Here is a 72089-nt window from a genome sequence, read left to right as displayed (position 1 = left end):
CGGCCCCATGGTGGGCGCCAACTGTCGTCGTTTTCTCACGACAGATGCCATGGGTAGGCTTATCGAGAGTGGTTGGGACCGAAGGGACACCGGCGGGCTCCGGGAACGAGATTGATAACTAGCAATGCAAGACGCACGATGTACCTAGGTTCGAGGCTCTCCGTGGGAGATAATATCCCTAGTCTTGCGAGAGCGGTTGATGAACCAAGATGATTACAAGATGCTCCTTGAGTTGTTTGACTAAGGAGGAAGAAGGAGCAACCAGCTCGCTATCTACCTCTCCTATGTGGTGTGAGGGTGTGAGAATGGCCGACCCTCTGCATGGAGGGGGCAGAGGGTTTTATAGACGAACAGAGCGGCCTACAAAATGGGTACTAAGTACAATGAGGGGGGGCCGACTGGCAGCCTCTCAGGCCGGACAGGGGGGGCCATTGAGCATTAGTCTTGTCGCTCCAGGACCCCGCTGGCTGCAAGGTCCCATCTGGTCCTGGGACCCGCTGGCTAACCAACGGGATTGGTGCGTGCTCTCCACGCAAAACGCGTGCGGTACGACAGACGTCGTCTTGCGGGATCCGGTGCCGGTCACCGCTATGGCCGTCTCCACTGTACCACGTTGGGCCAGGTAATGGAGTGGGTAGTGGCGTGTGGGTACTCTACACGGTTGACGGGTCGTAGCCGGCACCGATCAACGGTATGACCGCCACCACTATAGCCATGCCCATGTTTCTCCATCGTACCTGTGCTATGGTACTTTCCCTTTAATCGAAGCCCCCCGTCACATCATGAGGATCGATGCGACAGGTGCCCTTCAACCAGCTGGCGGCTAGCCAGCCGACCAAAGAGTAGACGGCTATGCCCCTAGCCGGCAAGGACTACGTAGCCGTCCAGGAGGAGCCGACAGTTGAGGAAGATTTTTCCCCTCTCTGTGCCGAAGTACGGGGGAGTAGGCTTGATGAGCTTACCCGAGGGTTATCCCCCCGTCATTACTGGACAATGCTCTAATTATGATGACCATCACACTTCTATTTACTTACAACTCGTGGATAACTCGATATGATGAATTAAGCAACATGACTCCAATATGAATTCCTCTGGCATTGTACCAGGACGTGCAATGATATAGCATGACATGTATTCAACATATAATATTTCGTGGCTTTGCCACAAATTCTATTATGAACGGTGGCTTTGCCACAAATACTATGTCAGCTCTATATGATCATGCAAAGCAATATGATGATGAACAAACTAGTCATGTGAAGTGACGATGGAATTTGCATGGCAATATATCTCAGAATGGCTATGGAAATGCCATAATAGGTAGGTATGTGGCTGTTTTCAGGAGGATATAATAAGGCTTATGTGCAACAGAGCGTATCATGTCACGGGGTTTGGATGCACCGGAGAAAGTTGCACCAATCCACGAGGTGAGAATGGGCTATGCGCGGTACTGGAGAGGCTAACAAATATGAGGAGGTGAGATTGCGTATGTCCATGGTGTCACATTAGTAATAAAGAACTCATATACTTATTGCAAAGTTTTATTAGTCTTGTCACAAATCAAAGTACTACTCACATGCCCCGAGGGAGAGGGTTGCTAGGAATTAACCATCACGCGACTCTGACTCAAAAAAGCACTAGGTTTTCAATGAGGAATAGAAATGGTCACACATCATCACACTGCCCTTTTAATTTTTCAAATGTTCAAGAAGTTTTAACATCTGTTAATATCAACACCTCTCTGAATTAATGATTATGCACTCACACCTTTTCATATCACCACATAAATATCACTAACCACAATTTCTCTATATGTGCTACATGATGGTTTTAATTATCACTTATTGAACACTCATTATTTTTGATCTAGTCTTATGACCCATGCAAATTACTGTCACTATTTATTAACTCTCAAACAAATATAAGTGAGGGACGAGATCATATTATTTCTATAAAATCTACACGCCACCGTGCTAAAAAAACATATAAGTGAAGTACTAGAGCAACTCCTAAGCTCAAAAGATATAAGTAAAGCACGTAGAGTATTCTAACAAATTATGATGATGGTGTCTCTCTCTCTCAAATAGGTGTGTCCAGCAAACAATGATTGTGGAAAATTGAAAGTAAAATTAAACAAAAGAAAACGACGCCCTAAGTAATACTCATACCATGTGAAAAACAAAAATGTACCTCCAAGTAACATACCCATGGATTGAGAAGAAAGAGGGCATGCCTTCCCGGGGCATCCCCAACCTTAGACGCTTGAGTATTGCTAGAATATTACCTTGGGGTGCATTGGGCATCCCCAAGCTTAGGCTTTTGCCACTTCTTATTCCTTTGTCCATCGAGATAATACCCAAAACTTGAAAACTTCAATCACACAAAACTCGACAAAACTTCGTGAGATCCATTAGTATAGGCAAAATAATAAACACTTTTAGGTATTGTTATAAATTAATTCTTCTTTTATTTTAGCATAAGGTATTGTATTCTAACTGCTCCATAGCTTATACCCCCTGATATAAGCCATGGCATAATCAAAACAAGCAAACTATGCATGCAAAAACAGAATCTATTTAAAACAGAACATATTGTGGTAATATATTTAATTTTCATACTTCTGTAACTCCAAAAACTATGAAAAATTGGATGACCTAAGAAATTTGTATATTAGTATTGTGTAAAATTCAGACTAAAAAGATATTCCAGTAAAATCAGAAAAATATGCACTAGGCGTCAAAGTTTCTGTTTTTGCACCTTATCAATTATACTCATCATGCAAATCATCCCAAAGGATTTACTTGACACAAACACTAATTAAACATAAAACACAATTACTACAGGGGCAATAATTATATAATCATAAGTAGAAAACAAAAAAAATAAAAAACTATTGGGTTGCCTCCTAACAAGCGTTGTTATTTTACGCCCCTAGCTAGGCATATTGCATAGTTTCAAGTGTTGTCATCCTTGACATCAAGCTCCACAATAATGCAACCTTGGGTAGTGGGAACAATATAAGAGTTGAGGATAGGGTCCTTTATCATATCTATGAAGTTGGGATGAACACTGGTCGTTTTGAGATCTTCGTTTCTTTTGGTTGGAGGTGTACTAATGCTCTTAGGAACGTATATGAACATGGGACTTTTGTCTCGAGAATCACTAGCATTAGTTTTGGATGGTATAAAAGCGGAACCTACTTTTTCAATCACCTCCTCCATTTTATCAATTCTACTCAAACCTTTTCCCATCCTCTCATCAATAATAATGTCATTTTCCTTTAAGGATTTCAAAGTCATTCCTACACGTGACCCAAGTTGAGTGATATGATTGTGCAATTTTTATCTAATTCCTCAATTTGTTCGTGAGTAACCATTTTCCTTTCAATAGCATCAAGTCTTTGTATAACATGTTCCAGGGTTAAATTGGTTTCATTACTGATAATCGGTGGTGTTCCAACAAGATTTTCAATGGCATTATAGGCATCCAAAGTGCGACACATAAAAAAGTTCCCACTGGTGATAGTGCCAAGGACAAACCTATACCAAGTGGTTATACCAACATAAAAATTATGAAGCAAACTAGTGTTGGATAGCTTATTAGTTGCTTTAGTTAGAGTATAGAAAATCCTATATCATTTATCTTTCAAACTTTCTTCTCCCCATTGTTTAAAATTGACAACATCATTATTGGGAGTAACGTGAACAAAGGAAGGACTAGCCATGACTTCAAACAATAAAACTAGTAACAAGCAAAGGTAAATATTTTTGTATTCTTATTTTTTCATGAGAAAAAATAAATATACCAGCAAATAAAAAGAGGAACAAGTGAATGAAATTTTGTGTGGAGTTACTTGATAGTTGGTGATGATATCCCCCGACAACGGTGCCAGAAATCCTTCCTTATACTTGTGATCTGTGTTGGGTTTTCCCGTGAAGAGGAACGGGTCATCGCAACACAAAGTGGGTAAGTCACTACTGGAATTGAGAAATTTGCCGTCTGCCATGCCTTTGTCGTCTGCTGACGCATGGCAAAGATCCTCTTTGCCGTCAGCTGGTACAAAGCAGACGGCAAAGAGGTTGCTGATGGCAAAGGTTTTATTTGCCGTCTGCTGACGCATGGCAAAGGCCCCAGAGGCGGACGACAAAGAGCACGCAGATGGAAAAGGGGCGCCACCCTAACGGCCGAAGCCCGCCCCACCCCACCCACCCCTTTGCCGTCTGCCTCCCAGCTTCTGCAGACGGCAAAGGGGCGCTCCCCCTAACGGCACCCAGCCTATTGGGGAACGTCGCATGGGAAACAAAAAATTTCCTACGCGCACGAAGACCTATAATGGTGATGTCCATCTACGAGAGGGGATGTGTGATCTACGTACCCTTGTAGACCGTACAGCAGAAGCGTTAGTGAACGCGGTTGATGTAGTGGAACGTCCTCACGTCCCTCGATCCGCCCCGCGAACTATCCCGCGATCAGTCCCACGATCTAGTGCCGAACGGACGGCACCTCCGCGTTCAGCACACGTACAACTCGACGATGATCTCGGCCTTCTTGATCCAGCAAGAGAAACGGAGAGTTAGAAGAGTTCTCCGGCAGCGTGACGGCGCTCCGGAGGTTGGTGATGATCTCGTCTCAGCAGGGCTCCGCCCGAGCTCCGTAGAAACGCGATCTAGAGGTAAAACCGTGGAGATATGTAGTCGGGCTGCCGTGGCAAAAGTTGTCTCAAATCAGCCCTAAATCCCCACTATATATAGGAGGGAGAGGGGGGAGCCTTGCCTTGGGGTCCAAGAACCCCCAAGGGGTCGGCCGAGCCAAGGGGGGAAGGTCTCCCCCCACCAAACCGAGTCCTACTTGGTTTGGAAGGTGGAGTCCTTCTTCCCTTTCCCACCTCCTCCTTTTTTTCCTTTTCTCTTTGATTTTTCTCCCAATGCGCATAGGCCTCTTTTGGGCTGTCCCACCAGCCCACTAAGGGCTGGTGCGGCACCCCCAACACCTATGGGCTTCCCCGGGGTGGGTGCCCCCCCCCCGGTGAACTCCCGGAACCCATTCGTCATTCCCGGTACATTCCCGATAACTCCGAAAACCTTTCGTTAATCAAATGAGGTCATCCTATATATCAATCTTCGTTTCCGGACCATTCCGGAAACCCTCGTGACGTCCGTGATCTCATCCGGGACTCCGAACAACATTCGGTAACCAACCATATAACTCAAATACGCATAAAACAACGTCGAACCTTAAGTGTGCAGACCCTGCGGGTTCGAGAACTATGTAGACATGACCCGAGAGACTCCTCGGTCAATATCCAATAGCGGGACCTGGATGCCCATATTGGATCCTACATATTCTACGAAGATCTTATCGTTTGAACCTCAGTGCCAAGGATTCATATAATCCTGTATGTCATTCCCTTTGTCCTTCGGTATGTTACTTGCCCGAGATTCGATCGTCAGTATCCATATACCTATTTCAATCTCGTTTACCGGCAAGTCTCTTTACTCGTTCCGTAATACAAGATCCCGCAACTTACACTAAGTCACATTGCTTGCAAGGCTTGTGTGTGATGTTGTATTACCGAGTGGGCCCCGAGATACCTCTCCGTCACACGGAGTGACAAATCCCAGTCTTGATCCATACTAACTCAACGAACACCTTCGGAGATACCTCTAGAGCATCTTTATAGTCACCCAATTACGTTGCGACGTTTGATACACACAAAGTATTCCTCCAGTGTTAGTAAGTTATATGATCTCATGGTCATAGGAATATATACTTGACACGCACAAAACAGTAGCAATAAAATGACACGATCAACATGCTACGTCTATTAGTTTGGGTCTAGTCCATCACGTGATTCTCCTAATGACGTGATCCAGTTATCAAGGAACAACACCTTGTTCATAATCAGAAGACACTGACTATCGTTGATCAACTGGCTAGCCAACTAGAGGCTTGCTAGGGACTGTGTTTTGTCTATGTATCCACACATGTATATAAGTCTTCATTCAATACAATTATAGCATGGATAATAAACGATTATCTTGATACAGGAATTATAATAATAACTTTATTTATTATTGCCTCTAGGGCATAATTCCAACAGTCTCCCACTTGCACTAGAGTCAATAATCTAGCCCTCACATCATCATGCGAATTACATTGTAATAAATCTAACACCCATACAGTTCTGGTGTTGATCATGTTTTGCCCGTGGAAGAGGTTTAGTCAGCGGGTCTGCTACATTCAGATCCGTGTGCACTTTGCATATATTTACGTCCTCCCCTTCGACGTAGTCGCGGATGAGGTTGAAGCGTCATTTGATGTGTCTAGTCTTCTTGTGAAACCGTGGTTCCTTTGCTAGGGCAATGGCACCCGTGTTGTCACAGAACAAGGTTATTGGATTCAGTGCGCTTGGCACCACTCCAAGATCCGTCATGAACTGCTTCATCCAGACACCCTCCTTAGCTGCTTCCGAGGCAGCCATGTACTCCGCTTCACATGTAGAATCTGCTACGACGCTCTGCTTGGAATTGCACCAGCTTACCGCACCCCCATTAAGAATAAATACGTATCCGTTTTGCGACTTAGAGTCGTCCGGATCTGTGTCAAAGCTTGCATCGACGTAACCTTTTACGACGAGCTCTTCGTCACCTCCATACACGAGAAACATCTCCTTAGTCCTTTTCAGGTACTTCAGGATATTCTTGACCGCCGTCCAGTGATCCACTCCTGGATTACTCTGGAACCTACCTGCCATACTTATGCCCAGGCTAACGTCCGGTCTAGTGCACAGCATTGCATATATGATAGAGCCTATGGCTGAAGCATAGGGGACGGAGCGCATATGCTCTCTATCCTCATCAGTTGCTGGGCACTGCGTCTTACTCAATCTCGTACCTTGTAAAACTGGCAAGAACCCTTTCTTGGACTGTTCCATTTTGAACCTCTTCAAAACTTTATCAAGGTATGTGCTTTGTGAAAGTCCTATCAGGCGTTTTGATCTATCCCTGTAGATCTTAATGCCTAGAATGTAAGCAGCTTCTCCTAGGTCCTTCATAGAGAAACTTTTATTCAAGTAATCCTTTACGCTCTCCAAGAACTCTACGTTGTTTCCAATCAGCAATATGTCATCCACATATAATATTAGAAACGCCACAGAGCTCCCACTCACTTTCTTGTAAATACAAGATTCTCCAACCACTTGTATAAACCCAAATGCTTTGATCACCTCATCAAAGCGTTTGTTCCAACTCCGAGATGCTTGCACCAGTCCACAAATGGATCGCTGGAGCTTGCACACCTTGTTAGCATTCTTAGGATCGATAAAACCTTCGGGTTGCATCATATACAACTCTTCCTTAAGGAATCCGTTAAGGAACGCCGTTTTGACATCCATCTGCCAGATTTCATAATCGAAAAATGCAGCTATTGCTAACATGATTCTGACAGACTTAAGCATCGCTACGGGTGAGAATGTCTCATCGTAGTCAACTCCTTGAACTTGTGAAAAACCCTTTGCCACAAGTCGAGCTTTATAAACGGTCACATTGCCGTCAGCGTCCGTCTTCCTCTTAAAGATCCATTTGTTATGAATAGCCTTGCGGCCCTCGGGCAGTACTTCCAAAGTCCACACTTTGTTCTCATACATGGATCCTATCTCGGACTTCATGGCTTCTAGCCATTTGTTGGAATCTGGGCCCACCATTGCTTCTTCATAATTTGCAGGTTCATTGTTGTCTAACAACATGATCGATAAGACGGGATTACCGTACCACTGTGGAGCAGCACGTGGTCTCGTCGACCTGCGTGGTTCGACAGAAACTTGAACCGGAGTTTCATGATCATCATCATTAACTTCCTCCTCAACCGGCGTCGCAACGACAGAGGTTTCCCCTTGCCCTGCGCCACCATCCAGAGGGATGAGAGGTTCGACAACCTCGTCAAGTTCTATCTTCCTCCCACTCAATTCTCTTGAGAGAAACTCCTTCTCGAGAAAAGCTCCGTTTTTAGCAACAAACACTTTGCCCTCGGATTTGAGATAGAAGGTGTACCCAACTGTCTCTTTTGGGTAACCTATGAAGATGCACTTTTCCGCTTTGGGTTCCAGCTTTTCAGGCTGAAGCTTTTTGACATAAGCATCACATCCCCAAACTTTAAGAAACGACAACTTTGGCCTTTTGCCATACCACAGTTCGTATGGTGTCGTCTCAACGGATTTTGATGGTGCCCTATTTAAAGTGAATGCAGCTGTTTCTAATGCATAGCCCCAAAATGATAATGGCAAATCGGTAAGAGACATCATAGATCGCACCATCTCTAACAAAGTACGATTACGACGTTCGGACACACCATTACGTTGTGGTGTTCCAGGCGGTGTTAACTGTGAAACAATTCCACATTGTCTTATGTGAGCACCAAACTCGAAACTCAGATATTCACCCCCACGATCAGACCGTAGGAACTTGATCTTCTTGTTACGATGATTTTCAACTTCACTCTGAAATTGCTTGAACTTTTCAAATGTTTCAGACTTGTGCTTCATCAAGTAGACATAACCATATCTACTCAAATCGTCAGTGAAGGTGAGAAAATAACGATATCCGTGCCTCTACGCTCATCGGACCACACACATCGGTATGTATGATTTCCAACAAGTCACTTGCACGCTCCATTGTTCCGGAGAACGGAGTTTTAGTCATCTTTCCCATGAGGCATGGTTCGCACGTGTCAAGTGAATCAAAGTCAAGTGACTCCAAAAGTCCATCGGCATGGAGTTTCTTCATGCGTTTTACACCAATATGACCTAAGCGGCAGTGCCATAAAAATATGGCGCTATCATTGTTAACTCTAACTCTTTTGGTCTCAATGTTATGTATGTGTGTATCACTATCAATATTCAATATGAACAATCCTCTCACATTGGGTGCATGACCATAAAAGATGTTACTCATAGAAATAGAACAACCATTATTCTCTGACTTAAAAGAGTAACCGTCTCGCAATAAACAAGATCCAGATATAATGTTCATGCTCAACGCAGACACTAAATAACAATGATTTAAGTTCATAACTAATCCTGATGGTAACTGAAGTGAAAATGTGCCGACGGCGATTGCATCAACCTTGGAACCATTTCCTACGCGCATCGTCACTTCATCTTTTGCCAGCCTTCGTCTATTCCGCAATTCCTGTTTCGAGTTGCAAATATGAGCAACAGAACCGGTATCGAATACCCAGGCACTACTACGAGAGCCGGTTAAGTACACATCAATAACATGTATATCAAATATACCTGATTTTTCTTTGGCCGCCTTCTTATCAGCCAGATACTTGGGGCAATTGCGCTTCGAGTGACCCATACCCTTGCAATAGTAACACTCTGTTTCAGGCTTAGGTCCAGCTTTGGGTTTCTTCGTCGGATTGGCAACAGGCTTGCCGCTCTTCTTTGAATTACCCTTCTTGCCTTTGCCGTTTCTCTTGAAACTAGTGGTCTTATTCACCATCAACACTTGATGCTCTTTACGGAGTTCAGACTCTGCGACTTTCAGCATCGCAAACAACTCGCCGGGAGACTTGTTCATCCCTTGCATGTTGTAGTTCAACACAAAGCCTTTATAGCTTGGCGGCAGCGATTGAAGGATTCTGTCAGTGATAGCTTCTTGCGGGAGTTCAATCCCCAGCTCAGCTAGACGGTTTGAGTACCCAGACATTTTGAGCACATGTTCACTGACAGACGAGTTCTCCTCCATCTTGCAAGCATAGAATTTATCGGAGGTCTCATACCTCTCGATCCGGGCGTTCTTCTGAAAGATAAACTTCAACTCTTGGAACATCTCAAATGCTCCATGACGCTCAAAGCGACGTTGAAGTCCCGGTTCTAAGCCATACAAGACTGCACATTGAACTACTGAGTAGTCCTCCTTACGTGCTAACCAAGCGTTCTTAACATCCTGATCAGCCGTAGCGGGTGGTTCATCTCCTAGCGCAGCATTAAGGACATAATCCTTCTTCCCAACTTGTAAGATTAGCTTAAGATTACGAGCCCAGTCTACAAAGTTGCTTCCATCGTCTTTCAACTTAGCTTTCTCTAGGAACGTATTAAAATTCAGGGTGACTGTCGCGTGAGCCATGATCTACAACACAAATATATTCAAAGTGGACTTAGACTATGTTCAAGATAATTAGAATTTAACTTAATCAAATTGCTCGCTAAACTCCCACTCAAAAAGTACATCTCTCTAGTCATTTGAGTGGTGCATGATCCACTTACACTAGCTCAAGTCCGATCATCACGTGAGTTGAGCATAGTTTCAGTGGTAAGCATCCCTATGCTAATCATATCATCTATATGATTCATGATCGACCTTTCGGTCTCATGTGTTCCGAGGCCATGTCTGCACATGCTAGGCTCGTCAAGCTTAACCCGAGTGTTCCGCGTGCGCAACTGTTTTGCACCCGTTGTATGTGAACGTTGAGTCTATCACACCCGATCATCACGTGGTGTCTCGAAACGACGAACTGTAGCAACGGTGCATAGTCGGGGAGAACACAATTTCGTCTTGATATTTTAGTGAGAGATCACCTCATAATGCTACCATCGTTCTAACCAAAACAAGGTGCATAAAAGGATTAACATCACATGCAATTCATAAGTGACATGATATGGCCATCATCACGTGCTCCTTGATCTCCATCGTCAAAGCACCGACACGATATTCTTGTCACCGGCGCCACACCGTGATCTCCATCAATGTGTCGCCATCGGGGTTGTCGTGGTACTCATGCTATTACTACTAAATCTACATCCTAGCAAAATAGTAAACGCATCTGCAAGCACAAACGTTAGTTATAAAGACAACCCTATGGCTCCTGCCAGTTGCCGTACCATCGACGTGCAAGTCGATATTATCTATTACAACATGATCATCTCATACATCCAATATATCACATCACATCGTTGGCCATATCACATCACAAGCATACCCTGCAAAAACAAGTTAGACGTCCTCTAATTTTGTTGTTGCATGTTTTACGTGGTGACCATGGGTATCTAGTAGGATCGCATCTTACTTACGCAAACACCACAACGGAGATATATGAGTTGCTATTTAACCTCATCCAAGGACCTCCTCGGTCAATTCCGATTCAACTAAAGTTGGAGAAACTGACACCCGCCAGTCATCTTTGAGCAACGGAGTTACTCGTAGCGATGAAACCAGTCTCTCGTAAGCGTACGAGTAATGTCGGTCCGAGCCGCTTCGATCCAACAATACCGCGGAATCAAGAAAAGACTAAGCAGGGCAGCAAAACGCACATCACCGCCCACAAAAACTTTTGTGTTCTACTCGAGAAGACATCTACGCATGAACCTAGCTCTGATACCACTGTTGGGGAACGTCGCATGGGAAACAAAAAATTTCCTACGCGCACGAAGACCTATCATGGTGATGTCCATCTACGAGAGGGGATGTGTGATCTACGTACCCTTGTAGACCATACAACAGAAGCGTTAGTGAACGCGGTTGATGTAGTGGAACGTCCTCACGTCCCTCGATCCGCCCCGCGAACTATCCCGCGATCAGTCCCACGATCTAGTGCCGAACGGACGGCACCTCCGCGTTCAGCACACGTACAGCTCGACGATGATCTCGGCCTTCTTGATCCAGCAAGAGAAACGAAGAGGTAGAAGAGTTCTCCGGCAGCGTGACGACGCTCCGGAGGTTGGTGATGATCTCGTCTCAGCAGGGCTCCGCCCGAGCTCCGGAGAAACGCGATCTAGAGGTAAAACTGTGGAGATATGTGGTCGAGCTGTCGTGGCAAAAGTTGTCTCAAATCAGCCCTAAAACCCCACTATATATATAGGAGGGAGAGGAGGGAGCCTTGCCTTGGGGTCCAAGAACCCCCAAGGGGTCGGCCGAGCCAAGGGGGGAAGGTCTCCCCCCCCCAAACCGAGTCCTACTTGGTTTGGAAGGTGGAGTCCTTCTTCCCTTTCCCACCTCCTCCTTTTTTTTCCTTTTCTCTTTGATTTTTCTCCCAATGCGCATAGGCCTCTTTTGGGCTGTCCCACCAGCCCACTAAGGGCTGGTGCGGCACCCCCAACACCTATGGGCTTCCCCGGGGTGGGTGCCCCCCCCCCCCCCCCGATGAAGTCCCGGAATCCATTCGTCATTCCCAGTACATTCCCGGTAACTCCGAAAACCTTCCGGTAATCAAATGAGGTCATCCTATATATCAATCTTCGTTTCCGGACCATTCCAGAAACCCTCATGATGTCCGTGATCTCATCCGGGACTCCGAACAACATTCGGTAACCAACCATATAACTCAAATACGCATAAAACAACGTCGAACCTTAAGTGTGCAGACCCTGCGGGTTCGAGAACTATGTAGACATGACCCGAGAGACTCCTCGATCAATATCCAATAGCGGGACCTGGATGCCCATATTGGATCCTACATATTCTACGAAGATCTTATCGTTTGAACCTCAGTGCCAAGGATTCATATAATCCCTTATGTCATTCCCTTTGTCCTTCGGTATGTTACTTGCCCGAGATTCGATCGTCAGTATCCGTATACCTATTTCAATCTCGTTTACCGGCAAGTCTCTTTTCTCGTTCCGTAATACAAGATCCCGCAACTTACACTAAGTCACATTGCTTGCAAGGCTTGTGTGTGATGTTGTATTACCGAGTGGGCCCCGAGATACCTCTCCGTCACACGGAGTGACAAATCCCAGTCTTGATCCATACTAACTCAAAGAACACCTTCGGAGATACCTGTAGAGCATCTTTATAGTTACCCAGTTACGTTGCAACGTTTGATACACACAAAGTATTCCTCCGGTGTTAGTAAGTTATATGATCTCATGGTCATAGGAATAAATACTTGACACGCAGAAAACAGTAGCAATAAAATGACACGATCAACATGCTACGTCTATTAGTTTGGGTCTAGTCCATCACGTGATTCTCCTAATGACGTGATCCAGTTATCAAGCGACAACACCTTGTTCATAATCAGAAGACACTGACTATCATTGATCAACTGGCTAGCCAACTAGAGGCTTGCTAGGGACAGTGTTTTGTCTATGTATCCACACATGTATATAAGTCTTCATTCAATACAATTATAGCATGGATAATAAACGATTATCTCGATACATGAATTATAATAATAACTTTATTTATTATTGCCTCTAGGGCATAATTCCAACACAGCCCCCACCCCCGCTCCCCTAACGGCACACTCCACCCCCGCTCCCCTCGATCTCCTACCTCTCTCGCGCGCGCCCCTGCCCACTCCAGCGCCGCCGCCATCACCACCTGAGATGCTCCGGCCCACCGCTGCCGCCCACGACCGGAGCTCCCCGCTCCCCTCCTCCCCGCGGCCCTCCTCCCTGCGGCCCTCCTCCTCGCGCTCTACCCACCCAAGCGCCGCCACCACAACCACCGGAACCGCTCCGGCCCACCGCCGCCGCCCACGGCCGGAGCTCGCCCTCCCCTCCTCCCCGCGCACCTCCTCCCCACGCCCCTCCTCCCCGCCGCCCAGGGCCGGAGCTCGCCCTCCCCTCCTCCCACTACAGGTAAGTTTTTTTTCTTTTTGTCTTATTTCCTGTTTTTTCTTTTAAATTAGATAGTTAATTTAGATAGTTAGTTTATTTTCTATTTTTTCTGTTAAATTGGATAGTTAGTTTTTCCCCTTTTTTATGTGAAATTAGATAGTTAGTTTATTAGGTAGAAAAAGTAGATAGAGAATAAAAAAATAGATAGAAAAAAAACTTAGAAGAAAATAAGAGAATAATAAACTAGAAGAAAAAGGAAGAAGAAGAAGAAGAAGAAGAAGAAGAAGAAAGAGGAAAGGAGGAGAAAGATAAAAGAAAGAAGAAGAGGAGGAGGAGGAGGAGGAGGAGAAAGAAGAAGAAGAAGAATAATAATATGATGATCAAGAAGAAGAAGAAGAAGAAGAGGAGAGAGGAGAAGAAGAAAGAAAAGGACCCCGACCCCCGACCCCCGGCCCACGACCCCCGACGCCCGACGCCACCAACCCCCGACCCTCGACCCCCCCACCTCCAACGCCACTGAGACCCGACTCCCGACCCCCGACGCCCGACACCACTGACCCCCGACCCCCGACTCCAGACCCCCGACTCCACTAACCCCCGACCCCCGATGCCCGACGCCATTGACCCTCGACTCCAGAAGCCACTGACCCTCGATCCTCGACCCCCGACGCCACTGACCCTCGACTCCCGACGCCACTCACCCTCGACCCCCGACCCCCGACGCCCCTGACCCTCGACCCCCGACCCCCGACCCCCGACACCATTGACCCCCAACCCCCGACACCTCTTCGGCCTCTTGTTCACCAAAGAGACCCCAACCCCCGACGCGAGTGATCCTCGACCCCCGACAACACTAACCCCCGACCACCGACACAACTAACCCCCGACCGCCAACGCCACTGACACCCGACACCACCGACCATCGACGCCACCGACACCCGACACCATCGACCATCGACGCCACCGACACCTGACACCATCAACCATCGACGCCACTAAGCCAACGGGGTCATAATTTTGTAAATTATGAGTTAGGTCACATATTTTCCGATTATGTTAATTATAAAAACATCATATTTGTGTTGATCGGGTGAATTTCAATGTGCAGTTGTTCGACGACCTCCACGTGCGTTGGACGAGCTCCGCCCTTGCGTTTGTTGGTGAGCACAAATGACTTCTCCTCCTACCCCCTTAATTTGCTCTGTCCCGGTCTTCGTGCCGATGAAACTTGCTAGCTATAGGTTTCTTCAATCATGAGTATGCGTGACCAGTATGCGTCTCCCGTTCGAAATGGCGACATCTATAAATATGCATTTCTTTGCATATTTATAACCGCCATCCTTTCGAATTGTCCAAGATTATCCATGGACAGCCCGAGTATGTGTAGATTGGGTTTGTTTTCCCGTATGCTGTGCTCCGGATCCGATGCAGAATTTCGTCAGTGCCTCCCCTGTTGTTCTTCGGGTACACATCCTCTCTGCTTATTGCCGAGACGTGTATCAGGAGAACAGCGGGGAGGTGCTGCCGAAATTCTGCGTCGCATCTGGAGCAGAGCATGGGAAAACGAACCCAGTCTACACATACTCGGGTGGGATTAGGACCTATCTTTACCTATTAGCGTGTAGGTTGCATGGACGTAATAAAACTGACAAACTTGATTAGCGTATGAATATAGATGATGAATTATATATTTATTTCTTGTGCCCCCATAGGTAGCTAGGCAACATGAGTGATCGTGCTTGGATGTACACTGGTCACCCTAGTCAGAAAGACATGACCCATGAATGGTTAACAAAAACCAGGGGGTTTGTGAGAGCCGCATTTGCAAATGGCCAGCATAAAACATGGTGCCCCTGTCCCAACTGCGACAACTGGAAAAAGCAGACAGAGTTTGAAATGGGTAAACACGTGCAGAAGTGGGGTTTTACGCCTAATTATACGGTGTGGACTTTTCATGGTGAGTCTGACCAACGTGCCAGAGCTGAGGTGATTCATCGTCGCACCGACGAGCATGGTACCGGGATTGAAGACATGGTGCAAGACTTTGATGATGCTCGTGATTCGGACGATGAGATGGAGGAATCTGCAAAGGCCTTCTATGAAATGCTGGAGTCTTCAAAACGTCCTCTCCACGAGCAGACTGAGCTTTGTCAGCTGGATGCCATCGCACAAGTAATGGCTCTGAAGGCTCAATTCAACCTAGGCAGAGAATGCTACAACGCGATGATGACGATATTTGGACGCTTTCTACCCAAAGGCCATGTACTGCCTGCAAACCTGTACCAGTCAGAGAAAATCCTCCGTGTACTTAAGATGCCCTATGAGAAGATACATGCCTGTGAGAATGGATGTGCCTTATTTAGGCTTGAGTATGAGGCCTTGAACTATTGCCCCATTTGCAATTCTTCCAGGTATATTGTGGTAGACAACAGCAAGGGTGAGAAGAATCAGACCAAAATCCCCATTAGTGTTCTTCGATATCTGCCAATCGTACCAAGACTTCAACGTCTTTTCATGGTCGAAGAGATGGCCAGACAGATGACATGGCACAAATTGGGCAAAAGAACCGAACTAGATGCAGATGGGAACAAGATGCTGGTACACACTTCAGATGGTTTTGCGTGGAGGCACTTCGATGCATTACATAAGGATAAATCGGAAGATCCAAGGCAACCTAGAGTTGCCATCAGCACGGATGGGTTCAATGTGTATGGTATGACGGCAGCACAATACAGTTGTTGGCCTGTATTTGTCATTCCACTAAATTTGCCACCCGGAGAGATTATGAAAAGAAAGAACATTTTCCTGACGTTGATAATTCCACGGCCCAACTATCCGGGGAAGAATATGAATGTGTACATGCAGCCGCTTAAGGATGAGTTGCAAGAAGCGTGGGATAATGGGATCAAGACCTACGACGCGGCTACCAAAACAAATTTCAAAATGCATGTGTGGTACATGTACTCGACGCATGATTATCTGGCGTTTGCGCTATTCGCTGGCTGATGTGTGCATGGAAGGTTCCCGTGCACCACATGCAAGGTAGCTCTTCAGTTCCGTTGGCTGCAGGCTGGTCGCAAGTATTCTTACTTCGACATGCATAGACAATTCCTGGATCCTGACCATAAGTTCAGAAAAGACAAGAAGAATTTCATCAAAGGTAGAGTTGTCAAAAACACTGCACCAGCTGCGTTGACAGGCCAACAGACCCTTGATCAGTTAAACGCTCTCGAGCCTGATCCTTCGCGTCCAGGATACTTCAAAGGGTATAATACGGAACACGCCTGGACTCACAAGTCATGCTTATGGGATCTCCCTTACTTCAAAGACCTCCTTTGCCCACACAACATTGACGTGATGCACACTGAAAAGAATATTGCGGAGGCCATTTTTGGTACATTGTTCGGCATACAGGGGAAGTCAAAAGATAATCCTAAGGCTAGAATCGACCTGGAGGCTCTATGTGATAGACCGTTGCAAAACTTGCGACAACGGAAAGGAAAGCAAAGCATAGCGAAGCCAAAGGCATGGTTCAATCTTGAAAGGCCAGCTATGAGGGAAATGCTATTGTGGGTGAAAATGCGGTTGATGTTCCCCGATGGGTATGCTGCGAATCTAAAGAGGGGAGCGAGTCTTGAGAAATTGAAAATATTTGGGCTCAAGAGTCATGATTGGCACATATGGATTGAGCGGGTAATGCCGGTGATGTTGCGTGGCTTTATCCCTGAGGATGAATGGCTAGTACTGGCAGAGCTGAGCTATTTCTTCTGTTCTCTTTGTGCGAAAGAACTATCGCCTGGCGTGCTAGATGAAATGGAAGAGTTGGCGCCGGAGTTGATCTGCAAATTAGAAAAGATCTTTCCACCGGGCTTCTTTAATCCAATGCAACATTTGATTTTGCATCTCCCGACCGAGGCAAGAATGGGGGGGCCCGTTCAAAATCGATGGTGCTACTCAACTGAGAGGATGCAGAAGACGCTTCGAGCTAAGTGTAAAAATAAACGTAGAATTGAAGCATCGATGGCCGAGGCATTCATTACTGAGGAGGCGGCAAACTTCGTGACAGCACACTACGAAGCCAAAAATCATCATTTGCATAACCCGAAGCCTCGGTACAGTGATGGCGCTCGAGAAAAAGTTCGATCCAACCTCAGCCTATTCAAAGGTAAGCTCGCACCATCCGGTGCTTCGAAAGGGAAATCGTTGGATGTCGAAGAATGGCGGACCATTTCATTGTATATCTTCACCAACCTAACAGAAGTGCGGCCGTACATCGAGTAAATTCTCGGTAATTTATTGTTCCGCAACTTCTAATTGCTTTGAACTACTCTTATTCCCAGATATTTGATATAGTCGATACGTCGCCGAATTCTCGGATGGAGCGGTCATCGAAAAGGATTCCGTCAAAGAGTATGAGCTTCTCGCAAAGCATGGAGGCGACTATCCCGGTTTCATCTCTTGGTTCAAACAAAGGGTAATTTATTACCATTAAGGGCCCATTTGATTTATTGGTCTAATTTGCGGCTAATGCATCCATTCTTTCGTATTAAACTTGTAGGCTGATGCAGAGTCTATGGACGCCGAGTTGAGACAAGTCGCTAATGGTTTTGACTATAAGGTCCGTTCATTTGACAAATACAACATCAACGGGTATCACTTTCGTACCTTTGGCAAAGAGCTATCTATGCCCGACCTAAAGCCTACAAATTGTTCTGTCTCTGCTATCGGCGAAGGAGACACCGAGTATTATGGAAGAGTTGAAGCAATTTATGAACTTCTATTCTATGGTGAAAACCCACCGACCGTCGTAGTCTTCAAATGTTATTGGTTTGAGCCGAGGGAGACTAGAAGGACTCATGAACATATAGGACTAGTCGAAATCAACCAAAACACCCACTTAGATGTTCATGATGTCTATATTACGGCTCAACAGGCGACACAAGTTTTCTATCTACCGTGGGCCTGCCAAACTGATCCAAATCTTAAAGGTTGGGATGTCGTTTATGAAGTGCCACCACATTTTAGACCACCTACCCTCAATGAAGAGGATTACGAACCTCACATTAACCCAGACACATATGAAGGAGAATTCTTCCAAGAAACACGTATGTCCAAGAAACGTTTCAAGAACGGCTCTACTTCACCCCAGAACATTGAAGTAGACAGCGACAGTGAATCCGTCTTAATCCCTGAGCCCGAACAGGAAGAGCTGGAAGAAGAAGAGGTTACTGCTGCAGATGACCTGTCACTTCTTGATCGATTACATAATGGTGGCCTTCCACATGTTCTTCGTGATAGTGATGATGATGATGCATTTATTGATGATAGCGATGATCATGATGCATTTATTGACCCCGAAGCATATATAGACGAGGACGGTTGTTATTAGTTCATGTCAGGTATTCAACTATTATACTATACATAAATTTTGAGTTCATGTTAGGTATTCAATTTTTATTAGTCATGTTGGTATTTATGACGATGATACACTTAAATTATATACATTTTACTCCTGTTGGTATTTATGTTGTACTAATTTCATTTACTCTTTGTCATGACAGGTGTTGAAAGATGGTGGGAAAGGGTCGAAAGCACTCCGCAGGTGATGGGATGGGTACTTCCATTCCTGCCTCGCCTCTTCGGAGAGTGTTGCTCTCTACTATGTAAGGAGCGCCCCCCGTGAGAGGAGGTCGACCCCTCGCGAAGCCGAGAGGCACTAAAGGTACATGTTGTATTCATGTTGGTATTTATGTTGTACTCATGTTGTATGCATATTGGTATTTATATACATTTTATTACTCATGTTGGTATTTATGTTGTACTAAAGGTACACGTGGCCGCGGGAGAGGTAGGGCTACACGGTCTCCGCCACCACCCCAAGCTGATTCACCTGAGCACGGGACTTCTAGGGTGGATTCGTCTGAGGTGGAGGCTACACGGTCTCCGGTTCACGAGCCTCGGGTCGACGAGCCTCGGGTCGACGAGCCTCAGGTCGACGAGCCTTCGACCCACGAGACTCGTGTCCCAGAGGCTTCCTTCCAGGCGACTCCGGAGCAAAGCAGGGATGAGGGTACGTCCCAAGAAACCCAGTGGGATACCTGGCCTGAGCCAAGTGGCCATGCTGGTAGCGAAGAGGAGCTGGGTGAGGGGGCTACCGTCTACCAGCGTGGTAGTTCGGGGCTCCCGCTCGTGCCAGCGACCCCCGAGCAGAGGTGCTCGATTAGGCCAAATGGGGACAAGTAAGTTAATTTACTCTTATTTAACCTTTTGCCTTCGCGTTTTCTCAAATATCTAATGTTTTGGCTTTAATTTGTCATACTGTAGGGGTTGGATTGTTGCCAAGGGTGTCCGCAAGCCCAACAGCGTCCTTGGTGTTCTTTGCCGTCAAAACTTCCCAGGGTTTGTTACGTTGCCCGGTCGGGAGCGAGAGGTAGGAATGACCTGGGAGCACTACTTGGGTGCCCCGGCCCCGCCGGAGGTGGAGATCGACGGTGTTTTGTGTGACACGAGGGCGGACATGGTGATCCGAAAGTTCTGGGTAATTTCTCTTTCACACAATTATAAATCAACCATAGCTATTTATTGTACTAATCGGTGTTGTCTCGTTTGCAGACCTTCTACAGGTGTGAGGAGGGATACGAGGAGGACGCGGCAAAGGTTATCGAAACCGAATGTTGCCGCCTACTTCAAAACTTTCGGCACGAGGCTCAGGTGCAGGCTGTTCGAGACTACTATGCCACGCGGCATATTAGGATTGACAAGGCGAAGTGCCGTGATGCTAAGATGGAGAAGGAGCATTACATGAAGGTAATTACATATTATTAAGGCTTTGTAGTTAGTTTCCTTGATTTGGTTCTTACGCACTCAAATTTCTCTTTATTAACTTAGGTGCCCCCGAGATGGTGTGTGGATAATATGGATTGTTGGGAGGCCTTGGTGGATCAGTGGTGCTCCGAAACGTGGGAGGCCAGCCACAACAACGCCAAGGAGAGGCGTGGCAAAATGGTTGGCGTGCCACACCATCAAGGGAGCGTCAACTTAATCCAATTTGGCGAGAACTGGGTATGTGGTTTGCTTCATGCCTCATGCAATTAATTCTTAATGCTATCTTGAGCCCTTTACCAATACAATTTTCCTCTCTCTCTTTTAGGCGTGTCACAATAAGACGGAGGCACCACAGATGTACGACCTGTATGCGATGGCCCATACTGCCTCGTACAAGAAGGTCAAGGCATTCTCTGAGTCTGACCTCGAGCATCTAGAAAACTTCACCAACATCTCCTCCCACGACAAGCTCGTGAAGTACAAAGATCACGGGAAGGCGAGGAAAGGGGAGGACTTTAACCCGAGCGAGGGGCCTATTGATCCAGAGCTGGTGATGATAGCTGGCAACGGGAGGCCCCATGGCTCGATCGCCATTGGAGACGGCCTTATACGTTGTCCTAGCAATCTCCGGCAGATAAAGGCACGCCAAACGAGCTCTTGTCCGAAGATAACACGTCGTCCACGGCCAGTCGAGCTCGCCATCGAGGTTAGTTTAATGGACTCAACTATCTTTACGCTTTATGTTATGCGTTGGAACCAATATGATTACATTGCTAACAATGAGTTGTGTTGCAGGCTGCTATTCAGAAAGAGAGAGAGGCAATGCAGGCGGCTATAGCGGAGAAGGATAAGGAAATTAGGGAGCTGGAGGAGAGGACGACTGCATTGATGGAGGCGGAGAGGGCACGGAATGATGCGTCTAACACGGCCATATACGAGCTCTTTGTGGTAAGTTTCTTCTTCATGTTATTTCAAATCTTGCATTTGAATGTCCGTTTCATTAATAAATAAAAAGTTTGACTTGTTGAAACCAAATGTACAGTCTATGTGCGAGAAGAGAGGCCAAGTCCCTCTGCCGATGCCAGTCATTAACATGGCGGGGACGGTGAGTTTCATTTCAGTGCAGTGATCTTAAGAGTGTCCTCATGCTAACTACACATTGCAAACGATGTTTGGTGCAGAATATCTCACAAAACGCATCGCACAACCCTTCTACAGTCGAGCCTTCTCGAGGGCATCCTTCTCCAGGTGAAACAAGCCAGAGCCACCGTGCTTCACCCTAACTTAGGTATGTTATTTCTAGTGTTTTAATAAAAGATAGCTAGACTTCCATCTAAATGACATAATTAGCTTAGCCAATTTAGCCCGAAGAAGGGAAGGAAGAAGAAGAAGAGGAGAAGAAGAAGAAGGAGAGGGAGGAGGATAAGAAGAAGGATAAGAAGGAGGAGAAGAAGGAGAAGGAGCTCCTCCTTCTCCTTCTTCTTCCTCCTTCTTCCTCCTTCTCCTTCTCCTTCTTCTTTTCTTCTTCTTCTCCTCTTCCTTCTCCTTCTCCTCCTCCTCCTCCTCCTCCTTCTTTTACTTCTTCTTCTCTTTCTCTTCTTCTACGCAGCTTAGACTCATCCAAGAAAGGCTAAATTGGCTAATTATCCATCTAAATGACATAATTAGCTTAGTTAGCTCCAAAATGACCTATTTAATAAAAAATGACCTATACTTAGCTAATTATCCTCGAAATGACATAATTAGCTCCAAAAAGGCATTCTTAGCCAATTTAGCCCGAAGAAGGGGACAAGAGGAGAAGAAAGAGGAAAAATGAAAGGAAGGAAGAAGAAGAAGAGAAGAAGAAGAAGGAGAGGGAGGAGGATAAGAAGAAGGAGAAGGAGCTCATCCTTCTCCTTCTTCTTCCTCCTTCTTCCTCCTCCCCCTTCTCCTTCTTCTTTTCTTCTTCTTCTCCTCTCCTTCTCCTTCTCCTCCTCCTCCTTCTTTTACTTCTTCTTCTCTTTCTCTTCTTCTACGTAGCTTAGACTCATCCAAGAAAGGCTAAATTGGCTAATTATCCATCTAAATGACAGAATTAGCTTAGTTAGCTCCAAAATGACATATTTAATAAAAAATGACCTATACTTAGCTAATTATCCTCGAAATGACATAATTAGCTCCAAAAAGGCATTCTTAGCCAATTTAGCCCGGAGAAGGGGACAAGAGGAGAAGAAAGAGGAAAAATGAAAGGAAAGAAGAAGAAGAGGAGGAGAAGAAGAAGAAGGAGAGGGAGGAGGATAAGAAGAAGGAGAAGGAGGAGAAGGAGCTCCTCCTTCTCCTTCTTCTTCTTCTTCCTCCTTCTTCCTCCTTCTCCTTCTCCTTCTTCTTTTCTTCTTCTTCTCCTCTCCTTCTCCTCCTCCTCCTCCTCCTCCTTCTTTTACTTCTTCTTCTCTTTCTCTTCTTCTACGTAGCTTAGACTCATCCAAGAAAGGCTAAATTGGCTAATTATCCATCTAAACGACATAATTAGGTTAGTTAGCTCCAAAATGACCTATTTAATAAAAAATGACCTATACTTAGCTAATTATCCTCGAAATGACATAATTAGCTCCAAAAAGGCATTCTTAGCCAATTTAGCCCGAAGAAGGGGACAAGAGGAGAAGAAAGAGGAAAAATGAAAGGAAGGAAGAAGAAGAAGAGGAGAAGAAGAAGAAGGAGAGGGAGGAGGATAAGAAGAAGGAGATGGAGGAGAAGAAGGAGAAGGAGCTCCTCCTTCTCCTTCTTCTTCCTCCTTCTTCCTCCTCCTTCTCCTTCTTCTTTTCTTCTTCTTCTCCTCTCCTTCTCCTTCTCCTCCTCCTCCTCCTCCTCCTTCTTTTACTTCTTCTTCTCTTTCTCTTCTTCTACGTAGCTTAGACTCATCCAAGAAAGGCTAAATTGGCTTATTATCCATCTAAATGACATAATTAGCTTAGTTAGCTCCAAAATGACCTATTTAATAAAAAATGACCTATACTTAGCTAATTATCCTCGAAATGACATAATTAGCTCCAAAAAGGCATTCTTAGCCAATTTAGCCCGAAGAAGGGGACAAGACGAGAAGAAAGAGGAAAAATGAAAGGAAGGAAGAAGAAGAAGAGGAGGAGAAGAATAAGGAGAGGGAGGAGGATAAGAAGAAGGAGAAGAAGGAGAAGAAGAAGGAGAAGGAGCTCCTCCTTCTCCTTCTTCTTCCTCCTTGTTCCTCCTTCTCCTTCTCCTTCTTCTTCCTCCTTCTTCCTCCTTCTCCTTCTCCTTCTTCTTCTCCTCTTCCTTCTCCTTCTCCTCCTCCTCCTCCTCCTCCTCCTTCTTTTACTTCTTCTTCTCTTTCTCTTCTTCTACGTAGCTTAGACTCATCCAAGAAAGGCTAAATTGGCTAATTATCCTACGAAATGACATAATTAGCTTAGTTAGCTCCTAAATGGTCTATTTAATAAAACATGACCTATAGTTAGCTAAGTTCTCTCCTAAATGACATAATAAGGCTTACGTAGCTGCAACATGACCTATTCCCCCTAACTTAGGTATTAAATGGCCTATAATTAGCCTAGCTAGATCAAAAATGGTTAATAAGCATAGTTTGCTCCGGAATGACCTATTTTACCCAAGTTAGCTCCGAAATGACCTATAGTTAGCTAGGGTTCCACCTAAATGACATAATTAGCTTAGTTAGCTCCTAAATGGTCTATACTTAGCTAATTTCTCTCCGAAATAACCTATATATACACTACTTCATCTAGTATTATTCTTCTAACTTTCTTATTTGTCATTTTGCAGATTACCTTCACTTCACGGGAAGCTTGGAAAATATTGATGGAATGCCTGAAGATGATTTCTTGTACCATGGGTTGTATTGAAACTATTGTAGTATATGAATATATGAAACTTTGTATGCACGTGGATGAAACTGGTGTAATATATGGTTTGGTACGGATGCAACTTGAAAGCTGGATATAAGAGGTTATTTTAATATGGTTATGAGTACGGAAAGAAATTTATTTATGTCAAATATATATATATATCCTGATTATTGTTAAAAATGCTGGATATAACAAAATATAAATAAAAAAGGGGTTGGTTCCCCTCTTTGCTGTCTGCCCCCACATGGCAAAGGGGGGAAGGCAGACGACAAAGGGGGGAATCTGCCCCCTCTCTCTCCCCTCTTTGCCGTCTGCCCCCACATGGCAAAGGGGGGAAGGCAGGCGACAAAGAGAGGAGGCCTGCCGTTAACACTTAACGGGGACGTTGCAATATGTGTCGTCCCATTTATTTTGCCGTTTGCCCCCTCATGGCAAAGATTCTTTGCCGTCCACTTTGAGAAAGCAGACGACAAAGAACCTCTTCACCGCAATTTTTTTTGCCGTCTACTTTGCCGTCAGCTGACCGACGGCAAAGCCTTTGCCGTCCGTGGTTGCACCCTTTGCCGTCCGCCTTGGCAGACAACAAATTTCTGAATTTCAGTAGTGAGTATTTCCTTAAGTTATGAAACCAAGGTTTATCGAACCAATAGGAATATCAACCACAATCGTCTTTAGCGGTTGCACACAAAAGAACTAACATCTTGCACCCAACGCAGGCAACAGGGTTGTCAATCCCCTTGGTCTCGTTATTTGCAAGCAAATAAGGTGTGTAGATAATTGTAAAATGCAAAATAAAATAAAAGATAATAAATGGCATCAAGGAATTGGAGGTTTCAGCAATATGTTGTGGATAGACCCGGGGGCCATAGTTTTCCCTAATGGTATCTCTCATAAAAATAGCACACGGTGGGTAAACAAATTACGCAATTGATAGAAGAGCGGATAGTTATGCAATTTTCACGGCAATGATCATGTAAATATAGGCACCACGTACGTAAACAAATATGCTGACTACTGCGTGCACATATTACTATTACTTCACTTCAAGAGTGCTTCTATGCTTGCCTCTCTACGTATTAAGTTCATGAAGAACGAAGTAATGCTTGGAGTAACATGACATGATGTAGACAAAGTAAACTCAACCAATATGAATAAACCCATCGTTTTACCCTTAGTAGCAGCAACACAAAGACAAAACTTGTCCCCTTCTGTCACTGGGATATGGAACTCGCCAGGTTGAACCTACTACAACGCACCTCTCTCACCGAAGAAATATCAATCTAGTTGGCCAAACTATTACAATAGACCGAAGAGAATTACGAAGCTATAATAATCATGCACATAAGAATCATGGTATATATGAGAGGAGACTCAAATATTTATCATTAATAATCTGAACATAAACCCATGATTCATCGGATCCCAACAAACGCACCGTACAAAAGAGTTACATCATATGGATCAAAGCGAAGATGCGATGATCATTGTATTGAAGATCAAAGACAGAGATTGCCATCTAGGTACTGGCTATGGACCCGTAGGTGTGTGGTGAACTGCTCACACATCATCATGAGGGCAACAAGGTTGATGAAGAAGCCCTCTATGACCGATCCCCCTCCGACAAAGTGCCGGAACAGAGCTCTAGATGGCCTCCCGTCGAAACAGAGACTTGCAGCAGCGTAAAAAGTGTTTCGAGACCTCCCTCAAAGTTTTTAGGGTAGATGAGAATTTATAGGCTAGAGAATGGAGTATCGAGAGCCACGAGGGGGCCACAAGCCATCAACCCCCCAGGCGCGCCCTATTGGCTTGTGGGGGCCTCTTGCACCCTCTGGCCTTCTTCCGATGCTCCACGGTCTTGTTTTGGTCCATAAAAAATCACAAAATGTTTCATGTCAATTGGACTTCGTTTGGTAATGGAAACTGAAAAGTGGAAAAACACGCAGAAAATAGCAACTGGCAGTGGGCACTGGGTCAATATGTTAGTGCTCAAAAATAATATAAATTGGTAGATAAGTGCATAAAAAGTGTTCTAAAATGTAAGTTGGTAGATAAGTGCATAAAAAGTGTTCTAAAATGACAATGGCATGGAAAAATCAAAAATTATAAATACGTTGGAGAAGTATCAGTGAGTAGCTCGTATGTTGTTTTACCCACAAGCTTGTGTAAGTAGAGTCGGTTTGTGGCATGACAAGCTGTTTCCACGGCTTCTGCCCAAAAGTGTCATGGCGTGTTGTATTCGTCAAGCATCATTCTAGCCATCTCTAGGAGAGTCTGGTTCTTCCTCTCAACAACTCCATTTTGTTTAGGTGTATACGTCACTCAAAACTCATGTGAGATACCCTCTTCGTCAAGAAAACTATCCACATTTGTGTTCTTAAACTCCGATTTTATGTCACTCTGAACTTTCTTGATCTTCACTTCAAACTAATTTTGGGCTTTCCGAGCGAAGTTCTTGAAGATCTTCTGTATGTGTGATTTGTCATCAAGAAAGAATACCCGCGTAAATCTAGAAAAATCATCGACAATAACTAGACCAAAAGAATTTCCACCGAGGCTCTTGTAAGCGTTGGGACCAAAGAGATCCATGTGAAGCAGCTTGAGTGGCCTTCTAGTATTCATGATGTTCTTCACAGGATGACTTCCACTGACTTGTTTTCCTGCTTGACAAGCACTACAAAGTCTATCTTTGTGAAAGATAACATATTTAACACGAAGAACATGATCACCTTTGACGATCTTGTCTAGATTACGCATACCAACATGTCATATCCTTCTATGCCTTAACCAACCTTTAGAAGATTTTGCAATAAGACATGTACGGGGTTTGGATCTTTTAGTGAAATCGACAATGTATAGATCACCTCTACGGAAACCAGTAAAGACCATGTTATGAGTGTCTTGACAAAACACTTGGCAATCAACTTTCGTAAATAGCACATTGAAACCAAAGTCTGCTAGTCTAGATACGGAAAGAAGATTGTAGCCTAGGGATTGAACAAGCATGACATTTTGAATGGAACTATCATGAGATATGGCCACCTTAACAAGACCTGGTACCTTACCCTTGGAGTTGCCCCCAAAATTCGTATACCTTCGTGGTCCATGGTTTGCTGTGATTTCATAAAACATGTCTTTATCTCTGGTCATGTGATCGGTGCATCCACTGTCAAGTATCCACTCCTTTCCTTTGACCATGTAGTCTCTAAGGTTTGCCATAAGACTAAGGCTCCTCGTGGTCTTCTCATACTCGATGTCAAACTCCTCATCTTCATCGTAGTAGCCATGCTCCACATTGTCATCGTCAAATGGAGTTTCCTCGTCATAAGAATCAAGAGATTCGTTAGAATTTTGACTATCACAATGTTCAAATTTATGCATGTGAATGGCTTCAATGATGACGTTATTAATGGTAATGACATCTCCCTTACCAAACATGAGGTCATGAAGCTCAAATAGCATTTGTCAAAATTAGGATCATTGGGCTTCATCTTGTGAAAGGCAATGCATTTATGGAAAATGATGTCAAGATTTTTCAAGGAATAGTCGGGATATCTTTTCTCCAAATCTCTCCACAAAGTATACCCACACTCAAAGTTCTTCATTCGATTAAGCACAATTCTTGGTAGTCATCTAATGATAACATTGACAGTTTTAAGATTATCAATCATATTAACTTCATCATCATGAGAAGGATGTAAGGGATCAATGGGAGGCATATAGAGATATTCAACATATTTGCCCAAATGGAATTCATCAAATATATCAAGCATTTCACCCTTCCATTGATTATAATACTCCCCATTGAGAATAGCCACTCTGAAACTAAGATTCCCCAAACTAGACACGACCATCTTTCCTTCAATGGTGATTAAACCAAGGCTATGGGGACCAAAGCTCTAATACCAATTGTGGGGTCACTAGAAGGGATGTCTAAAGGGGGGTGAATAGACTAAATGCATAAATTAAAACCTAGCCTTTTCCCAATATTGGTTGTTGGCAAATTTTAGCATTTAGAACAAGTCATACACACCCTACAAATGTTAGTCAACATATATGGTAGCGGAAAGTAAAGACATTGCACATGTAAGTAAGGAGTAGAGTTTAGGAAGATCAAATGCAAAGATGGACACGGTGATTTTTGGCATGGTTCCGATAGGTGGTGCTATCGTACGTCCATGTTAGTGGATACTTCAACCCACGGAGGGTAACAGTTGCTTCCATGGAGGGCTCCACCCACAAGGGGTCCACGAATAAGCGGCCTTGTCTATTCCATCATGGCCTACGTACACACATGATTAGCCTCACTCGGGGTAGATCTTCACGAAGTAGGCGATGTCCTTGCCTGTACAAAATTCTTGGTTCAAATCCACAACACAAAGTAGGAGGCTCCCAAGCGACACCTAACCAATCTAGGAGGCACCACCCTCCAAAAGGTAATAGATACGGTAGAACGATGAACTCCTTGCTCGTGTGCTTCAAAAGATAGTCTCCTCAACACTCAGTCACTCTCTCATAGATTTATCATGGGTAAAAGAGATTGATTGGGTAGAAAACAACTTGGGGAGGCTAGAGATCAAGTTTCAGATGGATGGATTGAAATATCTTGATCTCAACACATGAGTAGGTGGCTCTCTCTTAGAAGAATGGATATGGCAAGTGTGTGTGTCCTGAGTGCTTCCTCTGCGAATGAGAGCTGGTGGATGGGTATATATAGGTATCTCCAAAAATCCAACTGTTACAACATTATTGCCCAACTCGGTGAAACCTAAGTGAATCTTGGTGGCACCGAGTTGCACAAAATGTGGCAACTTTCGAATTCTCTGTGAGACCGATATAGAAATTTCGGTGGTACCGAATTGGTGACCTAGGGCAGTTTCCAAATCTCGGTGAGACCAATTTCAAAACTCACAAATTCTGATTCTTGAAATCGACATACTAGAAAGTTGATCACTGATTCTCGACGGCACCAAAGTGGAAGTTGGTGGTACCGAGATTCTAGTGTTTGGCAAAGGTTTTGTCTCTCGAAAAGTCGGTAGGGCTAAGTGAAATTGTTGGTCGCACCGATTTTGATGTTTAGGCTTTGGATAGATAATTTTGTGGGAGAATGGTGAGTATTTTTTGTGGCTATCTCTAAGCACTTGAGCAACTAATTCATCATAGATACCTCACCCCCTTTTAATAGTACTCGCTTTCCTATGGACTCAAATGTGATTTCTCACACATATAAAATGTAGAGTCTTGTAGCTTGAAGCTTGGTCAATCCTATTCCTTGTTGGGGAACGTCGCATGGGAAACAAAATTTTTCCTACGCGCACGAAGACCTATCATGGTGATGTCCATCTACGAGAGGGGATGAGTGATCTACGTACCCTTGTAGATCGTACAGCAGAAGCGTTAGAGAACGCGGTTGATGTAGTGGAACGTCCTCACGTCCCTCGATCCGCCCCGCGAACAATCCCGCGATCAGTCCCACGATCTAGTACCGAACGGACGGCACCTCCGCGTTCAGCACACGTACAACTCGACGATGATCTCGGCCTTCTTGATCCAGCAAGAGAGACGGAGAGGTAGAAGAGTTCTCCGGCAGCGTGACGGCGCTCCGGAGGTTGGTGATGATCTCGTCTCAGCAGGGCTCCGCCCGAGCTCCGCAGAAATGCGATCTAGAGGAAAAACTATGGAGGTATGTGGTCGGGCAGCCGTGAGAAAGTCGTCTCAAATCTGCCCTAAAAGCCCCATATATATAGGAGGAGGGAGGGGAACCTTGCCTTGGGGTCCAAGGGACCCTCAAGGGGTCTGCCGAGCCAAGGGGGGGAGGACTCCCCCCCCCCAAACCGAGTTGGACTTGGTTTGGTGGGAGGAGTCCCCCTCCCTTCCCACTTCTTCCCTCTTTTTTTTTCCTTTCCTTTGATTTTCTTCTCTTGGCGCATAGGCCCCCCTTGGGGCTGTCCCACCAGCCCACTAAGGGCTGGTGTGTCTCCCCAAAGCCTATGGGCTTCCTCGGGGTGGGTTGCCCCCCCCCCCCCCGGTGAACTCCCGGAACCCATTTGTCATTCTCGGTACATTCCCGGTAACTCCGAAAACCTTCCGGTAATCAAATGAGGTCATCCTATATATCAATCTTCGTTTCAGGACCATTCCGGAAACCCTCGTGACGTCCGTGATCTCATCCGGGACTCGGAACAACATTCGGTAACCAACCATATAACTCAAATACGCATAAAACAACGTCGAACCTTAAGTGTGCAGACCCTGCGGGTTCGAGAACTATGTAGACATGACCCGAGAGACTCCTCGGTCAATATCCAATAGCGGGACCTGGATGCCCATATTGGATCCTACATATTCTACGAAGATCTTATCGTTTGAACCTCAGTGCCAAGGATTCGTATAATCCCGTATGTCATTCCCTTTGTCCTTCGGTATGTTACTTGCCCGAGATTCGATCGTCAGTATCCGCATACCTATTTCAATCTCGTTTACTGGCAAGTCTCTTTACTCGTTCCGTAATACAAGACCCCGCAACTTACACTAAGTTACATTGCTTGCAAGGCTTGTGTGTGATGTTGTATTACCGAGTGGGCCCCGAGATACCTCTCCGTCACACGGAGTGACAAATCCCAGTCTTGATCCATACTAACTCAACTAACACCTTCGGAGATACCTGTAGAGCATCTTTATAGTCACCTAGTTACGTTGCGACGTTTGATACACACAAAGCATTCCTCCGGTGTCAGTGAGTTATATGATCTCATGGTCATAGGAATAAATACTTGACACGCAGAAAACAGTAGCAACAAAATGACACGATCAACATGCTACGTCTATTAGTTTGGGTCCAGTCCATCATGTGATTCTCCCAATGACGTGATCCAGTTATCAAGCAACAACACCTTGTTCATAATCAGAAGACACTGACTATCATCGATCAACTGGCTAGCCAACTAGAGGCATGCTAGGGACGGTGTTTTGTCTATGTATCCACACATGTAAATGAGTCTTCATTCAATACAATTATAGCATGGATAATAAACTATTATCTTGATACAGGAATTATAATAATAACTATACATTTATTATTGCCTCTAGGGCATAATTCCAACAGTCTCCCACTTGCACTAGAGTCAATAATCTAGCCCTCACATCACCATGTGAATTACATTGTAATAAATCTAACACCCATAGAGTTCTGGTGTCGATCATGTCACCACTCCAAGATCCGTCATGAACTGCTTCATCCAGACACCCTCCTTAGCCGCCTCTGAGGCAGCCATGTACTCCGCTTCACATGTAGAATCTGCTACGACGCTTTGCTTGGAACTGCACCAGCTTACTGCACCCCCATTAAGAATAAATACGTATCCGGTTTGTGACTTAGAGTCGTCCGGATCTGTGTCAAATCTTGCATCGACGTAACCTTTTACGGCGAGCTCTTCGTCACCTCCATACACGAGAAACATCTCCTTAGTCCTTTTCAGGTACTTCAGGATATTCTTGACCGCTGTCCAGTGATCCACTCCTAGATTACTCTGGAACTTACCTGCCATACTTATGGCCAGGCTAACATCCGGTCTAGTGCACAGCATCGCATACATAATAGAACCTATGGCTGAAGCATAGGGGACGGAGCGCATATGCTCTCTATCTTCATCAGTTGCTGGGCACTGAGTCTTACTCAATCTCGTACCTTGTAAAACTGGCAAGAACCCTTTCTTGGACTGTTCCATTTTGAACCTCTTCAAAACTTTATCAAGGTATGTGCTTTGTGAAAGTCCTATCAGGCGTTTTGATCTATCCCTATAGATCTTAATGCCTAGAATGTAAGCAGGTTCTCCTAGGTCCTTCATAGAGAAACTTTTATTCAAGTAACCTTTTATGCTCTCCAAAAACTCTACGTTGTTTCCAATCAGTAATATGTCATCCACATATAATATTAGAAACGCCACAGAGCTCCCACTCACTTTCTTGTAAATACAAGATTCTTCAACCACTTGTATAAACCCAAATGCTTTGATCACCTCATCAAAGCGTTTGTTCCAACTCCGAGATGCTTGCACCAGTCCATAAATGGATCGCTGGAGCTTGCATACCTTGTCAGCATTTTTAGGATCGACAAAACCTTCGGGTTGCATCATATACAACTCTTCCTTAAGGAAACCGTTAAGGAACGCCGTTTTGACATCCATCTGCCAGATTTCATAATCGAAAAATGCAGCTATTGCTAACATGATTCTGACGGACTTAAGCATCGCTACGGGTGAGAAGGTCTCATCGTAGTCAACTCCTGGAACTTGTGAAAAAACCCTTTGCCACAAGTCGAGCTTTATAAATGGTCACATTACCGTCAGCGTCCGTCTTCTTCTTAAAGATCCATTTGTTCTGAATAGCCTTGCGGCCCTCAGGTAGTATCTCCAAAGTCCACACCTTGTTCTCATACATGGATCCTATCTCGGATTTCATGGCTTCTAGCCATTTGTTGGAATCTGGGCCCACCATTGCTTCTTCATAATTTGCAGGTTCATTGTTGTCTAACAACATGATTGATAAGACGGGATTACCGTACCACTCTAGAGCAGCGCGTGATCTCGTCGACCTGCGTGGTTCAACAGAAACTTGAACTGGAGTTTCATGATCATCATCATTAACTGCCTCCTCAACCGGCGTCGCAATGACAGAGGTTTCCCCTTGCCCTGCGCCACCATCCAGAGGGATGAGAGGTTCGACAACCTCGTCAAGTTCTATCTTCCTCCCACTCAATTCTCTCGAGAGAAACTCCTTCTCGAGAAAAGTTCCGTTCTTAGCAACAAACACTTTGCCCTCGGATTTGAGATAGAAGGCGTACCCAACTATCTCTTTTGGGTAACCTATGAAGACGCATTTTTCCGCTTTGGGTTCCAGCTTTTCAGGCTGAAGCTTTTTGACATAAGCATCACATCCCCAAACTTTAAGAAACGACAACTTTGGTCTTTTGCCATACCATAGTTCGTATGGTGTCGTCTCAACGGATTTCGATGGTGCCCTGTTTAAAGTGAATGCAGCTGTTTCCAATGCATAACCCCAAAATGATAACGGCAAATCAGTAAGAGACATCATAGATCGCACCATCTCTAACAAAGTACGATTACGACGTTCGGACACACCATTACGCTGTGGTGTTCCAGGCGGTGTTAACTGCGAAACAATTCCACATTGTCTTAAGTGAGTACCAAACTCGAAACTCAGATACTCACCCCCACGATCAGACCGTAGGAACTTGATCTTCTTGTTACGATGATTTTCCACTTCACTCTGAAATTGCTTGAACTTTTCAAATGTTTCAGACTTGTGCTTCATCAAGTAGACATAACCATATCTACTTAAATCGTCAGTGAAGGTGAGAAAATAACGATATCCGCCGCGTGCCTCCACGCTCATTGGACCACACACATCGGTATGTATGATTTCCAACAAGTCACTTGCACGCTCCATTGTTCCGGAGAACGGAGTCTTAGTCATCTTGCCCATAAGGCATGGTTCGCACGTGTCAAGGGAATCGAAGTCAAGTGACTCCAAAAGTCCATCAGCATGGAGTTTCTTCATGCGCTTTACACCAATATGACCCAAGCGGCAGTGCCACAAAAATATGGCGCTATCATTGTTTACTCTAACTCTTTTGGTCTCAATGTTATGTATATGCGTATCGCTATCAAGATTCAATATGAACAATCCTCTCACATTCGGTGCATGACCATAAAAGATGTTACTCATAGAAATAGAACAACCATTATTCTCAGACTTAAAAGAGTAACCGTCTCGCAATAAACAAGATCCAGATATAATGTTCATGCTCAACGCAGGCACTAAATAACAATGATTTAAGTTCATCACTAATCCCGATGGTAGCTGAAGTGACACTGTGCCGACGGCGATTGCATCAACCTTGGAACCGTTTCCTACGCGCATCGTCACTTCGTCTTTCGCCAGCCTTCGTCTATTCCGCAGTTCCTGCTTCGAGTTGCAAATGTGAGCAACAGAACCGGTATCAAATACCCAGGCACTACTACGAGAGCCGGTTAAATACACATCAATAACATGTATATCAAATATACCTGATTTTTCTTTGCCCGCCTTCTTATCTGCCAGATACTTGGGGCAATTGCACTTCCAGTGACCCATACCCTTGCAATAGAAGCACTCTGTTTCAGGCTTAGGTCCAGCTTTGGGCTTCTTCGGCGGATTGGCAACAGGCTTGCCGCTCTTCTTCGAATTGCCCTTCTTTCCTTTGCCGTTTCTCTTGAAACTAGTGGTCTTGCTCACCATCAACACTTGATGCTCTTTACGGAGTTCAGACTCTGCGACTTTCAGCATCGCAAACAACTCGTCGGGAGACTTGTTCATCCCTTGCATGTTGTAGTTCAACACAAAGCCTTTATAGCTTGGCGGCAGTGATTGAAGGATTCTGTCAGTGATAGCTTCCTGCGGGAGTTCAATCCCCAGTTCAGCTAGAAGGTTTGAGTACCCAGACATTTTGAGTACATGTTCACTGACAGACGAGTTTTCCTCCATCTTGCAAGCATAGAATTTATCGGAGGTCTCATACCTCTCGATCCGGGCGTTCTTCTGAAAGATAAACTTCAACTCCTGGAACATCTCAAATGCTCCATGACGCTCAAAGCGACGTTGAAGTCCCGGTTCCAAGCCATACAAGACTGCACATTGAACTATTGAGTAGTCCTCCTTACGTGCTAACCAAGCGTTCTTAACATCCTGATCAGCCGTAGCGGGTGGTTCATCTCCTAGCGCAGCATTAAGGACATAATCCTTCTTTCCAGCTTGTAAGATTAGCTTAATATTACGAGCCCAGTCTACAAAGTTGCTTCCATCATCTTTCAACTTAGCTTTCTCTAGGAACGTATTAAAATTCAGGATGACACCTGCGTGAGCCATGATCTACAACACAAATATATTCAAAGTGGACTTAGACTATGTTCAAGATAATTAGAGTTCAACTTAATCAAATTATATGCTAAACTCCCACTCAAAAAGTACATCTCTCTAGTCATTTGAGTGGTTCATGATCCACTTACACTATCCCAAGTCCGATCATCACGTGAGTTGAGTATAGTTTCAGTGGTAAGCATCCCTATGCTAATCATATCAACTATATGATTCATGATCGACCTTTCGGTCTCATGTGTTCCGAGGCCATGTCTGCACATGCTAGGCTCGTCAAGCTTAACCCGAGTGTTCCGCGTGCGCAACTGTTTTGCACCCGTTGTATGTGAACGTTGAGTCTATCACACCCGATCATCACGTGGTGTCTCGAAACGACGAACTGTAGCAACGGTGCACAGTCGGGGAGAACACAATTTCGTCTTGAAATTTTAGTGAGAGATCACCTCATAATGCTACCGTCGTTCTAAGCAAAATAAGGTGCATAAAAGGATTAACATCACATGCAATTCATAAGTGACATGATATGGCCATCATCATGTGCTTCTTGATCTCCATCACCAAAGCACCGACACGATCTTCTTGTCACCGGCGCCACACCATGATCATCCATCAACGTGTTGCCATCGTGGTTGTCGTGCTACTTATGCTATTACTGCTAAAGCTACATCCTAGCAAAATAGTAAACGCATGTGCAAGCACATATGTTAGTATAAAGACAACCCTATGGCTCCTGCCGGTTGCCGTACCATCGACGTGCAAGTCGATATTTCTATTACAACATGATCATCTCATACATCCAATATATCACATCACATCGTTGTCCATATCACATCACAATCATACCCTGCAAAAACAAGTTAGACGTCCTCTAATTTTGTTGTTGCATGTTTTACGTGGTGACCAAGGGTATCTAGTAGGATCGCATCTTACTTACGCAAACACCACAACGGAGATATATGAGTTGCTATTTAACCTCATCCAAGGACCTCCTTGGTCAAATCCGATTCAACTAAAGTTGGAGAAACCGTCACTTGCCAGTCATCTTTGAGCAAAGGGGGTTACTCGTAACGATGAAACCAGTCTCTCGTAAGCGTACGAGTAATGTCAGTCCAAGCCGCTTCAATCCAACAATACCACGGAATCAAGAAAAGACTAAGGAGGGAAGCAAAACGCACATCACCGCCCACAAAAACTTTTGTGTTCTACTCGAGAAGACATCTACGCATGAACCTAGCTCATGATGCCACTGTTGGGGAACGTCGCATGCGAAACAAAAATTTTCCTACGCGCACGAAGACCTATCATGGTGATGTCCATCTACGAGAGGGGATGAGTGATCTACGTACCCTTGTAGATCGTACAGCAGAAGCGTTAGAGAACGCGGTTGATGTAGTGGAACGTCCTCATGTCCCTCGATCCGCCCCGCGAACAATCCCGCGATCAGTCCCACGATCTAGTACCGAACGGACGGCACCTCCGCGTTCAGCACACGTACAGCTCGACGATGATCTCGGCCTTCTTGATCCAGCAAGAGAGACGGAGAGGTAGAAGAGTTCTCCGGCAGCGTGACGGCGCTCCGGAGGTTGGTGATGATCTCGTCTCAGCAGGGCTCCGCCCGAGCTCCGCAGAAACGCGATCTAGAGGAAAAACTATGGAGGTATGTGGTCGGGCAGCCGTGAGAAAGTCGTCTCAAATCTGCCCTAAAAGCCCCATATATATAGGAGGAGGGAGGGGAACCTTGCCTTGGGGTCCAAGGGACCCTCAAGGGGTCGGCCGAGCCAAGGGGGGGAGGACTCCCCCCCCAAACCGAGTTGGACTTGGTTTGGTGGAAGGAGTCCCCCTCCCTTCCCACTTCTTCCCTCTCTTTTTTCCTTTCCTTTGATTTTCTTCTCTTGGCGCATAGGCCCCCCTTGGGGCTGTCCCACCAGCCCACTAAGGGCTGGTGTGTCTCCCCAAAGCCTATGGGCTTCCCCGGGGTGGGTTGCCCCCCCGGTGAACTCCCGGAACCCATTCGTCATTCCCGGTACATTCCCAGTAACTCCGAAAACCTTCCGGTAATCAAATGAGGTCATCCTATATATCAATATTCGTTTCCGGACCATTCCGGAAACCCTCGTGACGTCCGTGATCTCATCCGGGACTCCGAACAACATTCGGTAACCAACCATATAACTCAAATACGCATAAAACAACGTCGAACCTTAAGTGTGCAGACCCTGCGGGTTCGAGAACTATGTAGACATGACCCGAGAGACTCCTCGGTCAATATCCAATAGCGGGACCTGGATGCCCATATTGGATCCTACATATTCTACGAAGATCTTATCGTTTGAACCTCAGTGCCAAGGATTCGTATAATCCCGTATGTCATTCCCTTTGTCCTTCGGTATGTTACTTGCCCGAGATTCGATCGTCAGTATCCGCATACCTATTTCAATCTCGTTTACTGGCAAGTCTCTTAACTCGTTCTGTAATACAAGACCCCGCAACTTACACTAAGTTACATTGCTTGCAAGGCTTGTGTGTGATGTTGTATTACCGAGTGGGCCCCGAGATACCTCTCCGTCACACGGAGTGACAAATCCCAGTCTTGATCCATACTAACTCAACTAACACCTTCGGAGATACCTGTAGAGCATCTTTATAGTCACCCAGTTACGTTGCGACGTTTGATACACACAAAGCATTCCTCCGGTGTCAGTGAGTTATATGATCTCATGGTCATAGGAATAAATACTTGACACGCAGAAAACAGTAGCAACAAAATGACACGATCAACATGCTACGTCTATTAGTTTGGGTCCAGTCCATCATGTGATTCTCCCAATGACGTGATCCAGTTATCAAGCAACAACACCTTGTTCATAATCAGAAGACACTGACTATCATCGATCAACTGGCTAGCCAACTAGAGGCATGCTAGGGACGGTGTTTTGTCTATGTATCCACACATGTAAATGAGTCTTCATTCAATACAATTATAGCATGGATAATAAACTATTATCTTGATACAGGAATTATAATAATAACTATACATTTATTATTGCCGCTAGGGCATAATTCCAACATTCCTTTCATTGGGGCTTATCCACAAATCCTTTACCTAATGCTCTCTGTGGACTATACGTGAAATATACTAAGTAAAAGTGTTAGTCCAAGAAACAATGTATGTTGTCATAAATTATCAAAACCACCAAGGGAGCATATGTGCTTTCAATGGGCCATTTATAGCCAACACGCAACCCTACATGATATGACCAAAATGACCCTGGGTCAATGGCCAACCGACACATGTTCCAACGGTAGGATTTCAAAGCCACACATGATAACATTAATTGGCCTACAAGCAATGCCGACCCAACCAACTCTGGAAAAGATTTCCTCTCATTGTATTCACTCGAAGACATAAGGAATTCTGGGTTGAGCATCACATCACTTCGATCACATCGACCCCACTTAACAGTACGGGGGTTCCTATGACTCAGGAAAGAAGAAAACACAACTACGAAAAGACTTTGTCTTCGTGTTTCATTATCTTCAAGTGATTATCTTCGCGTACCACTAATGGCTTCGACGGTCATCAATATCTTCAGACATTTTTATGGGTCATCTACTATGGTTAAACCGAATATCCATGGACATCTATTTGTTTTAAGCTATCAACTCTCACAAACACATTAGTCCCTCAACCACGTTTGTCTCCAATACTCCAAAACCGACAAGGGGTGGTACTAGATGCACTTGCAGCAAGCATAAAAGCGCCCTCGAAGTGGAGTAATAGTAATAGATGCAGTATCATTTCGGTCTACTTTCTATGGACGTGACACCTATATACATGATCATTGTCATGGATAACATGCCATAACTATGCGCTATTCTGTCAACTGCCCAACAATAATTTATTTACCCACCGTATACTATGTTCAAGAGAGAAGCCTCTAGCGAAACCTATGGCCCCCGGGCCTACTTAAACATATTTACTAAAACCCTAAAAATACCTCGCTGTAATTTTATGATTTATTTTACTTTTTATATTTATATCATCTATATCTATCGGAATTAATCGTTGCAAGAAACAAGTTCAAGGGGCTTGACAACCTTCTTGCCCGCGTTGGGTGCAAGTGTTTGGTTTTGTGTGTGTAGGTGTTGACAACGAGAGTTTGTCATGATTCTCATACTGGTTCGATAACCTTGGTTCTGACTCAGGGAAAGACTTATCGCTACTATATTGCTTCACCCTTCCTCTTTGGGGGGGGGGGAACCCAACGCAACTCACAAGTAGCAGTGCCCGCCACTGCTGCGACAAGAGCAGTTGCGGGTGCATTTTAGTACATGCCTGTGATATTTCTTCGACTTAGCAGTGGTGGGTGATATAGTGCGCCATCCACTAATCTGGTTTCACCTATAAGCCCTTCCTGGTAGTGAAAGCTTGTTTGAAACCCTAGCTTAAAGGACACCTTCCTCTCGTGGGTTTGATAACTCAGGGTCGCCTCGGGGAAAAAAGGGAGAGAATCATTGTTGCTCCATTTCTGGATCACTAAAGGAACTAATCATCTATGCACCCCTGGATGTTGCTTTGTAGCTCAACCACTCCCATCAATAATGCATCACCACCACTCCCACAACACTAATGCATCCATGGATGTTGCTTTGCAACTAAGCCGCTCCCATCGATGCTGCATCGCTGCCGCTCCCGCAGTGCTAGTGCCTCCGCGGATGTTGCTTTGCAACTACGCTACAACATGGAAAATGTTTTGGTGCCTTGTCATCGCATCGTTCATCAGTGCCACCATGGATCCTGCTTTGCAAGTGACACGATGGAGGTTGCAGCGGTGCGCGGCATGTATCAGTCGCCCGTGCAAAGCAGGGGAGGTAAGGCTCCGACTACGAGCATTTTGATTGTCGAGCTTATAGCAGCAATGTTTTGCCGTGGAGCTTATAGCAGCATTGTTTTGCCGTGGAGCTTGCAGCAGGAGTGTTGGGGAGAGGGAGCAGCAACGGTGTATGATGACGGCGGCGCAACATAGTGTGGTGATGAGCGACGATGAGAAACATGAAGGGGATTTGCATGAGGAAGAAGAAGTTTTCAAGGAGAAAAATGTGTGGACAAGATTTTTGCGTGAAGATAACATTACAAGAGAGGAGGCGGTGAACGGGCCCATAAAGGACACGTGTCATGCTTTTTTTAACACGATACAGTAGCAGGCGCTTATACTTACACACAAAAATTTACCCTTATGAACGCACACACACTCTACCGCTATAAGCACCTCCGTGAGAGTGTGTGTGGCACATCACTTGAGATTGACAACTCACCACAAACACCTTGCTAGGCGATGTGATTGTCTCCTCTCACTGGATGCACGTGCGAGAATGCGTGAAATAAAATCCAGAAAAATGCAAACATCAATGTCAAGCTTAGGACTTGAACTTTGATGGGTTAAGGATAACACCATCTTCCTAACCATTCAATCACACGTCGATTCAGGTCACACATTTCATGTTAGCGAGGTGGTTTATGGACAGACAAAATATGAACGAGGCAATTTAAAGGGTTTTCCAAAATCTCTCCCTAATAATAAAGCAAATAGGGTTTCTGGTCGTCCGTCATTTAAACTGCCCCCGAAGTTGGCTAAAATTACCCACCAATGCCACTCGTAAGTAAAAAAAAACGGTTTGTTTTTCGGATTTCTGAAATCAGCGCTGTTATTTGTTGTTATAGACACCGATACGTTAGCAGATCAATACTCAACGAGTAGCGCGATGGCTATCGGTTCAAGTCTCCACATGGGAGACCAGGGTTTGATCCCTGGTTCTCTTATTTTTCGTGCAGGTCGGTGTTTTTTTAATTTCTTTTCGATCGTGTGTTTTTTTCCCAGGTTTCGATCATACGTGTTGTACTCATCCCATCGTAGACATACCGCTTCATACATTCCCCTCGGCCCACATGTATGCGAACCTCCACGTCGCGAGCTCGCCTGGATTTCTTGGAAAGAATCTACCTGTTTTTTTTTCGTGACCCCTCACAATACGGTCGATCTGTTGGAATCAAACACAACATCCATCGCCGCCTTCCGTGTGATCTCCCATAAATATCAGCTTGTCAAGGAGAGGAGAGGTGAGGAAGGGTGGATCCGTGGAGCGGAGGGGCGGCTGAACCGTGCGCAAGCGAGGCCAATCCTACGGGGCGATTCGTCCGGGTACGAGTCATGCCGAGGCCGATGACATCGAAGTCACGGAGCCAGCTAAGACATGCGGTGACTGCAGCAATTTAAGCGCGGACGTGCGGCGACTGTGGCAATTTAGGCGCGGCGAGCGACGGACTGGTTTTTGCAGCCGGCCAGCCAAACTCACAATCGATGGAGCGAGTGGTGCGGCCGCCTTGCGGGAGGCTGTGACGGTGAGGCGTGGCGGAGTTGGGCCATGCGGCCGAACGGGGTTGTCCTCGTCGAGCAGATTGTCGTCCCAAGGTCGCCTTCAGGGCTCCAATTCCCTACCGCTGTCAAGCTCTATGTGAGGCTCCACGTGGACATATCTATTCACCTGATACTATATTTCCTCTGGCAGCCGTCTATTCCGCTTGTTGTTTCCTTTCGATCTGTGAGAAGGCCTCAAGGAGGGAGATGCGGAGGTGCATGGAACCATGGAAGTTTTTAGATGAGATTAGTTAAAGAAAAGGAAAATTTCCCACTCTGCCATGCGGGGGTCAAAGGTGGGTGGGTTCCCTGATGCCCTGGCTGTGGCAACAATAATTTGTGTAACAAGCATGCTTTTTTATTTATCAAATTCTCATCTGATCTAGAAATATGGTGCGTATGCATGGCTATGCATTTGATTTCTTCCCTCCTGTGCGTTGACTTGATAAGTATAGACCCCCATGAGCACTGATGACCAACGATGCCATAACATAAGATCCACACTGAACTCCGTGGTGCGAATTTTCAATAAGGTATACCATCTCGGTGCTCATGGTTTCTTCAGCATATATATAGTCTCTACTATGTAGTTCTCCGTGCAACCAAGTTAATTGTACAAGAGCCATTAAATAAATAATTCTTGTTGAACCGTTGTTTGGTGATTGTGTCGATTTGAATGTACAGTAGCATTACATGAACAATCCAAGTTCATTTTACTATTCTGTCTGCAACAGACTATTCTGCCTTTTTGCAATTGTAGAATTACTAAGTTCATGTTGACGAGGCACCTATTCCAGATGCTTGCAAATTGTTAGAATTTCATCGCTCTTCATTTTGTCTAGCATTTGCTGTGTCCTATGCTCCTATAGCTTTCATAGCTTTCTAGGTATAAACTACATATGCACCTAGCAGTAAATTATTTTTTAAGAGTAATCTATCAGTGTTGTATATTCATTGTTGGCATAAATTGATGCAAGTCTTGTGGTTGACTTCCGGCATAACCGAAATCCAAAATTCGTTGGTGAACTTAGAGCAATCCATTGCGACATAATCTTGGATGAAGTTATTTTTTGATTAAATTATGATTTTTTACTGTAGTGTATACTCCCATAAATTAGAAATTCATGGTTTGGTAGGTTTCTATCAATCATTATTTATCTTCTCCACCATAAAAAAATATTTCTCTTCTCAGTTACGTTGAGGTGAATGTAGCTAATGGTCATACTTATCAATATAGGCGCATGCAGCAGATTATGAAGAAAATGCACCTGAAGATAGTTCCTCAGAATGAGAACCCAATTACCATTCTCTTCAACAATGAAGGCACATTGTTTGTATATCATTAGCCCTGTCCTGTGAAATTCAGAATCATAAAAGATAATATTCACGCACCTATACGTTTGCTCGAACACAATCACATTTTGGAACAGTGACTTGCTGGAAGCTGGCGCCGGGCCACAAGGGGATCCGACCCGAGGACGCGCCTCCGCTACTCTCCTGCGACCTGATGCAACCCCTCCATCCACTTCAACGTCAGGTACCCTCTTTTTCCATATGTAGCCTCTGAGTTACTTCCATGCCAAACGTATGCAGTCATCCGCCTCACAATGTACACAGCCGTACCACACTGCAAGCTAAAGCCTGCGACCAAATCAATCATTCTGCGATGGATTCAGTTGAAGAGGTTGAGAAGACAGTGGCTTTGGGATCGGCGGCAGAAAGTAGCTTCGACTCCCTTGGATGGCGTAGAAAATGTATGCCATAGGCACATTAAACCACTGCATACGGCCACACGAGAGACAACTACAGCAACAACCAACGGGTATATTCAGTTTTTTTTTATTTAGCCCATCTATCACTGCTATGTTGGTTGAACAGGACCACCAAAAAAATGTTAGGACACTTAATATCGTGAGTTGTACTAACTTTTGATATTGTGGGACATTCCAGTATATAAATATTTGCATGTACAGTGTTATAACGTAGACACGTGAAGGCATATTTTCAACGACAAGAATATATGTTAGTCATGAAGGCATGTACAGTGTTATAACGTAGAACCTTTTTATGATTTTTTCATGGTTCTAATGTTTTCAATGTTTTGGTGGTTGAATTCGTAGACTCGTCAAATTCTGATTCATGGCAACCGACATTTCCTCTATAGTGAAGCACATATGCTGTGGTACGAAGTTGCCCGCGTAGGAAGCCCTCACAACCTGCTCGATGGAATTACTTTTTAGTAGTTTTAAACGTTCTTTTGTGACGACGCGACTTAATGACATGCGTGTCCTGCAGTGGCCGAGCTCATCGCCTTGGGATTGACCATGTTCGAAGATGTTGGGACCAATTGAACACCACAACAATGTCAACGTGATGGGAAGGAGGATAAGCGGTGAAGACACGGATGGTGCGGTGTTGAAATAGAGGCGTAGACATGTGAATGAGGTTGATCTTGAGCCATACGATTTTAGATTAGGATGTGATGTTTGTTCTCCCGTTGCAACGCACGGGCATTTTTCATAGTAAAGTTAAAGAGGGGCTGTGTGCCTAGACGGGCCCCGCTTGGCAGGCAGCCCAAATGGCCAAATCCAAGCGGCGGCGGTGGTGGTTGTGTGGACTCGAGTCGCACGAGCCACCCGCCTGGCCGTCTTCCGTCTCGAGCGGACCCGGCCCCACCCGTCAGCCCGCTCCTCGCAGGTCTCGCAGCCGCACCAAAACCCTAGGACACGGCGCGCCTGCGCCCTAGCCAAGCCAAGCCCAACACCACACGGCCGAGCCCAAAACCCTAACCCCCACCTCATCCCATCTCACCCGCCGCGCAACTATTAAAGCCTCCGCCCCAAGAAATCCGGCGCACGCTCGCCCCGCATCTCCCTCTATCCCGTCGTCTCTTTCCTCCCCACCTCGGCGCAGCAACAGAGGTACGGCCTGCTCCCTCCGCCCCGCCCTAGGGTTCCGTGCCCGGAGCCCAGATTCGGCCGCTTCCGCGCCCGGAAACCGCGTCCCCTGGCGTCTTACCCGTTCGTTTCCACCGATTCCCGTGCAGGTTATGGCGATGGCGACGGCGGTGCGCTGGACCCAGACGGCGGGCGCGTCCGCGGCGGTGGCCGTCGCCGCGCAGAGGCTGCTGCTTCTCCTCGCTCTCGCGGTGAGCGTCCGGCCTCTCCCCACCTTCAGTATCATCATCACTCCGCCTTGTTGTTGTGCCCGCGCTTGTTACGAGTTAGTGCTAGATTGGCTCGTTGACCGTGATTCTAACGCCGGTAGAGTTGAGTTTTTCTTTGTCAGGCATGCTGTGGTTTACGTTCCTTAGGGTTTGACCCAAGCAATCCGGCTAGTGTGGCACCTAGATCTGGAGATGTATGCTCGTGACCGTAATGTTTAGGCAATTTTCGTCTTGTGTATCCTGGTAAACAGTGCTTGTTTGGTTTCCTAGGTTGGTTTCTGCGAGTAGATCTAGGCAGATCTGGTCGCTGCATCAGGGGAGGTTCGGTTGCAAGTGTCTAAACGTTACGGTCATTGTGACAACCACAGAAAAACACATGGCTGCATTGCAGCAGGGCAGGTTTTGATGATTCCAAGCCCAAACATGGGCAACTGCACTCTGCCAAGCAGAGAAAATTGTTAATGCAGGTGTTTGCCGGATGATTCGGCGCTTGGACTCCACCTTCTCATCGTGGAGCGCATTTTTTTTGTTTCCGAGTGCCATTCGGACTCCGGACGTGGGTTTGTTATCGTGCCCTGTTTGGTTAGAGCAGTAAATGCTGCTGTGAATAAGGTTTAGGTGGGTGAATGGATAACGGTTACCGTTACGGTGCTAGTTTCCTAGCAATTGTCGCGTGTGATTGGCCATATGTACACTATTTTTGGTAGTGTTTTATTAAGTATAAATAAAATTGTTGTGATTGTCTTTGCTGTTGGGAGTGGGCTCTTATGGAAGCCCTTGAATTAATTTAATGAAAAAAAATTGTAATGTGGCTGTTGAATGGGTGTTAGTTTTGGAAAGCCTAGCCAGGAATTTTTGTGATGCTTATGGTAGCCCCCAAACTGGTTTATTGAAAATCCCTCTACTATTACTGTAGAATTAAATGTCATCTCTACGTCAATAGTAAATAAATTGTAGTTGCATGGTTATTCCGTACACCAAGGGATTGCTTACTGATTTGCATTTATTCCTGCTCATGTTTGAATAAGCTTTCTATATGCATTTATATCATTGAATCGTTATGATAACCTTATTTCTTATTGTTTACCTATCTGCCTGTATGCATTTATATCATTGAATCGTTATGATAACCTTATTTCTTATTGTTTACCTATCTGCCTGTGCTGATGTCACCTGAATCATTTTCAGATGGAAGCTGTAAACAATGGAGCGGATATCTTCAATGATGGCCAGCAAGAAATTATCAAGTAAATTTATTTACCCTATTCTGCATGTGACGTCAACTGCAATGTATGGTTTTCTGTTGCTGACTGGTTTGTGCAAATGCAACATTTGAAGGCAATTTGGCAGAATCAAATCTGAGACTGTTCCGGAGAACAAGGATGCAGGGTCTGATGACGACGACGATGACGAAGATGAGGATGATGAAACTGGTGATGCTGATGACGATGATGCTGATGCTGGGGAGGACTTCTCTGGTGAAGAAGGCGAGGATGATGATGAGGACGATGACCCTGAGGCAAATGGCGATGATGCAGGCGCAGGGAGTGATGATGGTGATGACGATGATGACGATGATGATGGTGATGATGGCGAGGATGATGATGATGATGACGAGGATGAGGATGAAGAGGAGGAGGAAGACGAGGACCAGCCGCCGGCCAAGAAGAAGAAATGATCTTGTGCCTTCCAGCTGTTGTGTTTCAGTCCGTTAGTTTATCTGCTGTCTAGATCATGATTGAGCGGGTCTGGTACACACCGACCTATGTAGCTTCTGTGTCGTGGTGGTTTGGTGTCTCATAGAGTAGAACATTGAACTTCTGATGTTGTTTCCTGCGTTGTGCAAGTAGTCTTAACATTTCGCTGTTGATGTGTTTATTGGAGCTGTGATACCATTCAATCTAATTCTTGTTACTCCATCGTTGTCACATGTGCTTTGAATGGCTTTTGTGTTCGACTTATATGAAATCCAAATTGTCAATGCTTTTGGTGAGGGCATGTTCGGAGTATGAAATTTTTGGAAGTAAAAGGCATGCCATTCTAACAGAACTGAAGAAGAGACATTTTGTCAACCTTTATGCCTTCAAACTATGGGACAACACACCTCAATGGAAAACAGCGACAGGCACTTCATCACTTCATTCCAAAATTGTGCCAGGAAAGGCCTATACAATATAGAGAGTTATCTACCGTATCTGGATGCCCATTCTAATAGAACTAAACATACATGCACTGCAGAAAAGGCCTATACAATATAGAGTTATCTACCGTATCTGGATGCCCATGCGGCATGTACAACACACTGTCTACTTGTTCCTACCAGTCTATCCAGTGCCCAGGAGCTCCATAAATTTGCTGGGCTGGGTGAGCTAAACTCCCAACGGATTTCCTTTCTGAATGGTCCTTTGACTACTGATTGCCCTCTGTTAACGACTCCGACGCCAACTTGTTGAAATCCTGGGGCTCGCTGCTGGCGAATGTCAACCAGACGGCGGTGCCAGTTAAGTAGAAGAAGATCGAAGGAGCAAAGAGCGACATCTGCACATATACAAAAGATGATAATATGTTACGTGATAGGAAATACAGGTCAAGGAGACAGATTGATTTGTGGTACTGTATTTGGCAAGCATACACTCCAAGAATGAGTCGTGTCAACAAGATAGCCAACTAGAGCGACGCCGACGATTCCTGGCACGGCCCCTACGGTGTTTGTGATTCCCTGAAACACAACGGCAGTGAATCAACTGACTACCCATAAAAATTTGCCTTCTTTTGCCAACTCTGCTTCTCCTTTCCACTAGTGCCTTCAGTAGCAACCATTGTTTGATGACTTATAGACTCGTTAGAGATGGGCACTGAAATTACCATAAGTGAAAAAAAAACACTAGGATGCGTTTAGATGTGGGATATTCCTCTAGAAATTTTGAGCATTCAGTATCAAGTAAATCCAAGGGTTTTAATTACAAATCCCTGTCCAAGGTCTAATATAGTAACGAACATAATTACAACCAAATATCTGGTCCAAATAAATGGGGAAAGAGAGGATTGATTTTGTTTTCTGTTTACCATTCCATTTTTTGCAAGACAAACACAGAAAAAAATCCCGAAGGCAGATATAAGTTGCACGCCTTACCAGGAGAATGCTTGCATATTCACGAGATATATCTTGATGGGTGCAATAAAGACCTGTTTGTAAACCGAAACATTAAAGATTTTGGACACTGGAAACACGGGAGAAAAAAAAAACCTTGATGCAAGCTTAGCACAATTACCTGATAATGCGAAGTTGGAGAGTGATATACCACCTGTAAGGAAAGCAACAACTACCCAGGGAGGCAGTCCAAGATCAACAGAGGAAAGCATCATAAAAGCTGCAGGTGACAGAAACGCAATTGCTTGACATATTTTCCGCACCTACAAAAGAAATAAATCAACTTAGACTCAGTTTTTTCTCCTGTAAAAATGCATTCGTCTCATGGCAATTTGCAGTAACGATTTTCAAATATTTCAACCTTCACTAAACTCTAGGACGGTCCATATAAGAACCTAATAAAGGGGGTCAATTAAAATCGGAGCAAGCAGATTTTTTATCATTTCTTCTTCATCTTCAAGGCAATGATTTACCTTTGTGGTGTCAACTCCACTTGATATCAAGTTGTCTGCAAAAGGTGCTGCAATAGATGTAATAACCATTGAGCCCAAAGGAGGAAGAATTGACACCTGCAACAAATACCAAATATGGACTTCATAAGACATGAGACTGGAGCAGTAGTTGTAAATGAAAAACAAGGGGATACCATGATCACATAGTAAGAACGAGGAGGGATATGATGCTTTCAGTATAAGGGTGTTCCGGTAATTATAAGAAATGAAAACATGTACATACCCATGCAGCGTCTGTCAAGTTCAAGTTTAGCTCCTCACTGCATAAGAATTGAACAGGAATATATCACAAAAAAGCAAGGTCATTGCTACAAATATTTGACATAATGTGCCGAAAGCAGAAAGAAGATTGGATTCCTCCGAACATTTTGCTGGACTTTTAAAGCATTATTAGATTGACGTATCACAGCAAATGCAACTGTGATACGAAAGCAGCTATGCAATACAGCGCCCCGTAAAATTAATGTCCAGTCTCAACTTGAGCAAAAGTTTCAGAAAAGTCAAATGTAAAAATCTCCTGTTTATTTGGTTCTATCTTTGTTGAGATCAATCCACTTTCAGAAAACTGAACTGAACGAGTAGGAAAACTGTCCACGTGCAAGAAAGTTGTTCATATAGTTTTCACACACTGAAAAGTTAGTGAATGAATCCTAGCGATTCAATCTCAATACTAGCACCAAAATGTTGAATAGTAAAAGAAATAGGTGTGTCCAACTTACTATGGACAGTTCATGAAAATAAGACAGTTAGTTAATCAAAAGGGGATACATTGAGTGAAAAGTGACAAGACAAATATGCAGAGTGCCAAACCTAAAGAATGTTGGAAGCCAAGACAAGCAAGTATAGTGGCCCCAGCTTCCACAAAAGTGAGTGTATATCATTGCCCACACTGCCTTGCTTTTAAAGAATTCCCCCCAAGGCACATCCTACAATACAAAGGATAAAACTTGCTATATCAGTAATGTTTGTAAATCAAGCACCTACAATATTTTGTACATAATAATGCATCACTCCCACCAACAGGGTCACATGATTTTACTGGGAGTTATAAGTGAAATATGTCACGGCACTCGTGCTGAACTGTCGCTTCATGCGGGAAAGCCCAACATTACTGTATACAACTTGCAAATAGGGAGAGGCTCAGTGGTATGCCTTTAATGTTATGTGCTATAGTTAGACCAAGATGGCAATGTGATACAGGTAAAAAATTCCTTATCTGAAAGGCACAGTTTTCGTTGGTTTATCGGCTTATCTATTACAAAAGGATGTCTTCCAAGTACAGTGGGCATCTTTCTGCAACCCCGCTGAAGTCTATATCAGCATTTATATTTTGCAGTCTCGCCACGCAGCAGCAACAGACTAACCAGAACAGACCATTGGCTATTCTGGGCATGTACTCCCTCCGTTCCTAAATATAAGTCTTTCTAGAGGTTTCACTAATGGACTACATACGGATGTATATAGACATACTTTAGAGTATAGATTCACTCATTTTGCTCCGCATGTAGACACCTAGTGAAATATCTTAAAAGACTTATATTTAGGTACGGAGGGAGTAGTAAACAAAACTAAGAATGCCATGTAAACAAAGAGATTAAAATAAATTTTCATTCGAACAAAATAAATTGCAGAAGCTCGCACAAAACCTACACCAACGATAGCTTCGATTATATTGCACATACAAACTACAGGACTCTCGAGTATTCAGACTTTTAGAACACCAAAAAGTTCACACAAATTCACAATTTGACACACTCTAGCAACCAACATATTTCTTGCCAAGAGAGGTTTCTCAGACCATTTGATGTACTCCCTCCGTTCCTAAATGTAAGTCTTTTTAGAGATTTCACTATGGACTACATACCGAGCAAAATGAGTGAATCTACACTTTAAAGTATGTCTATATACATCCGTATGTAGTCCGTAATGGAATCTTTAAAAAGGCTTATATTTAGGAACGGAGGGAGTAGTTTGGTGTATCCCACTAACTAAAAAGGCTCTCACATTAGGTGATGTATCTTGATATAAAAAAAAATTCGATGTCACAACTTTGTAACACTTTTAACTTGATTCCTGCCTTCTATGTTCTAACAAAGAGGTTAAGCGGCATGCCAATAGCTACTTTTCAACTGGTTGAAAAAACTCTTCAGTGGATCTGTCAGCTCTCAAACCTTTAGTGAGTCTGTAATCTCCTCAAGTGATGAGTCCGATGACTTTGAAGGCACAGATGATGAGACCTGGCCATTAGATCCAGCAGAAGTATTTTCAAGATCTGTAAAGTAGATGATATTTTTCAGGTATTGTAGTTGAACTTTTGTACTGATTGCGCAGAAATAGTAAAATCATAATCGGCAAATGTTTTTAGCAAACAGGTACAACTAAGCTCAAATGATACTCAATACTAAGCATATTGAATGCTATTTTGTAATATTATGGATAAATCTAGTGCAAACCACACTCAAAACATAATCATGCAAACATATTGATTAGTACATCAAATCAATTTGGAACTACCAAATTTGAGGTAGTCCTCCATGTATCTGCTGCACAACTGAAATTTATCATATTTAAAACTGATTTGTGTTAGATTGAAAGGATGATTTTCTCACACAAATCTGTGTTGACATAGAGGTTACGAAGACCAGATTGTCAATCACGATCACAAGATCAAACCAAACCGACAACCTAGCTATACAAGGTAGCCGAATATTCTACAGTTCATATAAACCAGGTTGGTTTGCATAATTGCATCAAGCTATGACTTTTCACTAGATATGTCATATCTGCTTATAAAAAGAAAATCCACACAATGATAGCATTAAGGCCACAATATGATTCCTTCAGCTACACTAGCATGCCACAATTCATTTTCTTCTATAAACACATAGAAACTTTATTAAAAAGAGATATAATTAGAAGTAACATTTATTGCAAGTTTCAATGGAGAGTTTCTAACATGGTTGTTAAGACTTGTAAAAATAGATGTGCACTAACTTGATATGTCTTCTTTGTCACCTGGCTGTAGTTCTTGCACAGATTCAAACACCAGACACCTGTGGAAATAAAAGAAGATGAAGCTAAACGAGAAGAAATATTCAATTGCTGCTAAGAAGTTTTTGCTTACCATATAATTCCAAGAAGACCAAATATGTAGAAGACAGATTCCCAGCCAAGGTTTTGAATGATGGGAGGGGCGAACAGAAGTCTGTATATTATCATAGACCAGGAGTTAACTATCTCGTAGCATTGTCAATTAAGTAGTGCAGTCATAATGTCATACAGTCAAAATGCAACGCAATGTTGTTTCAGAACCAAGCAAAAAGTTTCATCAGGTTACAAAGGTCTGATATTCTATCATGATTTCTGTAAAGATGAAAGTTTCTGCTTAGACCCAAAAACATTTACATGCATCTGAATATATCTAGAAAATACTGCAGAACACTTACCCTAAGACACTTCCAAAGGCTAAACCACCAAAAACAACAGAAACCGCTCTTGATCTTTCTTGAAGAGGAATGGTCCTGCATGTGCAGCCATAGCAGTTAAATATGCAATAATAATGTATAAGAATGATGCTTCTCAACTTTAATATGTTTATTCTATGTTCTGCCAGAGAGAAGCAACAGTTATACTACCCTTTATCATGTTCAATAGAATTAAGATCTCAGCAAGGAGATAAGGTAGTTTTCTATTGGATTTCCTTTAAGCATAACAAGTAATACATAGTTCTTTTTTCTTCCATAAACGTGTCAACAGAGAAACTACATCATATCCGCACCAATCGCAACTGAACCATTGAGAAAGTTATGCAATATAATCGTCATACAAAATCCAGAATAAGATGTACATCAATCTTTTGTTTATCTTCAATAACAGAATGTGAAATGTATAGCTACAACCTGCGATTTAGCATAGGTAGCTAAAGAAGAATCCATCTAAACATCAAATATCCACAAAAACAATGCCAATAACCTAGTTAGCTACACCGCGAAGAGTGTATAATCACAAGATTCACCATCATGGATACATGGTATTTCTAATAAATATCTCTACAACTACATGAGAACCCTAAAATTCCTGCTTCAAATTTTAGGAAGCAGCCTAAGATTCACATGAAGTAGATGTAAATGGCAGCCTGCTTCCGAGGAAAAGGTATTTTAGGCTTACCGTGCAATTAAATCTGTAGCTGCTGATGGTGAGACTCCTTCTCCAATGCCTACCTAGCATAGCAACAGAGTTAAAATGAATAAATACAAGGATAATATTTAAATAGTACATTATTACTAGGAACACTCCCGCCGTACTGACATGAAAATGTGATAAGGAAACTAGGTATTGCCATCGCATGGGAATGGTCCAAAAACCAAAGTTGACATGTAGGTATTGCAATAATGCAAGGGGTGGTTTATATGGTAAGGTGAAAGGGACATTTAATTGCACCACAACACATTTTTATACATAAATACGATACACCTGCCACCTGGAAATGTGCATATGAAATAATATAGCAATCATCATGTTAACAAAATGTCTTTATAGGAAGCCCAATTTATGCTAACTTATGCTCAGAATACACAGAAACGTTAACCCAAATAATAACAGCCATCACTCTCGGATCAAAGTATGCTTTATAAGGGTGTGTGTTCTTGATACAAAAATGAAACCACTGTATACGATAAAAAAACAAAAAAGAAGATAAGTGTACCGGATCATATGTGAACAACAAGTTTCTAGAGGCTAACTAATGAGTAGAGGTATACCAGAATCCTTGATAGCACAAGTCCTGGCATGAATCCTGCTACAACAGGAATAACAGCTGTGGACAAAGACCACACAAGCACACCGGCCTTAAGCACTGTCCTGCAATTAGCATATGAGAAGAAGAAAATTAATTGTTGCAATACGAAAATAAATTAATGAATTATATGCATTATATGAGAAATATAAGATGGGAAAGAGCATAGGATCAAATTATAAGAGATGGCCTTTAAGTTATGCAAGAAGCGCCTGCTATACAAGTTATATGCTTGTTTCTTAATTCATCTATTGTTGGTTGATGCCTTTGGATTTTTGTGGCTAAGAATTTAATAAAGTCAAACTAAACCGGTAACATAAAAATCTGCAAACAAAAAAGAGGTAAAAAAAACATTATAAAGGCATGTAGAACTGACAAACTGTTTTTTTGAATTTTTCCTTGCCTACAATACTCAGTCTAAAGATTCTTTAGATGATACAGACAGATGGTTTTGGTTAGATAGCATAGGTTAAGAAGAAACAAGCCATCATCACATTTAACTTTTATTTGGGACAATGCAATATCAGAGTCACTAGCAGTCAATATAACTATACCTATGATGCGAAAAATCTATGTGTATGCAAAATCAAAGAAAACCTTGTATTTGTATTTATAAAATGCACAGGAGGCTTTTTGTTACCCCAAACAAACCTTCCACCAATCAATTTTGCCAGCCAGCCCCCAGGTAGTTGACTCAAAGCGTAGCCCCAAAAGAATGATGATTGAACCAGGCCAGCAGTCGATGAGCTCCAACCGTACTGATGTGACATTGGAATAATCGCAACACTCAAGTTAACCTGAAAGGGTAGATTACTTGCATTCAGCAGGAATTCCCGAGGAAACAAAAATTGAACTGCCTAGATAGAGTACTTTGCCAGCGAGCAGACAATTAATGGTGCAGAAACACTTTGGTGGACATCGACAAGGACAAAAAAGACCTGGTCTATGGATGCAGACGAATGCCAGAACAGAGACCGCCCAACTTGACACCATGTTTAGTATGGAATGTATCATTAAGCAAAGTCATAGGAGGACGATTCCAACCGGTAGCCTTGAGCTGAAGTTTCTCACAGTTACGCCCTCTGGGAAAGAGGAAAACTGAAAGAAGACACCACCCCAAGAATCTAAACCTGTTAGGCGGCGGCGGCGCAGATACACGGTGGGTAAACGGCAATCCAATCGCTTGCTTTCATCATAAACAGATCGGCATTAGCATTCGCCCAAATGCTACGCGTGCATTTCCGTAAACACTTTGGCGCAACCTCCCCCCCAATTTTCGTGTGTCTGATTCGAGGCTCACGGCCCAGCGCAGGGCGTGTGTCTGATTAGAGGCTACCGTCCCTACGACTGGATAGAGGCTAATTATTAAGCTTAAGCAATAGTGACAGTAAGAGCGGAGCGGGCGGAAGCACCTTGTCCATGTTGCAGATGACGAAGGCGAGAGAAGTGGCGCCGATGAGCCTGTAGCGCTCCGGCAGCCCCTCCCAGGGCGGCCACCGCAGCTCCAGCGGCCCGGCCACCGCCGTCACCCCCTCCTCCTCCTCTTCAACATCCCCTCCCCCCTTCCTCTCCGCGGCGACCTCCGGGACCACGGAGCGCTTCTCCACGGCGCCCGCGGACCCGCCCCCGCCTTCCCTGGAGGAGAACCGCGTCACGGCCCCGCGGCGCCGGTGCGGGAGGACGGGCAGGCGCGGCGGGAGCACGCGGAGGGCCTGGTGGCGGCGGCGGGGCCCGGCGAGCGGGAGGAGGCAGCGCTCGGGCTGCAGCGCTGAGGAGGCCGCCATCGCCATGGCCGCTTCGCTCGGGAGTCGGGAGCGAGCCGAGCTAGACGTCGTGCTGCAGTGGAGTTTGAAATTTCTCGGCGGAGTTTGGTTTTGGAGAGGAGGAGGGGAGGCGTACACGCGGCGAAGGGGCGGAACGAGCGGCCATGGGCAGCGGAGCAAAGCGTGCCCACTGCTGCGCCTGCGCGGCCGAGAGGGGACGGCGACGAGCGTGTGGCTGGGGTCGCCCCTCACCCACTGACGGGTGGGACCATGCCCCGATACGGGTCACGTGCAAACCCAGACCTAGCCAAACGGGCCGGCCTGGCCCGGCCCACCATAATCGTGCCAGGCACGGCACAACACGCCTGGGCCCGATTATTAGCCGGGCCGTGCCGTACCGGCCCGCCGGCGCAGCCTCCCGGCCCAGACACGCCAGACCCGCTAGCCTGTTAGTTTTTTAATTTTTTTTAGGCTGATTTTGGCCTGTTAGACTGTTTTTGGGCCTATTTTAACATATTGGGCTGTGTTTTGGACCAATTTTGACCTATTAGGTTAATTATATATATATATATATATATAAGTAAAATATAAATAAACGGGCGTGCCGTGCCGGCCCGCGTGCCCAGCCCTCAGGCCCAGGCACGGCCCGAGGCGTGTCGCGTGCCTGGCACAGCCCGTTTTAATCGTATCGGGCCGGCCCGTGTTGTGCCGTCGTGGCGGGTTGGCGGGCCGGCCTGTTTAGCCCGGCCCGTTTGGTCAGGTTTGTGCAAACCGTTGCTACTCTACTTGGCTCCTTGCTACCACGAAACAGAAGATGCACAAAATATTACTTCCTCCGTACTAAAATAAATGTCTTAACTTTATACTAGCTTTATAATAAAATTATACAAAATTTAAGACACTTATTTTGAGACGGAGGGAGTATACGAATAGATAGATAGACTTTCTGGCTTAACTAGCAAATGGGTCCGTGCGTTGCAATGGAAGAAAAAAATACCACACGCTTTTAATCTTTTTATAATCATTTTGATTTATTAAAATAATAAGCTAACTAAATAATGTAGTGAGTCCTATCCTATTTTGTTGAGAAATCAACTCGTCCATTGTTAATTCCACCATGATGAGAAATTGAGCGGGACAAGCAAAGCAAAACAAAGAGGCTACGTGAATTGATCAATGGACTGTTATCTTATTTCACTCATGGGGTAGAGAATGTGGAATCAGATGACAAACTGAAGGTGATGTTCCATTCTCTGTCTCTACAACAATACAATCTTACATTCAATACATTCATTCATCAGCAAACAAATCCTCATAAAACAAAATTTCTTGCCGGTGCTTGGCACACGGTTGGAGGCATGGGGAGGGGATCTCATCAGATGATGAGTTCCTGCCGGAGGAGGGGATACGATGAGGGGAGCAAGGGTTAGGCGCCTCTATTTGGCCATAAGGAGTCGCCGTTGCCGCGCCATAACCTCGGAGTTCCCCTTGCGAGCCATGGAGGCCCGCCTTCACCTGCAAGTACTTCGCTCCGCCGCGCCTTATCCGCGCGCCGCCGCCGTTCTGCACCGAGCACACACATCATCCCCAGTCACTGTAGTTGTCGCGTTGATTTGATCCAGAAGCTGTGCTCGAGAGCCGAAATAGGGACAGCAAGCGGGCAGAGGTACGGCCGCGGAGGCGGGTGGGTTGAGATCGACAATAGTGGTGGTTGAGGTCGGCCGCGACGGCGAGTGGTGTGGCAGCGGCCTGGGCACAGGCCAGGATGGACCAGGGTCGACGCGATGCGCTCGAGTGCCGCAACGGGGGCAGTGAGCGGGGAGAGGTACGACCGCGGAGGCGGGTGGGTTGAGATCGGCAGCGGTGGCGGTTGAGGTCGGCCGCGGCGACGAGTGGTGTGGCGGCGGCCTGGCCACATGCCAGGGTGCCCCACGATCGACGGGAGGAGGCGATGCGTACGGTATAATTTTTGCAGCGAATCGTTTTTTCCTTTTACGTTGCAGATAGATGATGGAGCATGGGTTAAATAACAAAAATTACAGAGGCTTTTTTTTATAAAAATACCGTGGTGGGTTTTCTGACGAAAGTAATAGCCGCTTTATTATTATTAGGTATAGATTTTTTTGTTGCCACATTGCATTGCATGCATCCATCAAAACTCTCTGTGTCTCTCCACATTTCATTCACCACTACTGCAGCTCTGCAAATCATGGACTCGCTCATATTCCCTCGGTAGGAGCTTCAAAGAGATCCTCGATAGTAACATAAAGGGGACTGGTCTGCGCCAGCGCGCCAGCCCAAACTTCCGGCCGACCGCGCGAGAGCCGCAGGATCCATCAATCCCGCACCGTCCGTACCGTTGGATTCGCATGCAACATTTTTCTACCTATTCAACAAAATTTTGATGCGATGCAACATTTTTTTCAACGGTTGCAACAAAAAACAAAATTTGTAGCAGAAAAAATATCTAAGTGATCGTAGCAAAAAAACGAAGTTGATGAAGCGTGATAGCAAAAGTCAAACGTCGGTTGTAGCAAATATTTACGTGACGTGTACGCAACTTTTTTAGTGAACGGCAGCAAAACATGATGTCGGTTGTAACAAAAGTAAAAAGATCGATTGTAACAAAAAATCCGATGAACTGGAGTTGCAACCAAACGTATACGCAGTTTTTTTACTGGGATAAAAAATAATAAAAAACATTTGCAGCAAATATGACGCTTGTTGCAACATATTTAGACAAAAATGTTGCATCCACTGACCAGCGAAGCAGGCGGATGGGAAAAATGTTGCATGGGTCTACGCGCACGAGGGGGCGACCGGGGCGTCGGTTCGGCCGGCGCGCGGATGGGAAACGATTCCCTAACATAAATTGGCGGTGTCTCAAAACCGTCCAAAGACCCAAGCGTGCCGCACCGGAGGTTCATGTACTGCTCTTGCCAGCCACCGGCTGCTCCGAGGACGGCACGGAGGGCCTCCAGGCGGTGCCGTCGGGGCCGTCCATGAGGGCGATGCCGAGGGCTGCCAGCTCGTCCCGGATCTCGTCCGACCGACCGAACTGCTTCGCCTTCCTCGCGGCGGTCCGCTCCTCAATCTTCTGCAGCACCTGCTCCTCGGTGACGCACGCCCTCCGCAGCGCCTTCCCCCTCAGCTGCTGCAGAGCCTGAGAAACAACAGCACAAGGTCGTCGTCTTCGTCGTCAGTGGAGCATCAACACTAGAATGCACAGCGTGGAAAAACATTTATCTTCTTCACCAGAACCAAAGCATCACGACGGTGGCCACCAATCCGCTGTTTTCAGTTTACAGACAACACGGCGCTCACCTCATGGTAGCTCGAAGGCATCAGCCCTAGGACAGAAAGCACCATTCTCACTTTCTCTTCCAAGGCCGCCAGCGATTCCAGCCGTTTCTCCTGCTTCTTTCCCTGACCAAACACAACGCCAGAGGAAACAAAAGTGGTCAAGGCGATTAGTACTTCTGCCCTTGTGTAAGAGCAGTGCAACTCCATTCAGCACACACCACCTGCAGTGAGTAGAGTAGTGAATCCTAAATGTACCTCCACAAGTTTATTATCACCGACTTTACCTTACGAGTATGCAGCAAATCATTCATGACTTTCAACGGCTCGGAAACAGCAGCCAGCGCCACCGAAGTGTGAAGGTCATCGGACATTGAGGTCTCGAAATCCTCATGAAGTTTCTCAATGCAGTGTGTGGTAGTAAAAGGTAGTGAATCTCCGCTACTGCTTTGGTCCTGCTGGGTGCTTTCTTCAGAGTCCCGTAATGTCTGTATATAGGAAATATAATCCAGCGTAAGGCCATGAATTACAAGTAATGTCATTTAGAACATCCTCTGATGTAATAACAAGAATGGTGAAACCTAACTCAGCGCCAACACAAGTCAAAAGTTCTGACTAGTCAGTGAAAAGGAGCAATTTCATAGTCTCGGGCATGGATACAGAGGCTACCTGTTGCTGGCTGTAATCTGACTAGCTTCAGCAACAGAGATACACAGACACTACTGCTCTACTCACATGAATTTCAAACCTACACTGTCGAGTAACACCTTGTGGAAGAAACAAGACCATGGCTGAAATAATAACTGCCCCGCGCCTCCGTTGTCGAGCTGGCGTCACCGCTCGTACGTTCCTCGGGCAGATGCATGGATGCCTGGCCCGCTCTGGCTGGGGCCCACCTCCCTCGTCGCAGAGCCAAAAGAGGAAAGCGAGGGGGAAAGAAAAGGCACGCAAGGATTCAGGCCGTGCTGGCAAAGGCTGCGGCCGCGGCGGATCCTAGGCCGACCGAGTCTCCCTCCCTCGCGATGGTACCTGCCGAACCGTCAGCTGGATCTCGCTCATTGGCGCCTGCCCACACCCCTCTTGCTGCCGGGCCTGCTAAGACCCAGTCTCGCGTGTCGCCGTGCGCGCAGGGGGACAACCTTGACAGCGCTGAGCCGCCAGCAGCCAATCCTCAGGCGTCTGGGGATCAGGACGGCCTGTCCTGCGCTACCGAGGTCCCCGATTCACCACTGGAGGAGCCACCCATCGCCCCCGAGGCTGATCCGCTATCGGGACAAAGCGGTGCTTTGACCCCGTCATCTCCTGTGGCCGTTGATGCTATGGACCCGGGAGACATGCACCCTAGCCCCACCCCGGAGACGCGGGATCGCGCGTTGAAAATTCAAGATGTCGCGCCCTCGCCCACCATGGACGCCAACGACGACCCTGCTTCAAGCCTAATCCCCTGCGCGGCCCATGAGCCCAGGCACATTCTTCTGCGACCCACTCCACCGGACCATGATGCTGAAGGGCCAGCTTCCCCAAGCCATTCATCCCCAGCACCCAGTCCATCGCCTTACGTCTCGCCGCTACAGAACTCTGCGCGATTTGCTTCTCCGCCAGTCACCATGCGTCGTCAACGGCAGCGAGCCACCACTGCTAGCTCCTGGACCTTGGGTGAGTTCCTCGCCGCGGCCACAAGCCAGACCTGCTCTGCCGTGCTGAACCGGGGGCGCAAGCGGCACCGGCTGCCCTTGAACTTCTCTCCATGTCACGGACGCTCGGCCACCGCTGTGAAAACCAAGGCTGCCCCCCCCCCCCCAACGGCTGAACGCCGAGCGCAGGTGCAGCTGCTACGCACCCTTGGCATCATCGGCATCGACCAGACGATCACTCCCGAAGCCATGAAGGACTATGACGGGTTTTTTGCCGCGCCCCTATCGCATGCTGTCTTGGTGGCCATTGCTGCACTGATCGGCCGGGAACTACCCTCCGATCCATCCACGGCACCGATCACCACAGTGATCACTGGCAGCCCGATCGAGACGTAGATGTCCCACTGCGCGCTTGCCCGTCGACCTGTGCCTAATGGATCACGGCCTTAGAATCATTAACTGGAACATTCGCGGCCTCAACGCCCGCGTCAGACGCACTGCCATCCACTCGCTCGTTGTAACCTCGGGCGCCTCGATCGCTTGCTTTCAAGAAACTAAAATGGAGTTTATTTACTCGTCGACTGTCCTCGAGAAGCTGGGCTCGGAATTTGACGAGTATGTCTACCTCCCTGCGAGCGGCACCCGTGGCGGGATACTGTTGGCGTGGAAGAGCCAGGACATGACGATCACGGACCCGATGTTCACCACCAACACTCTCTCTGCCCTGGCTGCGACTCTCGCCGGTGTGAGCGTGCCCTGGTGGCTGACCATTGTCTACGGGCCACAAGCTGACAATGACAAGATCGCGTTCCTACAGGAAATCCGTGACGTCTGCACCGCTTGCACTGGACAATGGCTGATCTGTGGAGACTTCAACCTCATTTACCGCGACGAGGGTAAAAACCACGGCAACCTAAACAGACGCATGATGGGCAGATTTCGCCGTGTGCTTAAGGACCTAGCACTCAAAGAGGTCTACCTCAATGGTCGGCGTTATACTTGGTCGAACGAGCAAAACCCGCCCATCCTGGTCCACCTTGATCGGGTGATGTGCTCCACGGATTGGGAGGAGCTACATGGTGAATGCCACCTGCATTGCTTGGCCTCGGTTGTCTCCGATCACTCCCCTCTCATGCTCGACTACTCGCCGATGCCAATGCTCACCGTCATTTCCACTTCGAGGAGTACATGACACGCCTTGCTGGCTACCAGGAAGTTGTCGCGTGCGCGTGGAACTCAGTGGAGGAGACAAACCCGTTTCGGCGCTTCATGCGACGCATGCAGGCTACCGCGCGCAAGCTCACCAGCTGGAGCGCGCGCTCGGTTGGCAACGTGCGCGACCAGCTCGCCATCTCCCGTGAGCTGCTCCTCCGCTTTGACGCCACGCAGGAACACAGGATGCTCTCGCCGCATGAAGACTGGCTTCGTCGCCAAGTCAAGCTCTCCTACTTGGGCCTTGCTTCCCTCGAGCGTACAATCGCCCGACAACGCGCGCGCATCACGTCCCTTAAGGATGGCGATGCGAACACGTTGTTCTACCACCGACAGTGCACATATCGCAAGCAGAAGAACATGACTCATTGCCTCACTGTAGACGGCGTTCCGCTCTCTGACCCTGGGGACATGGTTGCAGTGACCTTTGCGCACTTCGATAACCTGCTTGGAACGGACGTTACCCGAGACTGCACCATCAACCTATCGCAGCTCATCCAGCCCTCGAACCTGGACGACCTCGACGCGCCTTTCGGAGAGGAGGAGGTTTGGCAAGCAATCAAACGCTTGTCGTCACGCAAGGTGCCAGGCTCCGATGGCTTCACCGCGAAGTTCCTCCGGTCTTGTTGGCCCATCATCAAGCCAGACCTCCTTTGCGTCTTTGAGCAAGTGTACGCGCTGCGTGGACGCGACTTCAGCTGCCTCAACCAGGCGCTGATCACGCTTCTCCCCAAACACGCCGACGCGGGCTCCCTCGGCGACTACATGCCCATAAGTCTTATCCACCTCGTCGCCAAGATCCTCGCAAAGGTGTTGTCACTCCGCCTTGCACCCAAGCTCAACAAACTTGTCAGCAACGTCCAGAACGCCTTCATCCCCGGCCGAAGCCTCCACGATAACTTTGCCCTGGTACGCCAATTCACGTGGCTTTTGCACCAACTTGGTGCCCCTCACGTGCTGCTCAAGCTTGACTTGGCGCGTGCCTTTGACTCTGTCTCGTGGCCATTCCTCTTCGAAGTTTTGGGGCGTCACGGCTTTGACAACCGCTTCCTAGATTGGACGCCCTCCTCTTGTCTTCGGCAAGCACCAGGGTCCTCTTGAACGGCACCCCTGGGCCCACGATCTGGCACCGATGTGGTCTGCGCCAAGGAGATCTCGTATCCCCGCATCTTTTCGTCTTGGGTGTCGACACGCTTGGCCGGCTTTTCTGCCGCGCAATCGAGCTACGAGTGCTGCAGCAGCTCCACCCTTGCCGCGAAATTTCGGTGATTTCCCTTTACGCCGATGATGTGATCCTACTATGCCACCCCTTGCCTGGAGATATCACGGCGGTGAAGGAGATCATGCGCCTCTTTGGGCGAGCCTCTGGCCTGCACGTGAACTTCCAGAAGAGTGCTGCAACCCTGATCCGTTGTGCCTCTGAGGAGGCGGCCCATGTCGTCCAACACCTCGGGTGCCTCATTGTTGACTTTCCTATCACCTACCTGGGTATCTCGCTCACGCTTCACCGTCCTACTGCCGCCCAGCTTCAGCCTGTCGTCGACAAGGTCGCCAGGAAATTACCCTCCTGGAAGGCATGGCTCATGAACAAGGCTGGCCGCTTGGCTTTTGTCAAGGCCGTCCTGACCGCAATCCCCATCCATCAGCTCCTTGTGCTCGCACCGCCCAAAAAGACCTTAAAGCTCCTGGAGAAGATTGAGCGTGGCTTCTTATGGGCTGGTCGTGCTAAGGCCAATGGGGGCAACTGCCACGTCAACTGGCGGCGCGTCTGTCGCTCGATCCCACTTGGTGGCCTTGGCGTACATGACCTCGAGCGCACTGGACTAGCCCTATGCACGCGTTGGCTTTGGCTCAACCGCGTCGATGATGAGAGGGCTTGGAGCGGCCTGGACTTACGGTTCTCGCGTGAAGAGCGCACATTCTTCTTCGCGTCCACTACCACGACAATCGACAATGGGCATCGCGCCTTGTTCTGGGAGGACCGATGGATCAACGGCCGCGCCGTTTCTGAGATTATGCCTCTCCTATACGCTTGCATTCCCAAACGGCGCCGCAAATCTAGAACGGTTGCTGAAGGCCTACATGGGCACCAGTGGGCGTCCGACATTCAAGGCACCATTGGCCTCCCTGAGATAGGCGAATACCTATGTCTTTGGCACATGATTACCCAAACCACCCTCAGCGACGAGCCGGACATCGTGCATTGGAAGTGGACCACGAACGGCGTGTACACGGCCAAATCCGCTTACCTGGCCACCTTCCATGGCTCCGCCCATTGTCAAGCCTGCAGGCTAACCTGGAAGTGGTGGGCGCCACCACGGGTGCGCTTCTTCCACTGGCTTGCCAAACTTGACCGCTGATGGACTGCGGACCGCCTTGAGCGCCGCAACCTGCCGCACCCACAACGATGCCCACTCCGTGACCAGGCGCCGGAGACTATACAACACCTGCCCCTCGCGTGCCCCTTCGCCCGACAGGTGTGGTACGCAATCATATCTTGTTTGCACCTCCCTTGCCTGCCGCCAGACAACGACACCGCTCTCCACGATTGGTGGCGCTATGCAAGGCAGAGCACCCCCAAGCCCATGCATAAGGGCCTTGTGTCCACTGCCCTGCTCGTCCCATGGATGATTTGGAAGCATTGAAGCGACTGCATCTTCGAGGGTGCGCGCCCTTCCATCACTACTGTGATCGCCAAGATTAAGGATGAGGTTGTTCTTTGGGCCAAAGCCGGAGCTCTGGGCCTCCGTGTTCTATTGCCGCAGACCTCGGATGTGCACTAATATCCCAGTAATTGCACTGCAATCTGCCTCCTAGGAGGATTGTAACAAACCCTCTCTTTTCAATATAATGAAACGCAAGTGTCTTTTGTGTTTTCTCGAAAAATAACTCTAAATTTTGGGCTGATCCGTCGGCACTTCTAAACAGCCAGGATAAAATCAGGTAGGTCGAAATATATTACAATAAATAGATCAGCTTATGGAAAAATTCCGCAAGGTGTCGTGTGCCGACAGTGTTCTGAACCAGTTCGTTTTATCCGCAAGGTGTCATGTGCCGACAATATATTACAGCCACTTACTACATATGGAATCATGCTACCAGTTCTTTTCAAGAGTGTGAGACAAAAAGCATGGTGTATCAAACTAATATGGGGAATCACTAAATTTGCCGCAAGTACGCTAGCATAAGAATAACGGTGCCCTTTTGTGCATGCTATATCAAGGTTCACTGGCATTATTTTTCTAAGTGGTCACTTTTGGAATATGAACACATGCTTGTTCTAGAAAAAGCCAAAATATGAAGGCCTCGAAGATTAGTGGGCTCTTGCATCCAAGAAAGTGATCCTTATATCCAACAGACACCTTCGATTTACAAGTAAATTCATATAAATAGGTTCAATGTTGTTTAAATTGCTTGGTGTTATTCGAACATTCTTGTAGCCACTAAACCCAACGTCCACAAAGACCCACCACTTCGGTTTTGAAACAATATGCTATAGTATAGGCTAATAGCATATACAAATTGTTATTAAGCATGTGTTCATGTGAACATAGTAGCAAAAGATAGCAATAGCATGAAGCCATGAACATATAAAGATAGTATACCTGATAAGTGTAGTACAATCTATCTGATGCAACATTAAGCTGCTCTACTGTGTAGTTGATTGGGGACCTGTAGTGGGTACCAAGTAAAAACATCCTCAACGCAAGCGGGTGGTACAGCTCTATGACCTGAAAAGGTTGGAAATCTTTGAGAAAGCAGGGTACAGTTATTCAGAAAATAAAGAAATAAATTATTCATGCAATGAATTACCTTGCGTATAGTGATAAAGTTACCAAGCGATTTAGACATTTTCTGGCCATTTACATTGACAAAACCATTGTGCACCCAGTAATTTATGCTGCTGTCACAACATGCTGCACGGCTTTGAGCGATTTCATTCTCATGATGTGGAAATATTAGGTCCTCCCCGCCACCATGAATGTCAAAAGAATTGCCCAAGTATTGTGCACTCATGGCACTGCACTCGATGTGCCATCCTGGTCTGCCTGGGCCCCAAGGGCTATCCCACCATGGCTCCCCATCTTTTGCAGCCTACAGTTCACACATAATCAACTAACTTGGTGCTGAACTAAATATCTAAATCATCTCTTCACAGAGCAGACACAGAACAATATACATACTGGAAATGGGAAATGGGACATCTATTACCTTCCATAGAGCAAAATCAGCTGGGTTTTTCTTTCTCTCGTCAACTGCAACCCTTTCACCAGCTCTATTGTCATCTAGTTTTCGACCCGATAACTTCCCATATTCAGGAAAATTGTCAACAGAGAAATAGACATCCCCACTTACTACATATGCACAACCATTATCGATGATCTGTTCCAAGAAAAATAGCATAAGAAAGGAAGTCAAACCAAAAGATACAAACTCTATTACGGCAACTTTATACTCTATAAATATGAGAACTGCAAGCGTACTAGAACTCAGATCAACAGTAAGAGATACTCCCTCTGTAACAGTATTTGTTTACAGAGGGAGTACTAAACATCAATAACACAAAGTATTGTTCTTCACGTCCGCAGCTGCATATACAGGATTATATCACATCCAACATTGCCATATACATTATACATGTGCAAAGAATTTAGTGCAATCTCGGATTGTCGTTTTTTACATAAATGAAGAGGATGTAAGTATACTGAATGGAAAGGCAAATTCCTAGGTTGCCATGGTAACAACCTACTTTGAAAATGGATGTCCTTTGTACAAGAATTCTGTTTTTATTAGATAACCTGCTTAAAAATGAACCCCAGATGCATTGACCAACACCATGAAAGCAGCAAGTTATAATGATAACAACCGAATGGTCCGGATGGATAAGAATATGTCAAAACAAAGATAGTTCAACCAAATATAGGAGCACATCCACTTAACGAGGCTATTGCAGAAAGCAGTATAAAAACAACAGAAAATAACAACAACCAACTGCATATATATATAGTAGGGGGTGTACCGAAGCAAAGTTCATATAAATAAAGTACTGCACGCAAGACAGTAAGACACCTATGAGCCATGTTACAAGTACAACTTACCTGTTTTATCATGGTTACAATCTGATCAATGTGATCTGAAACACGGGGCTCAACAGATGGTGGTAGACATTGAAGATGAGCCATGTCCGACAGGAAATCATCAGAGTATCTTTTGCTTAAGCTAAAAGGATCTTCCCCCAATTGGTTAGCTCTTGCAATTATCTACAGAATTCCAGAAGTGCAACTCAGGTTTCCTGTGCAGATACAATTGGTGTTTAAATTTTCTTTCTAGTTTTCCAGGTAAACTAGCTTACTACAATTAGCAGCGAACTGAATGCAGTGGATATGAACTTAGCAAACTAAATTCAGGGATTAGTCTGAAGTGAACAGTTCATATTACATGAGCATCCAAAGAAGATCTCTGCCTTCTCTATTTCAGTTCAGGTCATAAACATTTTACTGGACAATAATGGTATGATTTGACAACTTTTAAATGGAGATGATGCAAGAGAAGCTATAAATACAATAGTAGCATTTTTTGTTAAAATTAGTTTTAAAACTAAGAACCAAACATCACTTGTAGTTATATCTAAACAATTTAACCCGGAAATCACCTTGTCATCGATGTCAGTAAAGTTCCGAACATAGCGTACTTCATAGTCCAAATAACGCAAGTACCTAAGATGGCCATAGTTACATGTCAGGAGACGAAAGATAAACAGATGCAGTGCTTCCGATTCTCTGCCTGGAAAAAAGTACTTGGCGAAAACAAGAGAGGACCAAATGTTCACTGGTGACATTACATGCATAGTGTTTTAGAATGCCAGACTATCAGAGGACGTGTAAGCCCATAGCCAAATTTTACTAGCATATTCAAGTTTAGTCGAATAACTGAACCATTATAGCAGAGTTTATTATGGTCTTAATGTTAGAACTTCCTAAACTGAGCTGGTTATATCAAAAAAATGGGTACTATTAAGTTTTGACTATCAAATGGAAGAATTGCTTCTGGCCTCTGCATCTAGAGATGCACACAGATAAAATGCCCTGCGAAATTCATTTATTAGGTATTAGCATTGCGTTTACAGTTGCAAAATCCTTTCTGATTTCCACCATTTGACCCACACGAACACACTGGCACAAACACAGGACACAGCCAAGTGGACCAGAAATGCCATGGAATCATCAGCGCCGAGCTTTAATCACTGGTGGGCGGACGAACCTGAAGAGGACATCGAAGGCGACGTATGCGCGGGCGTGGCCGATGTGGCTGTCGTCGTAGGGCGTGACGCCGCAGACGTACATGCCGACCTCCCCGCCGGGCGCGCGCGGCCGGAACGGCTCCCTCCTCCTCGACCTCGTGTTGTAAAGATGCATGTCCCGGGCCTTCTCCGGGGCCGCGCCATTCGAGGAGGCGGTGGCGGAGCAGAAGAAGAGCTTGGCGGGGTGGGAAGGGAGGCGGCGGGGGCGAACGAGAGCGGGCAGGGCTAGGGAGACTCCGTGGCGCGGGAGGGCTCGGGACTGCGAGGAGAGAAGCAGCGGGAAGAGGCCAGTGGCGGCGCGCCTCGCCGCCGCCGCCGCCGCCGCCGCCATCATGAGTTGGTCGTGAAGGCCGCAGGCGCGAGCGGCAGGATAGCGTTTTTCTGGATTATTCTTTTTCCCCACGAAAATTTCTGGATTAGAGCATCTCTAATGTAAAATCTTGTATCCAAAATCGTTTTAGGTATACTGCAAAACATTTTTATGGTATATGATTATATGAGGCATTTTGTCAGATATCATAAAATTTGTTTTATGGCAGATGTGATGCCCGATAATCATTAGTTAAATTTATAACAAGTCTAACATTCAGGACTCGCTTGGTCCGTTCGATCTAGTGCGATTCAAACACGCCCGCAACGCCATGTGGACTGCTTTTCCTTTTCACCTGCCCATCGAATCCTTGCTTCAACCGTTCATTTGCATCTCATCCAGTCGGCTCCATTTCAGACGACAGGGACGACTGCGGCTCGGGCGACTCGAGGGCGACAGGGCCGGCGGCGGCTCCGGTGACAAGGCCGGCGGATCCGACGACAGGGCCGGCGGCGGGGGGGGGGGGGGGGACGTTCTCCAACGACCTATGGCTCCTCCAGAAGGTAACCCCTATTCTTCTCCCTAATTTCCCCCCTCTCCCCTAGGGTTTCGCGGCGTGTCGTCGATGGGGCTGCAGAGGAGCGGCGGGGTCTCTGAGGGGGACGCGGTGGTGGGCGCGACCTTCTCCCCCCACGGACACACCTTTCTTCCAGCCTGCTAAGGGCATGTGCAACTGTCTAGACGGCTCCTGTCTATAAGCTCTGTCCATGTCAGATTTAGTCTGCAATACAGACATTTTATACGCATTGTCTAGTAGTTAGTAGTCTGCATAGACTCTAGAATTACAAGAAAATGTGACCCGATCCTTGAAGGAAAAACAGCTGGTTGCAGACACCCATCATACAACGGGAGAAATGTCGTCGTTAAGAAGCGATTTTCATGGTTTTAGTCGATCGGTAATTATGCAGACGAACAGTTTTTTTGCTGGAGGAATCAGCAAAGCCGCGCGGGTGGGATGGGTAGATTCCCTTGAGGCATTCAGGCCTACTAGTTCATATTTGCCGTTGCTGTTATTTTGTTGTTGGTTCATGTTGCTGTTGGTTCATAGTGTTGCTCCAGGCTTTAGTATCTCATGTTTTTTGCAAACAACAAACGCAACATTCACATTGATGTTGGTTCCACGACTTATTAGCATCCTAGGATCAACAAATTACTATTTGCTTTTGTATGTTACATTGCGATTTTTAATTCATGATTGTTTTTTTGTTCCTACCTACTGTTTGTATGTCGCACATTGATAACCCACAAGTATAGGGGATCGCAACAGTTTTCGAGGGTAGAGTATTCAACCCAAATTTATTGATTCGACACAAGGGGAAGCCAAAGAATATTCTTAAGTATTAGCAGTTGAGTTGTCAATTCAACCACACCTGAAAGACTTAGTATCTGCAGCAAAGTATCAGTGGCAAGTTAGTATGATAGCAGTAGTAGCAACAGTAACCAGTAGCATCAAAGTGACAGCAATAGCAGCAAAGTAACAGCAGTAGCAACAGAGTAACAGTAACATCAGTGACAGTAGTAGCGACAAAGTAACTTAGCAAGGACCAGTAGTAAAAGACTCGTAGGCAATGGATCGGTGATGGATGATTATGCCGGATGCTATTCATCATGCAACAATTATAACACGGAGAGATATGTAACTAGCTCCAGTTCGTCAATGTAATGTAGGCATGTATTCGGCATGTAGTCATACGTGCTTAGGAAAAAGAACTTGCATGACATCTATTGTCCATCCCTCCCGTGGCAGCGGGGTCCTAATGGAAACTACGGGATATTAAGGTTCTCCTTTTAATAAAGAACCGAACCAACGCATTAACACTTGGTGAATACATGAACTCCTCATACTATGGTCATCTCCGGGAGTGGTTCCGGCTATTGCCACTCCCGGGTTGCCGGGTCATAACACATAGTAGGTGACTACAACTTGCAAGATAGGATCAAGAACACACATATATTGACGACAACATAATAGGTTCAGACCTGAAATCATGGCACTCGGGTCCTAGTGACAAGTATTAAGCATGGCAAAGTAGTAGCAACATCAATCTGAGAACATAGTGGATACTAGGGATCAATCCTCATCAAAACTAACTCAATTACATGATAGATCTCATCCAACCCATCACTGTCCAGCAAGCCTACAATGAGATTGCTCACGAACGGTGAAGAGCATCATGGAATTGGCGATGAAGGAAGGTTGGTGATGACGATGGCGACGATCTCCCCTCTCCGAAGCCCATAACGGACTCCAGATCTGCCCTCCAGAGGAAGAACAGGAGGTGGCGGCACCTCCGTATCGTAAAACGCGATGAACTCTTCTCCTTGATTTTTTTTCGGACGAAAGGGACTAAATAGAGCTGAGATTGGAGGCGGTGGAGCAACGTGGGCCCCACAAGCCTGCCAGGCGCGGTCACGGGGGCCTGCGCGTGGTGGGCTTGTGGGCTCCACGCTCCACTTCCTCCGTTCATTCTTGCGCCAGTATTTTTTATATATTCCAAAAAAATCCCCGTAAATTTCCAGATCATTCCGAGAACTTTTATTTCTGTGCAAAAACAACACCATGCAATTCTGCTGAAAAGAGCGTTAGTCCGAGTTAGTTCCATTCAAATCATGCATATTAGAGTCCAAAACAAGGGCTAAAGAGTTTGGAAAAGTAGATACGATGGAGACGTATCAACTCCCCCAAGCTTAAAACCTTGCTTGCCCTCAAGCAATTCAGTTGACAAACTGAAAGAGACAAAAGAGAAGCTTTTACGAACTCTGTTTGATCTTGTTGTTGCAACTATGTCTAACTCATATCCAGAATTTCAACAAGATCACAAGCAAACCACATAAGCAAATGACATCTAGGTCTCATGGTAAACTCATATCAATGGCATAATCAACTAGCAAGCAATAATAGTAAATTTCAAACGTCAACACTTCAATCAAAACAATCATGAAGCAGTACGAACAGATGGTATCTCGCTAGCTCTTTCTGAGACCGCAAAACATAAATGCAGAGCACCTTCAAAGACCAAGGGCTGACTAAACATTGTAATTTATGGCAAAGAAGATCCAGTCACAGTCATACTCAATATCAGTCAAAAGCAAAGCATAAAAATGACAGAGGTGCTCTCTAATTGGTGCTTTTATAAGAAGAGGATGACTCAAAGAAACATAAATAGACAAGCCCTTCGTAGAGGGAAGCATTGATTTTTAGAGGTGCCAGAGCTCAAGCTTTTAAAATAGAGATAATAATTTTGGGTGGCATGCTTTCATTGTCAACGCAATGACTAAGAGTTTTCACCATCTTCCACGCTACACATGCTATAGGCGGTTCCCAACCAGAAAAGTAAAGTTTTGACTCCCCCACCACCAATCAATCACACTCCATGACTAGCCGAATACTCAGGTGTCGTCCATACCAACAACAATCCAGGGGGAGTTTTGTTTGCAATTATCTTTTCGATTTGAGCATGGAACTGGGCATTCCAATTACCGGCCCCTTTCTCGTGAATGATAGTGAATAAACACATATCGAGGATAACACGCCTAGCATGGAAGATATTGATAGCCCCCTGTCACCACATGAGCGGTTCGGGCATGCAAAACAGATTACTTCTTGAAGATTTAGAGAGTGGCACATGCAAATTTACTTGGAACGGCAGGTAGATACCACATATAGGTAGGTATGGTGGACTCATATGGAACAACTTTGGGTTTATGAAAGTGGATGCACAAGCAGTATTCCCGCTTAGTACAAGTGAAGGCTAGCAAAAGACTGGGAAGCAACCAACTAGAGAGCGACAACAGTCATCGAAATGCATTGAGATTAACCAACATTGAGTGCAAGCATGAGTAGGACACAAATCACCATGAACATGAATATCATAGAGGCTATGTTGATTTTGTTTCAACTACATGCGTAAACATGCACCAAGTCAAGCCACTTGAATCATTCAAAGGAGGATACCATCCTATCATACTACATCATAGTCATCTCAAAATTCATGTTAGCATCCAAGACAAACCATTATAAGCTCCTAGCTAATTAAGCATGGCATCAGAAACTATGATCTCTAAGTTGTCATTGCAAACATGTTTCTCTCACAACAAAGCTGAATCTGGAACAATGAGCTAGTCATATTTACAAAAAAAAATAGATCGAGTTCATACCATCTTTTCCAGGCTCAGTCACTTCATCATATATCGTCATTATCGCCTTTCACTTGCACGATCGAATGATGTGAACAATAATAAGCGTGCTCGTGCATTGGACTAAGCTAGAATCTGCAAG

At 45.6% G+C, this 72089-nt stretch overlaps 3 protein-coding genes across 4 annotated transcripts; 1 reads left to right on the top strand and 2 right to left on the bottom strand.

Moving 5' to 3' along the window:
- The first annotated feature begins 44427 nt into the window (after positions 1-44427).
- On the top strand, positions 44428-46691 carry LOC123451942 (phosphopantothenoylcysteine decarboxylase subunit VHS3-like). Its single transcript, XM_045128507.1, has 4 exons — positions 44428-44527; positions 44653-44754; positions 45961-46019; positions 46111-46691. Exons 2-4 carry the CDS (start codon positions 44656-44658, stop codon positions 46448-46450), a joined length of 498 nt encoding a protein of 165 aa, XP_044984442.1. The 5' UTR covers positions 44428-44527; positions 44653-44655; the 3' UTR covers positions 46451-46691.
- Positions 46692-46877: 186 nt separating this feature from the next.
- Positions 46878-55188, bottom strand: LOC123451940 (probable anion transporter 5, chloroplastic). 2 transcript variants are annotated; one of them, XM_045128505.1, is made up of 15 exons: positions 54643-55188; positions 53882-54027; positions 53196-53295; positions 52603-52655; positions 51882-51956; positions 51560-51640; positions 51430-51488; positions 50607-50707; positions 49246-49361; positions 48659-48695; positions 48397-48492; positions 48045-48186; positions 47906-47958; positions 47405-47491; positions 46878-47310 (listed from the first exon to the last, which is right to left on the bottom strand). In XM_045128505.1, exons 1-15 carry the CDS (start codon positions 55018-55020, stop codon positions 47182-47184), a joined length of 1653 nt encoding a protein of 550 aa, XP_044984440.1. In that variant the 5' UTR covers positions 55021-55188; the 3' UTR covers positions 46878-47181. The 2 variants fall into 2 exon arrangements, with proteins under 2 accessions (XP_044984440.1, XP_044984441.1); XM_045128506.1 differs by having other exon boundaries at positions 51451-51488; positions 54643-54736.
- Positions 55189-57640: 2452 nt separating this feature from the next.
- On the bottom strand, positions 57641-66851 carry LOC123451939 (cysteine--tRNA ligase CPS1 homolog, chloroplastic/mitochondrial). The gene is made up of 8 exons (XM_045128504.1): positions 66793-66851; positions 66239-66432; positions 65352-65522; positions 64953-65234; positions 64745-64870; positions 58581-58781; positions 58318-58419; positions 57641-58156 (listed from the first exon to the last, which is right to left on the bottom strand). Exons 2-8 carry the CDS (start codon positions 66320-66322, stop codon positions 57917-57919), a joined length of 1206 nt encoding a protein of 401 aa, XP_044984439.1. The 5' UTR covers positions 66323-66432; positions 66793-66851; the 3' UTR covers positions 57641-57916.
- Between the last annotated feature and the right edge of the window lie 5238 nt (positions 66852-72089).

This window comes from Hordeum vulgare, chromosome 5H, assembly GCF_904849725.1.
Source record: "Hordeum vulgare subsp. vulgare chromosome 5H, MorexV3_pseudomolecules_assembly, whole genome shotgun sequence".
NCBI lineage: Eukaryota > Viridiplantae > Streptophyta > Magnoliopsida > Poales > Poaceae > Hordeum > Hordeum vulgare.
The sequence above is the reverse complement of the archived record's forward strand: the minus strand, read 5'-3'. Positions and strand labels throughout refer to the sequence as shown.

Excerpts from the sequence above, each read along its gene's own strand:
- LOC123451942 (XM_045128507.1), top strand. The coding sequence starts at position 44,656 with ATGGCGATGGCGACGGCGGTGCGCTGGACCCAGACGGCGGGCGCGTCC. Across the intron at positions 44,755-45,960 it reads TGCTTCTCCTCGCTCTCGCG|ATGGAAGCTGTAAACAATGG; the intron begins GTGAGCGTCCGG and ends AATCATTTTCAG. Across the intron at positions 46,020-46,110 it reads GGCCAGCAAGAAATTATCAA|GCAATTTGGCAGAATCAAAT; the intron begins GTAAATTTATTT and ends CAACATTTGAAG.
- LOC123451939 (XM_045128504.1), bottom strand. The coding sequence starts at position 66,322 with ATGGCTCATCTTCAATGTCTACCACCATCTGTTGAGCCCCGTGTTTCA. Across the intron at positions 65,523-66,238 it reads TTGTAACCATGATAAAACAG|ATCATCGATAATGGTTGTGC; the intron begins GTAAGTTGTACT and ends TTCTTGGAACAG. Across the intron at positions 58,157-58,317 it reads TGCCTTCGAGCTACCATGAG|GCTCTGCAGCAGCTGAGGGG; the intron begins GTGAGCGCCGTG and ends GTTGTTTCTCAG.
- LOC123451940 (XM_045128505.1), bottom strand. The coding sequence starts at position 55,020 with ATGGCGATGGCGGCCTCCTCAGCGCTGCAGCCCGAGCGCTGCCTCCTC. Across the intron at positions 48,493-48,658 it reads ACTTGACAGACGCTGCATGG|GTGTCAATTCTTCCTCCTTT; the intron begins GTATGTACATGT and ends TATTTGTTGCAG. Across the intron at positions 47,492-47,905 it reads AATATGCAAGCATTCTCCTG|GGAATCACAAACACCGTAGG; the intron begins GTAAGGCGTGCA and ends GTTGTGTTTCAG.